The sequence below is a fragment of the Puma concolor genome, chromosome B4, assembly GCF_028749965.1.
Source record: "Puma concolor isolate L17-30 chromosome B4, mPumCon1.1.hap2, whole genome shotgun sequence".
Taxonomy (NCBI): Eukaryota; Metazoa; Chordata; class Mammalia; order Carnivora; family Felidae; genus Puma; species Puma concolor.
Window position 1 is genome coordinate 60,494,124 of NC_141673.1, and position 72,089 is coordinate 60,566,212.

Here is a 72,089-nt window from a genome sequence, read left to right on the forward strand (position 1 = left end):
GATTTTATGTATTTATGTATTTATTTATTATTTTTGGAGAGAGAGAGTGAGAGCGCATGAGTATGAGTGGCGGAGAGGGGTAGAGGGAGAGAGAGAATCCCAAGAAGACTCCGCACTCAGTGTGGAGCCTGATATTTGAAAGTGGAGCCTCATGTATGGGGCTCAATCCCATGACCATGAGATCACATCTTGAGCTGAAATCAAGAGTTGGACGCTTAATGGACTGAACCAAAGAGGCACCCCTATATTACTTAATTAAAATTCATAGTAATCTTATGATGTAGTATTCCTGTTAACTCTACTTCATATTAGGAATTTGGAGAACAGAGAGATTAAATGACTTGCTTAAGGTCACTCAGCTAGTAGAAAACAGATATGATTTGATCCCAGACAAACTGTTTCAAGGTCCATACACTTAATGCCTGTGCATTACTGAAACATGTATCACACTTCTGTTGGTTATGAAGGAGGGAAAGCAAAGTATGTTTTGATAAATCCTTCAGCTATTTGTAACTTTACCCATGGTTTTCAAATTATATTAAAATAATCATTCATTAAAGCCTTCTCTGCTGAGGACAGGGATGGAAAATAAAGGGATAACAGACAAACTTAGAAAGTCAGGAGAAAGGACTATTGAAGGACTGGTTTCTGGGAGAAATCTAGTTGACCTTTAAATAATGCCTAGTTCACTAGGAGAGGGATCTGGAGAATCTAAGTAGGGCATAACCAACATCCTCCATATATTTTGCATTTTATCAGGCACCAAAACATAAAGCAAAAACAGTTTTAGGATTTAGCTTTTGAGTACAAAAGTTTTAGAATAAAGGACTGTATGACCCATCAAAGTATAGCTCAAAGCAGTCAACTCCTGATCTAATAGGGGAAATCTCAACCAAAGTATGGGCTTAAAAAATGAATTGGAAATAAGTGCTGTGAACTGGGAGACCTGGAATATTTGAAAACAATTTCAGTAGCAGCAATTTTCAAAAGAAACTTCCCATAGCTTAGCTTCCCAGTGGTATATTTCAGTGGAGCTGAGAGAATTACCTCATCAAAACCTGATTATCAAGTTACAGAAGGAAATGAATGTGACTTGGTTTGCTTGGTATTGGTAGTCACTGTCTGATCCTGTCATATTGTCACGTTGCTCCTCAGATCCGATTTCTGTGACTTTTATGTGAAGATTGGGCAGTAGTATGAAGTCAATGATGAGAAACCATTCGGCAATAACAATGTTCATCATACTGGGTTTGACAAATGACCCACAACTAGAGATTCTGGTTTTTATCTTTCTGTTTATCACATATATGATAAGTGTAATTGGGAATCTGATCATAATTTCTCTCATCTTGGTGGATTCTCATTTAAAAACAGCTATGTATCTTTTTCTTCAAAATTTCTCCTTCTTAGAAATCTCATTCACAACTGCCTGTGTCCCCACATACCTGTACATGATATCAAGTGGGGACAAAACCATCACCATCAAGGCCTGCTTCAGCCAAATCTTTTTTATTGTTCTCTTTGGAGCTACAGAATTTTTCCTCTTGGCTGTGATGTCCTACGACCGCTATGTGGCCATCTGCAAACCCCTGCATTACGTGACCATCATGAACAACAGAGTCTGTTGGAATCTTATCCTGTCTTGTTGGGTGTCTGGCTTATTGATTATCTTTCCACCCCTTGGTTTGAGCCTCCATCTGGAATTCTGTGACTCTGATATTGACCATTTTGTCTGTGATGCTTCTCCGATACTGAAAAATTCATGTTCAGATACGTGGTTCATAGAGCAGCTGGTCATAGTCTGTGTGTGTTGACCTTCATAATGACCCTTGTGTGTATAGTTCTGTCCTACATATACATCATTAGGACAATTCTAAGATTACCTTCTGCCCAGCAAAAGAAAAAAGCCTTTTCCACCTGTTCTTCCCACATGATTGTGGTTTCTGTCACCTATGGCAGCTGCATTTTTATGTATATCAAACCTTCAGCTAAGGATGAAGTGGCCATTAATAAGGCAGTTTCTCTGCTCACTACATCTGTTGCCCCTTTGTTGAACCCCTTCATTTATACTCTGAGAAATACACAAGTAAGGCGGTCTTTCCATGACATCCTTAAAAGACTTGCATTTCTTTCAAAGAAATATTAGATTCACATATTGGGAATTTAAATTGAAACAAAAACAATTTATCATATACTGACATGATATCATATATTACAAACAATCTATTGATTTAGTATATAGATGGTTATTAAGTTATGGGAGTTGTGCAATTCTCATAATATTGAGGAACAATAAATAAAATTGGGAAGATAATCTAAGGAAAAATTGTGATAGGTGCAGCATTATGTAGATGGATATTTTTCTTCTTTTGTGAAATGTGTATGTCTTCCTAATCTACATTTCAATCAACTCTTTTTAAATGTTATTTATTTATTTATTTATTTATTTATTTATTTATTTATTTGTTTATAAATAAATAAATAAAGCACGAGCAGAGAGAGAGGGAGAGAAAATCCCAAGCAGGTTGGAGCAATCGGTGCACAGCCCAATGTGGGGCTTGATTCCGTGAACCATGAGATCATGACCTGAGCTGAAATCAAGAGTCAGATGCTGGGGCACCTGGGTGGCTCAGTCAGTTAAGCATCCGACTTCAGCTCAGGTCATGATCTCACAGTTTGTGAGTTTGAGCCCTGCATTGGGCTCTGTGCTGACAGCTGAGAGCCTGGAGTCTGCCTCAGATTTTATGTCTCCCTCTCTCTCTGTCCCTCCCCCACTCACACTCTGTCTCTGTCTCTCTGTCTCAAAAATAAATAAACATAAAAAAAAATAAGAGTCAGATGCTTAACCAACTGAGCCACCCAGGTGCCTCTTAACTCTTTTTAATCTTGTCATGTATACCTTAACCATTACTCTTGTGTGTTGAATCTATTCCATTCTTGTCACTGCTTTCCCTTCCTTGCAACACTGCCTCTTTCAAAATATTTTCTCTTTTCAAGAGCATAAGAACATTGATTTTTAGGAAACACAAGTTCCCTCCACATTCAACTCCACTTTGTTAATGCTGCCTCACAATAAACATGTGGATTTGAACAAAATTGTAATCCTTGTTCAATTGTAATCCTTGTCTCTTGTAATCTGAAGTTATTAAAACATGTGCAAAAAATCATTAACATAAAAATGTAACCAAATAGTCTTTTATGATAATTGATAGGCTTTGTCTTCTGAGTAATTGTTCCAAAAGCAATTACTGAAGGCAGGTAAAACACATGAATCCTTGACTTGAGGGCATCAGATTGTGGCTGAAACAATGAGGACCAGAGGGGCTGAGATTATGAAAAGGGTAGAATGGTGGAAGGATGAACTAATTGTAAATAGCTGCTTTGGCTCTTGAGGGCATTTTTAGATTCATGACTCTGGTGGATTAAAGATACTTGCAAGTTCTTCGTTACTTTCCAGATCAGAAGTTGTAGTTTCTTTCCTCTCCCCTTTCATCTTGACTATCTTTATGACTTGATTTTGACCATGAAAATGTAGTAGAAATGAAGGTGTAGTACTTCAGAAATTAGGTCTTTGGAGATCTGTAGCTCTCATCTTTTTTGGAACAAACGCTTTGGGGAAATCTGTTGTTATGTGAGGAGTTTGAATACCCTGAGATTGTCATGCAGTGAGGAGTGAAATACTTGCAGAGAGGCTACGTAGAGAGAAATACCTGATAAGGTCCCATCTCTTTCAGCCATTGTAGCTTTGGTGACATCTAATGAAGAACCCACCTTGGACATCAGCTCTGATGAGTCTTCACATGATTCCAAATCAATTCACCAACGATTACGGCTAAATGAAAGACCCATATGAGAACCACCCAGCTGTTCCTGTCCACTTCTAGAACTGCAAGTGATAAAAAAAAAATGTTTTATCCACTAAAACTTAGAGTGATATGTTACACAGCAATAGATTGGAAGAATAAATATTGTTAAAATGTCAGTACCCAAAGCAATCTACATATTCAATGTAATCCCTATCAAAATAACATCAGCATTCTTCACAGAGTTAGAACAAACAATTCTAAAATTTGTATGGAACTAGAAAGACCCGAATAGCCAAAGTAATGTTGAAAATAAAAATCAAAGCTGGAGACATCACAATTCCTGACTTCAAGCTGTATTACAAAGCTGTAATCATCAAGACAGTATGGTATTGGTACAAAAAGAGACACATAGATCAATGCAACAGAATAGAGAATGCAGACATGGACTTACAAATGCTTGTTCAACTAATCTTTGACAAATCAGGAAAGAATATCCAATAAAAGAAAAGACAGTCTCTTCAGCAAATGGTGTTGGGAAAACTGGACAGTGACATGCAAAAGAATGAACATGGACCACTTTCTTACCCCATACACCACTTTCTTATACCATACACAAAAATAAAATTAAAATGGATGAAAAACCTAAAGGTAAGTCAGGAAGCCATCAAAACCTTAGAGGAGAAAACAGGCAACAACCTCCATGACCTCAGCCTCAGCAACTTCTTACTAGACATATATCTGGAGGCAAAGAAAACAGAAGCCAAAATGAACAACTGGGACCTCATCGAGATAAAAAGCTTCTGCACAGTGAAGGAAACAATCAGCAAAACTAAAAGGCAACTGGTGGAATGGGAGAAAATATTTGCAAGTGACATATTCTGTAAAGGGTTAGTATCCAAAATGTATAAAGAGCTTATCAAACTCACGATCCAAAAAAGAAATAATCTAGTGACGAAATAAGCAAAAGACACGAAGAGACACTTTCCCAAAGAAGACATCCAGATGGCTAACAGACACATGAAAAGATGCTCACGGTCACTCATCATCAGGGAAATACAAGTCAAAACCACAATGAGATACCACCTCACACCTGTCAGAATGGCTAAAATGAGCACCTCAGATGTTGGTGAGGATGTGGAGAAAGGGGAACCCTTTTGCACTGCTGGTAGAAATGCAAACTGGTACAGCCGCTCTGGAAGACAGTATGGCGTTTTCTCAAAAAATTAAAAATAGAACTACCCTACAATCTAACAACTGCACTACTAGATATTTATCCAGAGGATACAGGTGTGCTATTTTGAAGGGACCCAGGCACCCCAGTGTTTATAGGAGCGCTATCGAGAACAGCTAAGGTATGGCAAGAGGCCAAATGTCCATTGAGTGATGAATGGATAAAGAAGATGTGATATATATATATATATATACACACACACACACATATATATATTATACACAATAGAATATTATTTGGCATTCAAAAAAGTATGAAGTCTTGCCATTTGCAACAGCGTGGATGGAACTAGAGTGTATTTTGCTAAGTGAAATAAGTCAGAGAGAGATAAATATGATTTCACTCATATATGGAATTTAAGAAACAAAACATGAACATAGGGGAAGTGAAGCAAAAATAATATAAAAACAGAGAGGGAGACAAACCAAAGGGACTTTTAAATACAGAGAACAAACAGACAGTTGCTGGAGGGGTGTTGGTAGTATTTGGGTTGAATCGGTGATGGACATTAAGGATAGCATTTGTGATGAGCACTGGGTGTTATATGTAAGTGAAAAGTCACTAAGTTCTACTCCTGAAGCCAACACTACACTATATGTTAATCTTGACTTTAAGTTAAAAAAAAAGAAATAAAAATGCCTGGTTTATTTTATTTATTTTTTTATTAAAATTATTTTTATTTGTTATTTTATTTATTTTAGCCACCAGTATTCTCAGGATAACATTAGAGCAGAGTTAGAGCAAGGAAATAATAGAAACACATGAGAGCTGACCCACCACACTTCAGCATTGGTTCCTCTATCCTCTATTCCTTCATCCCCAGCGGTTATGGACTACAGATACAAATCTAAATACGTAGTATTCTCCCAATGCTCCCCCTTGCAAACAGTTAAAATAAAATTCAAAAGAAAAAAAAAGAGTATTTTTTAAGATGGCAAGTTAGGTAAGAACACTTCTATAATACTTGGGCCATCTGGCCTAAGGATCTTGTTTGTCATTTCTCTAAATTTATCCAGAAGGTCACGAATCAGGGCTTAAACTTCTATTCCTATACATCACTAGATAGTAGAGCTAAAGCCTATACATATGTAATGAGTTCAGAAGCCAAAATCTCTGAGCTGTCAGCACAGAGCCCGATGTGGGGCTGGAACTCACAAACCATGAGATAGTGACCTGAGCCAGAGTTGGATGCTTAACCAACTGAGCCACCCAAGTAGCCCTATTTAATTTAATTTAGTTTTAATTTTATTTATTTTTTTTTGAGAGAGAGAGAGAGAGATAGCGAGCAAGTGGGGGAGGGGCAGAGAGAGAGGGAGACAGAAACCCAAGCAGGCTCCATGCTGTCAGCACAGAGCCCTGTGCAGGGCTTGAATCCATGAACTGTGAGATCATGACCTGAGCTGAAGAGTCTGACGCTCAGGTGAATGAGCCACCCAGGTGCCCCCCAAAAGTCTGGTTTCTTAAGGTTTATATTTTCCTTATAGATCCCATTTCAGCATACTTAGAAATATCCAGCCTTCTCTATTATAGGAAATGTATTATTATTTCCTATTATTCCACCCCTTCTCTACCTGTAACTCTTATTATATAGGTTTATTTTGGCATCTGCACTTATCTTTTGTTGTCTAATTACCTAACTACCTATTTTTCTATCTAATATAGTAACTTTATTGTTTTCAGTTATCTATCTAGTCTCTTTATCATTTTTTTTTTTTTTTTTTGCTTTATGGGAGAACACATCAGATCTGATTTAGCTTACTATTTTTGTTTTTGTTTTATCTCTCCAGGTATTTATCCTCATTGTTTTATTATTTATTTCACTCATTATGTTTTTCAACAGTCTTTTCACCCAGTTTTTAAAATAATGCTTTGTCCTTGATTTTGACAGTATCATTCATATCTTTTTTAGAAATTATACTTACTTTAAATTATTACTGTTTCTGATCCAGTAATTCTTTGCATCATATGTTGTGTGGTGTGTAATTTTGCACCTCGCTGCCAGTGGATATATTCCTAACATGGGTGGTGATTTTGGCTTCTGAACTCATTACATATGTATAGGCTTTAGCTCTACTATCTAGTGATGTATAGGAATAGAAGTTTAAGCCCTGATTCGTGACCTTCTGGATAAATTTAGAGAAATGACAAACAAGATCCTTAGGCCAGATGGCCCAAGTATTATAGAAGTGTTCTTACCTAACTTGCCATCTTAAAAAATACTCTTTTTTTTTCTTTTGAATTTTATTTTAACTGTTTGCAAGGGGGAGCATTGGGAGAATACTACGTATTTAGATTTGTATCTGTAGTCCATAACCACTGGGGATGAAGGAATAGAGGATAGAGGAACCAATGCTGAAGTGTGGTGGGTCAGCTCTCATGTGTTTCTATTATTTCCTTGCTCTAACTCTGCTCTAATGTTATCCTGAGAATACCGGTAGCTAAAACTGTTTCTTTCGATTCTTGTGTCCAGTGGTGACAGGAGGGATAATGCCCACTAACTTATACATTTAGAAACTGAACATTCCAAAGTTTTAGCTGCAGAATCGATAAATGCATTCCTCTGTTTATCTATAACTTGGATTACATTCCAAGTATGTGCTAGCATAAAGCCAGCTTAATGAACAGTTTCAGAAGTTGTCTTTTTTTTTTTTTTTGACAAGCTCATTTAGAAGGTAATATGTTTCTTTCCAAATTAATTTCTAAATGCTGATATTATTAAGGCTGGGTGAAGTCCTTTTTAAAAATTTTTTAAAAAATCTTTATTGTTTATTTTTGAGAGAGAGAGAGAGAGAGAGAGAGAGAGAGAGAGAGAGAGAGAATGAGCAGGAGAGGGGGCAGAGAGAGAGGGAGACACAGAATCCGAAGCAGGCTCCAGGCTCTGAGCTGGTAGCACAGAGCCCGATGTGGGGCTCGAACCCACAAACTGTGAGATCATGACCTGAGCTGAAGTCAGACGCTTAACCGACTGAGCCACCCAGGCGCCCCTGGGTGAAGTCCTTAAAGTGTTCTTCAACTTTGACTCACACCAACTATCCTCCTTCCCTATCTTGTGTGCTTCGAGGGCACATGGAGTTGAGGTAGCTAGGTCCTAATAATCTGTTGCCAAATGTTCTGATTGGCTTTGTCTGAAGTGTGGATAAGACCCTCATTGATCTGGCTATCCTAGGATGCAACTGGACATAAGAGAAATGTAAGCAAGCTGACCTTGGTGCAGAGGTATTACACCTAGAATGGCCAACATTTATATAGTCCCAGTCATATTAAACCAATCAATTTAACATCTCTTTTACTAATTAAGCCCCAGTTTCTTGAGAAGGTATTGTTCACCGTTATCATACTGTTAAAATGGGTATCACTTATTAAACATTTAAGTATTGGCTTTTAAAATGTTTTATGCCTATTATATCATTTAATGTTCAAAACTGTCACATACAATAGACATAACTATTTATCCACATTTTAGAATTTGAGAAAAGTAAGCCTTAGAGAGGTCAAATAACCATCCCAAGGCAACTGTTGTAGAACACAAATCTGGGATTCGAACTAAAGCATGTATTTTTGACCACTATATGGCATTATCTTCCACTTCACCATAGATTTGGGTAGAAGTGTGGATCTGTGGGAACATAATGATTGAAAGGTGGCTATTTGATAACATTTCTATATCATTTGATAATAGCTCAGTAAATTTTTATTGGTTCATAACACTTTTGGGAGCTTCTTGGGTGAAATCTGAAGCTGGCCTCTGTACTCAGAAGGCAGGGAGAGACTGAAGAAAGAAGCAGGCCATTCCAGGTTGGTAGGTGGCAGTTTTTTTAAAGCTTTTTTTTTTTTTCAAAGTTTATTTATTTTTGGGACAGAGAGAGACAGAGCATGAACGGGGGAGGGGCAGAGAGAGAGGGAGACACAGAATCGGAAACAGGCTCCAGGCTCTGAGCCATCAGCCCAGAGCCTGACGCGGGGCTCGAACTCACGGACCGCGAGATCGTGACCTGGTTGAAGTCGGATGCTTAACCGACTGCGCCACCCAGGCGCCCCGGTAGGTGGCAGTTTTAATGAGCAAAGGGAACTTACGTATGAGGCTTGCCTTGGGTGGCAGCAAGGCAGTTGGATCCTCACAGCTGCCCACTGCTTCTTAAGAGTTTATAAATAGGCTTTAACTGGGTTCAGTCACTTATAACGTGCAGGTGTTCTCTACACCATGTAACTATCTCAAGGTTGTGTTCTTGGAGCAGCCTCTGGGAGTGGGAAAGGCAAGTGGAGCCCTCATTCCAAGGATAGGGGAGGGAGGGAGGAGCCTCCAGGTATGGGTCCAGCTCACGGGTCAATCTGTGGTCATGTCTTTTTGATGATGTTCCCCAACAATTTGTAATAAATTAAAAGGCATCACCAATCTCTATCTTAGTCACCAAAGAAATCCAGATATTCAAAATAGCAATGGCTTTACATAAAAGGTGCTTTATTCAAAATATGATGCGCTCTTCAATATTTTTATGGTTCTGGAAATTTTCTCTTATAACAAGTCCAATGCAGCTTGTTTCTTAAATTCCCAAGAAGCATCATTCCACCAAATAATATTACCACATATAAAGCATGTGAACACACCAGATGATGTTTCACTGGTGCTTCAAACAGTAACCAGCATTCTACAATGCATTAGGATATTACTAAAATATTTGCAAGTACTCAGATTTCCAAAAATGTTCTTAGTTCCTTTGAAGTTTAGGCCCAGCACCAATTCATATTCAAGTTGTTGTCACCTTGAATCCATGTGTAGAGTCCTTGGTAGGGTAGTCTCTATTCCCATTTGGTTGCTAACACTCATAATTTGGAACATTCTAGATATAAAACCATATTAATACTTTATATTCATTTGCAGTTTATGAAACAGGCATCCCTGGCTTATGTTATAAACAAAAGCAAAAACTTGGGGGAAAGTTAAAAGAATGGAGTCATATCACAGAAGGTGTCCTTTCTGATATCTAATAAAAGTAAACAAAAAGGTGAAAATATAATAGCAAAAAAAAAAAAATCACCAAAACTACCAAAGAGAGAGAATGGGAAATCTCAGTCATTAACTTAAAAAGACGTCAGTGAAGAAAAGCAATAGATCCTGTGTAGAAGTGGAAGACTTTTAACCTTGGCTCTAGAATACTCTTGGAACCATAACTTCTAGAAAATGGATGGGTAAGTTGATAAAAATCTTGAGGGTTTTCACTTCATTTGGAGAAAAGTGGACCAAATGTATATCCTTTTTGTTTTCCTTTATGGAAGGATAAAAGTTGTAATGGCTACAGTGAAAGGTGAATGAAAAGGGGAGGAGAATAAAAATTATTGACACTTTGATGGAAGCATAGTTTCTAGGGCCCCATGATGAAGAAAAATGGCAATCCTAGATTTTGGCCTCTCTTCCTCTAAATTCTTATTTTTCCACTCTTCTAAATAAGCAATATGTTTTGCCTCTTGAATTTCAAGTGATTTCTGGAAAATAGTTAATTCTCTCTAACTGTTCTTTTTGTGGATTCTCATTTATCTTTCTCTAATAGCCCTTACCACGTTATTTTATTTTTTGTAAGCTTATTACGTAAGTATACAGTTTATATACCTTTCTATCATACTAGGCTGCAGATACCTTGAAATTAGGATATATGCCTTTGATTGAAATGTATTCTGTTTTTAAAGCTTCATAATCTTCTTGATGGTGTCTTTGAATGCTTGCTTCACTTGCTGATTTCTTAGAGTGTAAATGAAGGGGTTTAATAAGGGAGTAATTGAGGTAATGAGCACAGCTATTCCTTTGTTGAAAGCGCCTTCTTCTTTTGCTGATGGATTGATGTACATAAACATGCAGCTGCCATAAGAGAGGGAGATGACAATCATGTGGGAAGAACAAGTGGAAAAAGCCTTTGTCCTTTGCTGGGCAGAAGGGATCCTCAAAATGGTCCTGATAATGTATGTATAAGAACATGTCACCAGCACCAGAGTAACCACCAGAGTCACAACTGCCAAGAAGATGACCATCAATTCTAGGAGGCTTGTGTCTGAGCAGGCAAGCTCCAGAAGGGGCCCATAGTCACAGTAATAGTGATTCAGAACATTGGAGGCACAGAAATCCACCTGGCTCATCAGGATGATTGGGGGTAAGATAGCTAGGAATCCTCCTAGCCAGGAGCAGAACACGAGTTGTATGCAGACTCTGTTGCTCATGATGGTCAGGTAATGCAGGGGTTTGCAGATGGCAACATAGCGGTCATAGGACATAGAAGCCAAGAGGTAAAACTCTGTTGCCCCAAGGAATATAGCAAAAAAATATTGAATCAAGCATCCAGCAAAACTGATGACTTTATTTCCTGTTGTCACACTGGTCAGAAATCTGGGAATAAAAATGGATGTGAAGGAAATTTCTAAGAAGGAGAAATTCCGGAGGAAGAAATACATGGGGGTCTGGAGGTGAGGGTGTACCCGAGTGAGAATGATGATAGTCAGATTTCCTAGGACACTTAACATGTAGGTGAGGAGCAGAAAGATGAATATCACAATTTGGACCTCAGGTTGATTTGTGAAGCCCAACAGAATGAACTCAGTAAACGTCCTATTTTTCATTGTTGACCCTTTGGAGATCTGAAGGAAAAAGGTGACTGATGAAAAATGAGCTTTCTCAGGGTAGGAGAGACAAAGCTGATAGTAATGAATCATGTCATATATTACTCTCTCTTCAGTTGTCCCAAACCAGTATCACATTGCAGTGGCCTTGGCTCCATGGAAGCCCAATATCTTCTATGTGAATGACCTTAATCCTAAAGTCTTTTTAATTCCCCAGTTGATATGTTTTTGGACACTTAACAGAATCTGTTACAGAATAATTACTCATTTTTCCCCCCAGGAGAATATATTTTGAACCTATCCTTTAATCCCCAAGTGTTTATAAAATCTCCATATTTAAGTCACTTTCCTCTGACTCCATTAGTTTTTCATACTTCTGTACTCTTGGTGGAAGTTTTTCTATCAGATTCTGTTTTTTTTTGTGATTCCCTTTCTCCTCCTTGTGCTCTTTCCCCTTCCCTGTACCGTTTGACACTTCTCTGGCTATCTTCCATAGATCCTCATCTCCATAATTGTCCAAATCTCTGACTTCCTTGTTTCAGCAACCAATAGGAAATTCCCCACATGGATATGGTTGAAGGTTTTGATGTATAAGTGATTTATTCTGCACCCCTATTTCTTTTGAAGCATACATTTGTAATAGACCTTTAAGACTTATGATCTTTGGTTCAGTATATCTCATATTGTGAGCATATTTTGGTACATGAACAAGGCTATGGTGTCAATAAATCATATTTATTAGCATTTCTTATATGTTTCTCTGCCATGTATATTTGGAATATATCTCTGAGAATAGAGATCTTGAGATACCCACAGGAAGCATCTCAGTGTGGATTTTGCTCAAAGTCTTAAAGATTTCTTAGTGGCAAACTACGGATGACAGTTTCTCTCTTCTTGGCATAGAAACAAGGAAGGGGGACTTTTTTGTTTCTCACAATGAGTCCTTTGTAGATAAATTGGTAACCCCCAAGGAAGGAAACTTTGGCAGTGGTATCCTGCATACATTTTTAGATTTTTCTGAGTCAGAAGCAAAGACAATGTAAAAGGCCCTTCTAATTCACATGCATACGGGTAAGAAAAAAATCATATCCTCACAATCATTCTTATCAATCTCCCCATAATTCCATATGCTGTTGGAGGCACTAGGCACTATTAAACATTGACCTGGATTCCCCTACAGCCCACCCTTCCCTGTTTGTACTAACCTCTGGTCTGTGGCAAGTACTGCATTTTCATCCAGATTTTCGTGACTGATTGACCTCATGATCCACATTTATAGAATAGTAACATCAGTGACTTTAAAAACATACAGTGCTCATACCCTTGACAATCTGAATGACTGTAGTGGGACGTTTATTTTGTTGATCCTAAGAGGTAAGTCAAGGGTGAAATGTGCCCTGTGAGTCTTGAGTAGTATAAATTTTAACATGCTGTCTATTGGCTTCCTGTCAACATTCTCCCCTTCACTCTCTCTTTTTGTTGCAGGAGTCACTGGCCATAGGTGGCTATTTCTTTATTTTAAGAAATTGAATAATAATTGACCTACAATATTCATTATTTTCAGGTGTGCAACATAGTGATTTGATAATTTTTTAATGTATTATGATCACCAAAATAGCCTAGTTACTGTCTGCCACCATGAAAGTTCTTACAACATTATTATCACCTATGCTGTACATTACATCCCTGTGATTTATTATTGGAAGTTTGTCCCACTTAATACCCTTTACCTTTCTTGCCTTCCTCCCCCTATCCTCTCCCCACTCTGGTAATCTACAGTTTCTTTTGTAGATCTATAAGTCTGTTTCTGTTTGTTGTTGTTGTTGGTTTTGTTTCTTAGATTCCACATGTAAGCATTCCACTTTTCTCTTAATGAAAATACCCAAGTCTGTGGGGCTTAACTTAGGAAGCATATTACCTTCCATTCTATTAATGCAAACCAGAATCAAATGATACTTCCTGAGAGATACAGTCCTTCACATGTATAATAAAAGAAAAACAAATAAATGAATAACCCCCTGCTACAGCAATGATAGAATTAGAAAAGTGGACTTTGATAGATGGAAAATTCCTTAATATTTCTTTTCTAAGAGAGATGATTTTGAAGTTCTTATAAGGCAGGATGTGGGCTTCTTTGCAGTTTCTGTGTTAGGCAGAATGATGCAGGTTTTATCTGCTCTTTTCAGAACAGGCACATGGGGATCAATTCCCTGAAGAAGTTAAACATGCCCTATGGACTTCAGTTCAAAAGCTTCAAATGAACTGCAATTGTTGACACTTTTGAGAACAAGTTGTAAACATATGGCTGAGGAGAGAAGGTCCAGAGAGACCACGATAAGGGTTCCATGAGAGAATCTGCCACAGACATGAGGTTTGTGAAGCTGAGAGCCATGGAGTGAGACCCCTGAGGATTGGTGTGCCTGGCTTACTCATCACTTCTATTATTTCTCCCTTTAATAACCCAATTTGGCCAGTGGTCAAATGTGATATAAATGAATTCACTTCGCAGTGAATTACCATAACCTTAATGCCATCATAGTTTTCATTAGGATCTGCATTACTAATTTTACTAAAATTAATAGGAATCAGCAACTGGAAAATATTTTGTTGTTATAGATTTGGCTCATATGTTGTATTCTATGAATAGCTCTTTACTTTTTTTTTTTTTTTTTCAACGTTTATTTATTTTTGGGACAGAGAGAGACAGAGCATGAACGGGGGAGGGGCAGAGAGAGAGGGAGACACAGAATCGGAAACAGGCTCCAGGCTCTGAGCCATCAGCCCAGAGCCTGACGCGGGGCTCGAACTCACGGACCGCGAGATAGTGACCTGGCTGAAGTCGGACGCTTAACCGACTGCGCCACCCAGGCGCCCCAGCTCTTTACTTTTAAAGGAATGATACATTTTCACTCACCCCACCATGAGACATTTGCCAATGTTCATTCCTTTACACATCTTAACTACATCCAACTTATTCCAAGAACACAGGTATGGCGTTAGGTTGATAACATAATGTCTTTCTGCAAGGAAATTCAAGCTCCAGTCAGGGTTGGGCCATTGCATCCTATAAAATTCAAGGCTTGCTTACTTAAGTAAAATTTCTGGACATTACTTGTCAGCTCAGGGATGATCCATACCTGATGCAGTAAGGAACCAACTTCTCACTGACATCGGCACTTACTACTTTATTTTTTTATTAAAAAAATTTTTTTTTTTCAACGTTTATTTATTTTTGGGACAGAGAGAGACAGAGCATGAACGGGGGAAGGGCAGAGAGAGAGGGAGACACAGAATCGGAAACAGGCTCCAGGCTCTGAGCCATCAGCCCAGAGCCTGACGCGGGGCTCGAACTCCTGGACCACGAGATCGTGACCTGGCCAAAGTCGGACGCTTAACCGACTGCGCCACCCCGGCGCCCCGGCACTTACTACTTTAAAGTAGACTCAACATTTACTGTGTTTATTTGGGTTTCAGAAACAACATCTTTTACATTTACATTTTTTATTTAGATTCATTATACTGTTACTCACAAATTGGCTTACTTTGTTTTTTTGAAAAATATATTTTTTAAATTTATTTATTTTTGAGAGAGAGACAGAGTGCAAGTGTGTGTGTGTGTGTGTGGGGGGGGGGGACAGAGAAGGGGGGAGACACAGAATTTGAAACAGGCTTCAGGCTCCAAGCTGTCAGCACAGAGCCTGGTGTGAGGCTTGAACTCATGAACTGTATGATCATGACTTGAGCTGAAGTTGGCCGCTTAACCAACTGAGCCACCCAGATGCCCCTAAATTGGCTTACTTTGAATGGGCTATCCAATGACAAAAGGCTCTAGAATCTGTCTAAATTGCAATAAATCAGGGGCATCTGGGTGGTTCAGTTGGTTAAGTGTCTGTCTTCAGCTCAGATCATGATCTCATGGTTCATGGGTTCGAGCCTCACATCAGGCTCTATGGTAACAGCTCAGTGCCTGGAGCCTGCTTCAGATTCTGTGTCTCCCTCTCTCTCTGTCCCTCCCCTGCTTGTGCTCTGTCTCAAAAATCAATAAACATTAAAAAAAATTAAATTGCAATACATTAGGCACTCTCATTTGTGTCCCCCCCAAAAGCTCCTTCATTGTAGAGGCTTCAACAACCTCCTCACATTCCTTCTGGGGTTTTGGGATCAGCTATGGTGGCCATAAGTTGTTCATGGACTTTTGGCAGGAGACTATTTTCCTCGGCCGAATCCTACACACCATTGTGATGGCAACTGTTGGCTGCATTGTGTGCTCTTCTTGAGATAAATGCATTCACATGTCCTGAGCTTGTGACTCTCTGGACCCAGTTGCCCATTGTGCCTGTGGTCATTGAGTCAGCACTCCACAAACTTGGCATAGATTCCTCATTATTAAAAGGAAAATGCTACTTATGGAGCCAACCTGGGCCCTCTGGCATATCCCACCTGTAAGAGGAAGTGGTTTCCACATTATCAGTCCTTTGCTAGATGCAACAGTGCCTGAAGAGGTCACCCTTTTCTCCTATCCATTGGCTACCTAACAACCCCATTGGGATTAATTTAGTGAGTAGGAAAGGGAGTTTGTATTCTTTATAGATGTTAGCACCACTGTCATGCATGGTAGAACCTACTGAAGAGCTATTGCATTCCATTCCCTAACTGGGACATCCCTAATCACGGATGGGACCTGTGGGTCAGCACAGTTATGTTAGCGTTAGACAATGTCCTGGCCAACACTTGGCCCCTTCCTCACATTTTTATAGACTTTAGGGCCATTGCCAATGATATGGTCATCTGGTTTGACTAATGGCAGCAATAATAATTCCTTATCTGAGGTGTTCCCCCCTATCTTTCAAGTAAAGAACTTTAGGGATTTTTTGCCTCATAGATCATCAAAATGCAAATCAAGTCCACACATATTCTCCACATACTAAAATTTAGTTTTCAGGGACTCATTATAATACACAGGTAGATAAATTGGTTTTGATTTCTGAGACACATATTGGCACAGCCTCAGATCTGATGCCACTAACTCTGGACTGGTAGGCTTATGAAATATCAGGCCATGGAGAAGCTAATGCCTTGAAGTCCTGAGAAGAATGAAAGGGACTTCCCCTCTCCTCTGCCAGGGGTAACGTAGTGACTAATGTACCTTATATGGGAAAATGTGCCACTGTCTATATAATTGATGAGGCTTAATTCCCTGGGGACTATCCATTAACCAATGGCAAATAGATTTTATGGGGTCACTGACCCTCTGCAGAAGATACTTACTATTCTCTGACCGTGGTGGTACACTTATAAGGGAATATTACCCGTCTATCCTTATAGACATGTTACCATTGAAGCCACAACACAAGGTACCAACAAGACACTTCTTATTCTCTTCAGACTTCCAGGCATTATTGATAGTAACCAAGGCACACACTTCAGTTCTCAGAATTCACTGTGTTGGGCTCTTGAAAAGGCATTCAGTAAAACTACCCACCCCCTTCACTCTACCCCCGTGCCAGCCTCAGGCTAAAGGCTCTAAGTGCAAGGAAGCTTACTTAAAGAAACCTTGCTAAAATTACATGATTAAGACATGGTTTTCCAAATGACTGTCACTGCCATCAGCAACTGTATTTATGCTCAACTTCTGGCAGTTAAGACCCCTTACTTTGTCCTGATCATTGGGCTTACTGGCACCTTATAAATAGAAACCTTCCTGTACAAGACGTTTCTGTCAAAATAGTCGCTCCTGTTAGGTCTTTGGTTTCATTGTTATATACCCCAGTCATATCCCATTCTCAGGCCTTCCTCCTAGCATCACCTGTATTCTGTGTACCTTTTATGCCAATGTTTTATTTTGGGCAACAGAACTTCCCTCAGTCTCAACACCAACATGCTCTTTTCCTGCTAATTGTGCTTACTTTGCTCACAATCCTGGGAGTCACAGGCATTGCCTTAGGCACACATAACACCACCACACAAACTTATGTTATTAATGCCCACCAGGAAGTATCAAAGATGCTTTATAAACACATGCAACAGCATTGTACCACATTGTATGAATTTATTGTAAAACTTATTTGTCCATTTTTGGAGCACCTGGGTGACTCAGTCGGTTAAACATCCGACTCTTGATTTGGGCTCAGGTCATGATCTCACGTTTCATGAGATCAAGGCCTGCAGCAGGCTCTGTGCTGACAGCACCGACCCTGCTTGGGATTCTATCTCTGTTCTTCTCTCACTTGTGCTGTTTGTGTCTCAAAAATAAATGAATAAACATAAAAAAACCCACCTTATTTATCCATTTTACTGCTGATAGAAATTTAGGTTGTTTCTGTTTCAGGGAAGTTTTGAACAAGTTGCAATGAGCATTTTTGTACATGCATGCTACGGCGTTTTTAGAGAGGTTTGTTCAGGAAACATACCCAGGTTATTTGGTAGTGCATTTAAAATATTCAAATGTATTACTAATTTCTGGTTATACTTTTGATATTGATTTCTGGCTTAATTACACTGTGGGCAGAGAACAAATCCATATTTCCAATCTTTTGAAATTTATTGAGATTTGTGTTTTGATCCTTTCATTATAAAAATGTACTGTTTGTTCTTTTGTTGTTTGTTCTTGAAAAGAAAGTGGATTCTGGATTTGTTGGGTACAATATACTTTCCATATTTTTATTAAGTCAAGATTTTAATCTTGTGCCTTAAATCTGTATATTCTTTGTCATGTCCTACTATTGATTTTATGGCTAAAAAATTCCCCCATAATTATAGATTTAACCATTTTTTCATTACATGTCTACCAATTTTTATTCTGTTAGTTTTGAGGGCTAGTTGTTAGGGGCACAAAAAGTTATCGAAGTCTATAGTTAGTTATTATCTTTACCCTCCTCCAAGTCAGCAAAAGGAATGTAGGGCTTTATCTTCATTTCATATATCTTAATTAGTGTGACATTTTTGTTTTATATTTTTATGTTCTATGTATTGTTAAAACCCCATAGTATATGACTGTTACTGATTTTTCAGATGTTCACTTAGATTTACCTATATATTTACCAGTTTAATTGTTATCCATTCTTTCTTTCATGTTATTTCTTCCATTTTCACTCTAATATAGAGAGATACCTCAGAGAAATCCTGTGTACCCTTTACTAGTTTCCCAAGATAGTAACATCTTGCAAAACTATAGTGTAGCCAGGATATTGCCATTATAATCCATTGACCTTTTATAATTTATTATAGTCTGGTTCTTCTCATGGCTAATTTTTTAGTTTTTTACATGTGAAAATCTCTTTAATCTTTTGTTTTTAAAATAAATCTTCTTTTTAAATTTAGCATGCAGAAGAAAAGTACACAAAAAAGAAGTGCCACGATGGAGTAAATATCACATCTAAATAACTAGCACCCAGAAATTCAATTGTGATGTGTCTTGGTGTGCATTGCTTTAGCTTGTTCTGTTTTAAATCTGCTTGGCTACTTGAATCTGCAGGTTTATGTGTTTTTCCAAATTTGGGAAGTTTTCAATAATTATTTCTTAGAATCGTTTCTCAACTCTCTTAGAGCTTTCTCTAAGAGAGCTCTACTCTCTTATTTCCTTCTGGGATTCCTATTTAGCAATGTTAGCTCTTTTCCAATTGTCCCATGGATGCCTGAAGCTTTTTTTATTTTTAAAAATTGTATTTACTCTCTGTTGTTCCAATTGGGTAAATGCTACTGATCTGTGTTCAAGTTCACTGATCTGTCTTCAGTCATCTATATTAATGAGGTCATCGAGTGAATGTTCAAAATTTGTTATTGTATTTCTAAGTCCTGTAATTTCCATTTAGTTCATTTTATAACTTTAATTTCTTTGTGAGATATCTATGTTTTCATTTTTTAAAAGAGAATCCACAGCTGCATTGAAGCATTTTTATGATGGCTGCCTTAAAATTCATGTTAGATAATCCCCAAGTTTGATTCATCCCAGTGTTGGCATCTGTTGATTATCTTTCTTCATTCAAGTTGTGGTATTTTTGGTTCTTTGTGTTATGAGCAATTTTGGATTGTATTTTTGATATTTTTGATACTTTATTACAATATTCAGAATCCTATGTAATATATATTTTTTAGCAGCCAGTCTCTGTTGAGGTGAAGCACAAGACCAGGTGAGTGTGTATGTTTGGGCTCTGGCTCAGCCCTGCCAACACCATCCTGAAAAAAGTGGAAATTTCTACCCATGTTGCCTCATGCAGATGGGTGGGGTGGAAGTTCAGCTTCCTTCTCAGCCTTGGTGACACCTTCACACTGAGAGTAGGGCATTGATTCATACTGTCTTTTTGTCAGTGGGAGTATATACTTAACCCAGGCCCTGCTACCATCAGGGAGAGGAAAGCACAGATCTGACTCACACTACTGTTGCTGCATGGTCGGGCTTCCCAGTTTCATGCTCATCTTTGCTGGCCAGGGGAAGTCTGGCCAGAGGGGCCAACTAGTCCATCTCATACCACTTCATCCCACATCATTGATGGTAGTTAGAGGTGGAGGGTCAGCTCCCCACTGGGCCTTGCTCACACAGAGAAAGGGGCAGTGGAGTATCCTCTACCTCTACCTCACACAACATCATTCTGTCTTGTTAATGCCAGATGGGAGTGGAGGCTCAGCTCCACACTGGCCCCACTTACACTGTAGGGGACAGGAGTGTTGAATAGACCAGGTTTGCACTGAGTCATTCGGTCTTATTGCCCTTAGGTGGGTGTGGAGTTTCAGTTCCCGATTAGACCTCAATGACCGCAAGGATGGAAGAAAGTAGAGTGTAGCCTCAAATAACACCACCTCCAGGTGGGAGTGGAGGCTGGCTCACCACCTACCTGATGATACTACTCTGCAGAAGGATTGGAAGCATTGCCTATTTCCATGGGATGAGAATGAAAGATTAGCTTCCCACTCAGCCCACTGACAGCACCCTGCCTGGGAAATCAGAGTGAGCTGCTTTCATTGTGTAGGGGATGGACCACCTGCTCCTCTCTTGGCTCTGATGACAGTAGGTGATGGAGGAATTAGAGAGCCACCTGCAACAGTCCGCTATCTTCTCAGGCCTGGCATCATTGCTAGGTAGAGGAAATCACTGCAATACCATTTATGCAGGGTGGGAACGTGGAGTTGAAGATCAGCTCCCTGTCTGGTTCCTCTGAAGCTGCAGAGGTTGAAGTGTGTTTTTGTTTGGCGGGAGTAGGGCAGCTATTCCCCAAGGGTTCTCCATTGTTAGGCCACCTTTTTCCTGGTCCTTTGGTTAGGAGAAACAGCCTTTTTGAGGAATTTTTATATTTTTATGCCTGTTGGTGGTTCTGGATTGAAAGCTTCTGAATTTCCCTGTGTGGAATATACAAGAGGTGATAGAAAACCCAGAGGTCTCACTGTCGTGTTGTTCCTCAATTCTTGAGGTCCCTAGGTAGTCTTCCTTCTTCTTTCACGTTTCACAGTCTTCTTATGCTTGCTTGTGTTCTCTGAAGGTTTTTTTAGTTGTAAGATCTGTGAAGAATGCTTCTACTCCATCTTTGCTGGAACTAGAAGTAATCTTTAGTTTTTTTCTTAATGTGTATTTATTTTTGAGAGAGAGAGAGAGAGAGAGAGAGAGCCAGCAGGGGAGGGGCAGAGAGAGAGGGAGACACCAAATCGAAGCAGGCTCCAAGCTCTGAGCTGTCAGCACAGAGCTCGATGCGGGGCTCAAACTCATGAGCAGAGAGATCATGACCTGAGCCAAAGTCAGTCATTTAACCAACTGAGCCACCCAGGCACCCCAATCTTTAGGTTTTAAGGATACTTCATGCAGTATAGATTCTAAGGTGACAATTTATTTATTTCTTTATTTTTGTGTATGTATGTATGCATGTATTTATTTATTTACCTATATTGAGGTATAATTGACATACAAAAATGCTATATGTATGTAATCATCTTGATGAGTCTGAAGTATACACTCGTGAAAATGTCATGATAAACAATGCCATAAACTTTACTATCATCTCTAAAAGTACCCTTTTTCCCTGTTTTTTTTTTCCTTCCTGTGTGCTGAGAATATTTAACATAAGATCTACTGTCTTAACAAAATTTTCAGTATTATTAACTATTGTATTATATTGTATTAACTATTGTACTACTATAGAGTACAATAGTAGATCTCTAGGACTTATTCATCTTCCATACCTGAAACCATGTACCCTTTGATGAATACTCCCCCCAATTCTCCCTCTCCTAGCCCCTGCCAACTAGCATTCTACTCTCTGTGTCTATGAATTCAGTGTCTTCAGATTCCACATATAAGTGAGATCAAACAGTATTTGTCTTTCTCTGTGTGACTTATCATATATTTATATAAATACACTTATCAATACCAAAATAAATCATCATTTATTACAGCATTACTTCATTGTAACTGCATAAGCACATTATTTTCAGGAGGAATTAGCATTTTCCAGCTTAAAGAACTATTCTCTTTCATATCCAATTTAGAAAGGTAAATATTAATATCCACAAAAACTCTTGTTGGAAGCTTGCCAAGGCACAATGCTAGAAAATTCCTAAATTTTATAATCATACCAAACATATCTGTCCTAGAAAATTTGCTGAACACATTTCTTAGCTCTACAGTGCATAAATATTGTCTCTGATACTCAGCTCAAGTTGAAGATCTTTCCATAAGTTGCTGTACCAAATGTTGAAGTGGTTTAATTTCATCTGAACTTTTTTTTTCTGCCAGAAATACATCGTTTATTAATGCTTATAATCTGGGCCTTCAGGCTTTTTTTTTTCTTTCATTTTTATTCCTTGGCTTTTAAAATAAACTTTCATCTGTCCAGTAAATTTAATTATGACATATAGAAGAAAAATGCTGAAAATGTAGTTAATTATTGCAAAGTGGACTTGTCTGTGTAATCACCACCTAGATAAAGAAACAGAACTTACTAACATCCTGAAAGTTTCCCCTTTACCTAAACAAAACACTCTCCCTCTTTTCCCCAAAGTTAACCCATATCCTGACTTCTAACACCATTGATTAATCTTGCCCGTTTTAAGCATTTTACAAATGGATATCTTATGATATGCATTCTTTCATGTTTGGTTTCTTTCACTCAGCATTGTATTTGTGAGATTTATACATGTTTTTGCATGTGGCAGTAAGGTGTTTATTTTCATTGCTATAGAGTACTCCATTGTATGGATATACTTCATCCATATGTGTATTAACCATTTGGATATCCTCTTTTGTGAAGAGCTGTTCAAATGTGTTGCCTGTTGTGTTAAAGTCATCTGTCTTCTTACTGATTTGTAAGCATTTGAAATATATTGTCTATGTGATCTTTGTAAGTTGTATCTTTTGCCTATATTTTCTCACTCTCTGCATTGCTTTTTTACTCTCTAGTGTTTCTTGACAAATGAACTTCATCAGGTTATAAACTGATGTAATGGTAAAGTAGTCCAACTTACTAGACTTTTCTTTTATAATTAGTGCTTTTTGCTTTCAACTTAAAAAATATTCTTTATCCCAAGATCATGGAGATATTCTTCTAGTTCTCACCTAGAAGCTTTCCTATTTTTTTTTCACATTTTTTACATTCAAGGTTATTTAATAAGGAGACTGCATGGTAGAGTTGTAGTTGGTTAATTACCACACTCTGTTTTCCAGAGATATAGTCATCCATATCAAAGCAGCAGGTGAGCAACTTGACAAGAAGCATATCTTAGAAGGAAATAAATCTGTGTATACAACTTCAGAAATTATTTCTTTTCTAAAAAGTTTTATTGAAGTATAATTGGTATATAAATGCACATATTTAATGTATACAATTTGGTGTGTTTGGATTTAGGTATATCCCCATGAAACTAATACCACAACCAAGGTAAAAAACATATACATCATTTCCAAACAACAAAGTTTCCTTACATCCCTTTGGTTTTTTGAAAAATGTGTTAAGTGCTCACTTAACAGATCTACCCACTTAACAAATTTTTAAGTGCATAATACAGTATTGTTAACTATAGGCATTACATTGTATAGTAGATCTCTAGAGCTTATTCATTTGCATAAATTAAAATTCATACCCATTGAAGAACAACTCCCATTTCTCCACCCCCTAAACTCTGATATGCACCTTCAGTTCTCTACTTCTATGAGTTTGATTATTTGAGATACCTCACGTAAGTGAGATTACACAGTATTTGTCCTGTGACTGGCTTATTTCACTTAGGTAATATCCTCCAAGTTCATCCACGTTGTTCCATTTGGCAGGATTTCCTTATTTGTAAAGGCTAACTAGTATATTATTGTATGTATATAACACATTTTCTTTATTCATCATTAATGAACATTCAGGCTTTTTCGTATCTTGCCTATGGTGAATAAGGCTGTAATGAACATGGAAGTGCAGAGATCTTGTTTCTAATGCTTTGGATAAATAGCCAGAAGTGGGATTTCTAAGTTATATGGTAATTCTATTTTTAATGTTTTGAGGAACCTCAAAAAATACTATTCTTTATAGTGGCTGCACCAATTTACCTTCCCACCAACAGTGTACAAGAGTTCCAATTTCTCCACATTCTTTTTTTTTTTTTTTTTTAATTTTTTTTTTTAACGTTTATTTATTTTTGGGACAGAGAGAGACAGAGCATGAACGGGGGAGGAGCAGAGAGAGAGGGAGACACAGAATCGGAAACAGGCTCCAGGCTCTGAGCCATCAGCCCAGAGCCTGATGCGGGGCTCGAACTCACGGACCGCGAGATCGTGACCTGGCTGAAGTCGGACGCTTAACCGACTGCCCCACCCAGGCGCCCCCAATTTCTCCACATTCTTACCAACACTTTTGTTCTTTTTCATAATAGTCATCCTACCAAGTGTGAGCTGATATCTCATTGTGATTTTGATTTGCATTTCCTTGATTATTGGTGATGTTGTAACACCTTTTCTTGATTATTTCTGTTATTTTCCTTGATTATTGGCAATGTTGTAACACCTTATCTTATACCTGTTGGCTATTGGTATGTCTTCTTTGGAGGTATGTATGTTTAGTCCCTTTGCTCACTTTTGAAAAGATTTATTATTATTATTATTATTATTATTAATTAAACTCTATGTCCAATATGGGGCTTGAACTCATGACCCTGAGATCAGGAGTCACATGTTCCATCTGTGAATGTGTTTTTTGGAAGAGATTAACAATTAAATTGGTAGACTTTGAGTAAAGCAAATTACCTTTCATAATGTGGGTGAATTTCATCCAGCCAGTTGAAGGCCTTCATAGAACAAAGGCTGACCTCCCTGAGCAAGAAGGAATTCTACTAGCAGACTGCCTTCGGACTTGAATTGCAACTCTACCCTTAGTCTCTGGCTTGCTGGCCAACCTTCAGATTTTGGACTTACCATACCTCCACAATTGCATGAGACAATTACTTAAAATAAATGCCTATTTATACACATCCTATTGTTTCTGTTTCTCTGGAGAACCTAATACACATGATATGGAAAATAGTCCCTGGTATGACACCCAATAATTTCCACCTCCTGGTGTCCATGCCTTTGTGTAATTCCTTCCCTTTGAGTACAGATAGAATCATTTACTTGATTCTAACCAATAGAATGCGAAAAATATAGTGGGACTGTAACTTCTTTGATTTGGTTGTGTTATATGACAATGGTAATGTGATGCCACTCCCATGATTATGTTCCATCATATAAGACTCCATCTTAGCAGGCTGAAGCAAAATTCTTTTCCTGCTGGCCTTTAAGAAGCAAGTTGTTATGACGTGAACTGCTTATGGAGTGGGTCACATGGCAGGGAACTGCAGGTAGTCTCCAGGGGCTGAGAGCCTCAGTCAGTAGCAGCAAGGAACTGAATTCTGCTGATAACCATAGGTACTTGGAAGAGACCTGTAATCTCCGAGAAAGAGGGCAGCCTGGCTGATGCCTTGATTATAGCCTTATGAGACTTTGAACAGAAGACCTAGCTAAGCTGTGTTCAGACTTCTGACCCATAGAAACTGTGAGATAATAAATGTGTCCTGTTTTAGGTCACCTGGGTGGCTCAATCAGTTGAACATCTGACTCTTGATTTTGGCTCAGGTCATGATTTCACCATTTCATGGGTTTGAGCCGTGCATTGGCCTCCGTGATGACAGCCTAGAGCCTGTTTGGGATTCTTCCTCTCTCTCTACCCCTCTCCCACTCGTGCTTGATCTCTCACTCTCAAAATAAATAAATAAATAAACTTTAAAAAAGTGTGCTGTTTTAACTTATAAAAATTGTGGTAATTTGTTATGCAACAAGAGAAAAATTAATATGGATGGTTATTGCTAAGTGCTATTGGCATTTTAGAAGAAGATAATAAAAAGCTGAGCATGATTAATAAGTGTTCGAAAAGCCTGAAGGCCTGTCTGGTGCTTGCATAGAGGCTCCCATCTCTTATAGTGAGAGTGCAAGGAATATTAAAGATCAAGCCTTCAGTAGCTGGAAAATATGCCCTGTAGAGCATATGTTGGGTTCAGTGTGAGAATCATAATAAAGGTTTGTGGGGTTCTGAGAGACAAGGCTAAACCATCTTCACTGGAGAGTTACACATTTTTTGAAAAAAACTCCTGATGTGCTAATGGGCCTTTCTAGGTGCAGAGCATATGACCATGGGATAGCAAGTGGTCATGCTTCTGGAATTACCAATCAAGAACTGAGTTTGGACAGACCAACCATGTTATAATATTGAGCAGACCTGACAGCAGTACATCATAAGATGCAAGTGGTACATCTGGGATTGAGCAAGAGTTCCTTGTACACAAAGGGAGCAGGGAGGACTATGTGGCGCCCATGTGATACACTTAACTGTCATTAATCAGAAAAGGCCACATAATCATATGGCAGGAATATGGAAGGATTCCTGTCTTTCCTTTAACTTCTTTCATTCCACATGTGTTTTCACCATTTGAAGTACCTAATAAGTGTTATGAACTTTAAATATATACTTTCTTACTTCCATAACAATCTTGAATTATGTGTTCTTTCCTCCACCTTACTACTGACATGGATAAGATCTAGTTTAATTATGTCTTAGAGAGAATCACTAATCACTAATACCACAGAGGTAAGACTTGTGTGTCTGTACTGGGTGGAGAAGAGTCTTGGATAGGATGTGGAAAGATGAATTGTGTGTGGCAAGATAACTTTTGAGATAATGAATTAAGGGTTTTATAACTTTTACTTCTGAAAGCCTGAACCTACTGAGAATATAGTACAAAGATTAAAAAAAGACTAAATAGATTTTGTGGGTACTCCACATAGAAGGCAGCCTATGCATTCCTCCCTGGTGGCTACAACTCAATGGGATTCACTACATGGTACTAGATCCTAGGCCTAAGATTCCTAGGCCCTTTCTTTCCCAAAGATTTCCAGTTACAAGCATGGCATGGAAACAGAAGAGCTAGTGGACATGAAAGGACATGCAGGTGGGGCCAGTGGATATTTTCTTGGTTATTGCCTAGAAGAGCTTCTCCATGGCCTTGGTAAGACCAAGGACCTTTGTATTACCTGGATTGGGGTTAGGAGGACAATGGCTGAGGCTATCTTCAGCTTAATGGAAGAGGTGCATGGAGTAAAATTTAACTCCATTCAAAATACAGTTGGTAAGTAAAAGTAGACACAATATTTGACTTTATGGAGTTTAGTGAAAGAGAGGGCCTAGTGTCTAGAGCAGTAGAGATCAATTAATAAAATAATAACAACAAATATGTCATATGGTTAGGGGGTTATTCATTCTCAAAGTTTGGTGAAAAAGATAAGAAAAATCATTATCTTCAGCTATACCCTTTGTTTTTATCTATCCTTAGCAAACTAAATATGTCCTTTAATTACTCTTTTAGCTTGCTAATCTCATTTAATAATCAAGCTTTGCTTAGCCCACTGCTCAGAATTCCCACAAGTCTTTCTTTCTCATTTTATTTTAAAAAGCATTTTCTGTATCCAGTGATTTCCAGTGGACAGAGTGTGAGTAGGATTGAGGGAATGAAGATTCATTTCCCCTCATGTAATTTTTAGTATAAGAAAAGACTCATTAATTCTTTACCTCTGGCATCAAGACTGCTGATCCATATACCAGTTCCTTAGTCTTGTAAATCAGCTTGGAATATCCCTCTACTCCTAAGTATCCCTGGAATTTCTTGCCTGTTTTCTAGCTACCTTACTCCCTGCTTTGTCCCTTCCTGACATTGAAAGGGATGAGGAAAGTTAGAAGATGTGTCTGAATTGGTGGTAGTAAAAGCCTAGTTGCAACTTGGACTTTCTGATTCCTGGTACAGCGTATGTCTTCCTAGAGCATCAGATAAACAGTAGAAAATTATGATGAAAGAAAGGGGTAGTGGGGAAGAGGCACCAACTTGAAAGGCCAAAACTGGGCACTTAAAAATTATTCTTTATTCATTGGTTAATTTTGTAAGCTTTTGTGTTTGAGATTGGATTGTTTTTGAATGTAAAAAAAAAATCATTACAGTGAATAACTTGGATAACAGAATAGAATGCAAGTTTAAGCTGTCACTTACATTTTATCTGTCCCATTAATCTTTTTAAGCCTGTTAAGATGACATTCCAAAAAGGAAAACAAATGCACACAGACATACACAGAGACACACAGATGATAAGAATATGAAATTCTATTTTGAAAAAAGGCTGGGTTTTTATAAAAAGTTGTACAACTTTTAAGCAAATGGTTTTAGAGGAAAATTTTAGCCTACATTTATATCTCCCTGAAAAGTGAGAGAGACAGAGTAATGAGTTTTATCCAATAGAGTGATAGCAGGGTCATTCCTTTAGACCTAGATTCTCATCACTGATGTTCCTAAGAAATTAGGCACTCAGATCAGGACATATCAGTACAAGAGGGGTAGCTGAGCACTCATATTATAGTAATTGATGCTGTCAAATTTCTTAGTCCTATAAGTAAAAACAGGTGTATTGTTATAAATATTTACTGCAGAATTATTCCCATGTGTTTCTCATAATAGATTGAACTAAAAAATTAATATGTGTATCAATAGTGGGCACTAGGTGTAGCAGAATGGGGCTGTATATATATAATTATGAACAATATACAATTAGGGAAAAATAAAACAGAGGTCAAGAATTCTTCTATAATTTGTCATTCTGTCCTCACTAGTCCTTTAGTTATTTGAGATAGATGTAACCTTTCAGATCATGTCTTTGAAAGCTTGTACTACTTGCTTGTTCCTCAGAGTATAAATGAAGGGATTCATCACTGGGGCAATGGAGGTGGTAAACACTGACACCACCTTATTAATAGCAACCCCTTCTTTTGCATGAGGTTTGATATAGATAAAGATGCATCTTCCATAAGTAATAGAAACCACAATTATATGGGGAGAACAAGTAGAAAAAGCCTTTTTCCTTTGCTGGGCAGAAGGGAATCTGAGAATGGTCCTGATGATGTATGTGTAGGACAGAATTACACACACCAAGGTGAAAATGAGTCTCAGCACAGCCAGGACCAAGACAAATTGCTCTATAAACTCTGTGTCTGAGCAGGTAATCTTCAGGATGGAAGTAGCATCACAGCCAAAGTGATATATGACATTGGAGTCACAAAACTTGAGCTCAAGCCCATGCCAAATGGTGGGATGACAATGATCAGAGCAATGATGCAGGTTCCAATCAGAAACTTGATGCAGACCCTGTTATTCATGAAGGTTATGTAATGCAGGGGTTTGCAGATGGCAACATAGCGGTCATAGGACATGGCTGTCAGGAGAAAAAACTCAGTTACACCCAAGACAGTAACAAAAATAATTGAGTGGCACATGCACTGTAAGTAACGTTATTGTCCCCAGATGCCATTGTGTAGAGGAATCTGGGAATGCAAACAGTTGTAAATGACACTTCCAAGATGGAGAAATTCCAGAGGAAAAAATACATGGGACTTTTAAGGTGGGAATCCACCAAGGTGAGAGTGATAATGGTCAGATTCCCTACAACACTTAACAAGTAAATTAGAAACAAAAAAATAAAAAGCAGAATCTGTAGATTTGGGTCATCTGTTAGTCCCACCAGGATGAATGTTGTTATTGCTGTATAATTTTTCATCACGGATTCCTGAGTATGGCTTGGTCTGTATATAAAAATAAGAGAGAAATTAGATCAGAGAGAGAGACTGTCAGCACAAGTTAGCAGTGGGTTGAGTTGAAAATGTTAGCTGAGCCAGGATTTTATTTTATGTGCCACCTGTTAATGAAGATATGTTTGTCATCTTAGTTCCATGTGAGGCAAACAGGGTTGACTGGTTAAAGTTCTGAAGTTAAATCTTTCAGCCTCTGCTTTCTACTCACTGTAGTAATCCAAATTCTCATCTAAAGTATTTTATACCTTTCTGCTCTCTTTTCTTTCTAAACTACACAAAAACACTCTTGCAAGTCCATTCTAGAGATAGAACCAGAATGATCTTTTAAAATAATACATGGGGCACCTGGGTGGCTCAGTCTCTTTAAGTGTCCAACTCTTGATTTTGGTTCAGGTCATGATCTCAAGGTTCGTGGAATTGAGTCCTGCTTTGGGCTCTGGGCTGACAGCCAGCATGGAGCCTACCTGGGATTCTCTCTTTCCTCCCTCCCCCAACCCCCTCGCAAAATAAGCAAGTAGACATTAAAGAATTAAAACAATACATGAGGTGTACTTGGCTGGCTCAACCAGTAGAGCATGTGACTCTTGATCTTGGAGTCATGAGTTCAAGCCCCACATTGGGCATAGAGCTTTCTTAAAGAAAAAATGCATGAGATCCCCTTCTGTGTTTAAAGCCACACAATAGGGTTCCGTTTCCTGTGGGATAAAATTCAAACTCCTTACTTTGGTTTATATGGTCCTTCATGATCTCATGGCTGTGTAATTCTAATTCATCTCTTGCTTATCCAGCTGTACTGGTCTTCAGTTTCCTGAAGATGTCAAGTTTTTCCCATCCCAGGGCTTTTGCAACGGTTTCTCTCTTCTTGAAATGCTCTGATTGCATTCTTGAATGGCTGGATTTTATTTTTCAGGTGCCAGCTTAAATATAACCCCTTCAAAGATGCCTTCCTAATGAAGCAACAGAAAGACAAATAAAGAAACTGATCCCATTCACAATTGCACCAAGAAGCATAAAATACCTAGGAATAAATCTAACCAAAGATGTAAAAGATCTGTATGCTGAAAACTATAGAAAGCTTATGAAGGTAACTGAAGAAGATATAAAGAAATGGAAAGACATTCCCTGCTCATGGATTGGAAGAATAAATATTGTCAAAATGTCAATACTACACAAAGCTATCTACACATTCAATGCAATCCCAATCAAAATTGCACCAGCATTCTTCTCGAAACTAGAACAAGCAATCCTAAAACTCATACGGAACCACAAAAGGCCCCGAATAGCCAAAGAAATTTTGAAGAAGAAGACCAAAGCAGGAGGCATCACAATCCCAGACTTTAGCCTCTACTACAAAGCTGTAATCATCAAGACAGCATGGTATTGGCACAAAAACAGTCACATAGACCAATGGAATAGAATAGAAACCCCAGAACTAGACCCACAAATATATGGCCAACTAATCTTTGACAAAGCAGGAAAGAACATCCAATGGAAAAAAGACAGTCTCTAACAAATGGTGCTGGGAGAACTGGACAGCAACATGCAGAAGATTGAAACTAGACCACTTTCTCACACCATTCACAAAAATAAACTCAAAATGGATAAAGGACCTGAATGTGAGACAGGAAACTATCAAAACCCTAGAGGAGAAAGCAGGAAAAGACCTCTCTGACCTCAGCCGTAGCAATCTCTTACTCAACACATCCCCAAAGGCAAGGGAATTAAAAGCAAAAATGAATTACTGGGACCTTATGAAGATAAAAAGCTTCTGCACAGCAAAGGAAACAATCTACAAAACTAAAAGGCAAAGAAAAGATATTTGCAAATGACATATCGGACAAAGGGCTAGTATCCCTAGCCCTTTAAAATCTATAAAGAGCTCACCAAACTCCACACCCGAAAAACAAATAACCCAGTGAAGAAATGGGCAGAAAACATGAATAGACACTTCTCTAAAGAAGACATCCAGATGGCCAACAGGCACACGAAAAGATGCTCAACGTCACTCCTCATCAGGGAAATACAAATCAAAACCACACTCAGATATCACCTCACGCCAGTCAGAGTGGCCAAAATGAACAAATCAGGAGACTATAGATGCTGGCGAGGATGTGGAGAAACGGGAACCCTCTTGCACTGTTGGTGGGAATGCAAACTGGTGCAGCCACTCTGGAAAACAGTGTGGAGGTTCCTCAAAAAATTAAAAATACACCTACCCTACGACCCAGCAATAGCACTGCTAGGAATTTACCCAAGGGATACAGGAGGGCTGATGCACAGGGGCACTTGTACCCCAATGTTTCTAGCAGCACTCTCAACAGTAGCCAAATTATGGAAAGAGCCTAAATGTCCATCAACTGATGAATGGATAAAGAAATTGTGGTTTCTATACACAATGGAGTGCTACAGAGCAATGAGAAAGAATGAAATATGGCCCTTTGTAGCAACGTGGATGGAACTGGAGAGTGTGATGCTAAGTGAAATGAGCCATATAGAGAAAGACAGATACCATATTTTTTCACTCTTATGTGGATCCTGAGAAACTTAACAGAAACTCATGGGGGAGGGGAAGGAAAAAAAAAAAAAGAGGTTAGAGTGGAAGAGAGCCAAATCGTAACAGACTCTTAAAAACTGAGAACAAACTGAGGGTTGATGTGGGGTGGGAGGGAGGGGAGGGTGGGTGATGGGTATTGAGGAGGGTACCTGTTGGGATGAGCACTGGGTGTTGTATGGAAACCAATTTGACAATAAATTTCATATATTGAAAAAAAAAGATGCCTTCCTGTGAAATTTAGCAGTGTCCCCACTGCTAAAACAAAAGATATGTTTATTTAATTTAGAGTATAATTAGAGTATAATTGGTAATTATAGATTCTTTTACTTTTTATCCCTATCCCCTAATTGACAGCAAGTTCCATGAGAACACAAACCATATCTATTTTGTAAACCACTGTAGATCCAGGACTAGAGCTTTGCCTGGAACATAGCAGATAATCAGCAAGTTTTTATTGGATGGATGAGACCAGGCATTTTGTCCTTGACATTGATTGATTAATTATACTTAAAGTGAAATCTAAAGTTTACATCACCAATATATTTACATTTTAGGATTTAAATATTCAATTAAGGACCTCAATGTATTGAGGCAATTTTAGGCATCAGGAAGATAAATGGTCACTTTTTGTCATAATCGCCCATAATTACACCAGGCTATTTCATCTGTACCTAAGAGTAAATAATTAATCTTTTTTTTTAATGAAATTTATTGTCAAATTGGTTTCCATACAACACCCAGTGCTCATCCCAACAGGTGCCCTCCTCAATACCCATCACCCACCCCCCATCAACCTTCAGTTTGTTCTCAGTTTTTAAGAGTCTCTTATGGTATGGCTCCCTCCCTCTCTAACTTTTTTTTTTCCTTCCCCTCCCCCATGGTCTTCTGTTAAGTTTCTCAGGATCCACATATGAGTGAAAACATATGGTATCTGTCTTTCTCTGTATGACTTATTTCACTTAACACTCTCCAGTTCCATCTGCATTGCTACAAAAGGCCATATTTCATTCCTTCTCATTGCCACGTAGTATTCCATTGTGTACATAAACATTGTGTACTTTGTGGTCCTTGCAACATTTCACTCACAGAATCCCCCTTAGGATCTCTTATAGGGCTGGTTTAGTGGTGATGAATTCCTTCAGTTTTTGTTTGTTTGGGAAGACCTTTATCTCTCCTTCTATTCTGAATGACAGACTTGCTGGATAAAGGATTCTCGGCTGCATATTTTTTCTGTTCATCACATTGAAGATTTCCTGCCATTCCTTTCTGGCCTGCCAACTTTCAGTAGATAGGTCTGTCACTAGTCTTATCGGTCTCCCTTTATATGTTAGAGCATGTTTATCCCTAGCTGCTTTCAGAATTTTCTCTTTATCCTTGTATGTTGCCAGTTTCACTATATGTCGTGCAAAAGATCAATTCAAGTTACGTCTGAAGGAAGTTCTCTGTGCCTCTTGGATTTCAATGCCTTTTTCCTTCCCCAGATCAGGGAAGTTCTCAGCTATGATTTCTTCAAGTACACCTTCATCCCCTTTCTCTCTCTCTTCCTCTTTGGGAATTCCTATTGTACGGATATTGTTCCTTTTGATTGTATCACTTAGTTCTCCAATTCTCCCCTCATACTCCTGGATTTTTTTTATCTCTCTTTTTCTCAGCTTTCTCTTTTTCCATAATTTTATCTTCTAATTCACCTATTCTCTCCTGTGCCTCTTCAATCCGAACTGTGGTCAACTCCATTTTATTTTGCACCTCATTTATAGCATTTTTTAGCTCCTCATGACTGTTTCTTAGTCCCTTGATCTCTGTAGCAATAGATACTCTGCTGTCCTCTATACTTTTTTCAAGCCCAGTGATTAATTTTGTGACTATTCTAAATTCTTCTTCTGTTATATTGCTTAAATCATTTTTGACCAATTCGTTAGCTATCGCTAATTCCTGGAGTTTCTTTTGAGGAGAATTCTTCCATTTTGTCATTTTGGGTAGTCCCTGAGGTGGCTCCAATCTGCAGAACACTTCCCCTGTACTGCACAGTAACTTGCGTTGGTGGGCGGGCCGCAGTCAGACCTGATGTCTGTCCCCAGCCCACTGCTGGGGCCACAGTCAGACTGGTGTGTACCTTATCTTCCCCTCTCCCAGGAGCAGGACTCACTGTGGAGTGGTGTGGCCCCTGCCTGGGCTACTTCCACACTGCCAGGCTTGTGGTGCTGCTTTGATGGGATCTGGCATATTAGGCAGGGTGGATCCACAAGGTGCACAGAGGTGGGAGGGTCAGGCTTAGCTTGCTTTGCCATTAGTGGTCCCCTGTGGGAGGGGCCCTGCATTACCGGGAGGGAGGCAGACCCATTGGAGGGATGGATCCACAGAAGCACAGCGTTGGGTGTTTGCGTGGTGTAAGCAAGTTCGTTGAGGGGAACTGGTTCCCTTTCGGATTTCGGCTGGGGAGTGGGAGAGGGAGATGGTGCTGGCCAGCGCCTTTGTTCCCCACCAAGCTGAGCTCTGTGTTCCTGGACTCAGCAACTCTCCCTCCTGGTGTCCTCTTGCCCTCCCCACTCTCTGAGAGCAGAGCTGTTCACTTTTAACATTCTAGATGTTAAGTCCCCCTGGCTGTCAGAACTCACACAGTCCAGCCTCTCCGGTTTTGCAAGCCAGACTTGGGGATTCTGGCTTGCTGAGCGGGCTGCCCCTCCACTGCCTGGGCTCCTTCCCACCGTGTAGCATGGCGTGTAGCACACACTGCCTCTCTGCCCTTCCTACCCTCTTCCGTGGGCCTCTCATCTACGCTTGGCTCCAGAGAGTCCGTTCTGCTAGTCTTCTGGTGGTTTTCTGGGTTATTTAGGCAGATGTGAGTGGAATCTAAGCTATCAGCAGGAGGAGGTGAGCCCAGCGTCCTCCTATGCCGCCATTTTCCTGCTCTCAGTGCTTGTAATCTCCAGTCATCTAGATTTAAACTCTACAACTGATTTAGATTTTTCTTTCCTCTCACTTCATATTAATCAATCAGTAAATATCATTAATTATTTCTAATTTTTATATCTGCCTTAACATTTTGTTTAGGGATTTTGCTGAGGTAGAAAGATTTACCCAAGAGTTTTGAAACATATTCTCATTAATTTGTTTAATACAGGTTTTGTTGTTGTTGTTGATGATGATGTAAGAAATGCTCTGTGCTTAATTTTTTGCCTTTTTAGTTCTTTTTCTGGGTGTAAAGAGAGTTCTGTCTCTTCACAGGGCCTGCCAGAATGGATAACAGTATTGTGTTCTGGTCATTTATGGACTCTGGATCCAGATTACCTGGGTTCAGAGCTCAGCTTTTTTTTTATTGTTTTTTAAAAAAATGTTTATTTTTGAGAGAGAGAGAGGGCATGAGTGGAGGAGGAGCAGAGAAAGAGGGGGACAGAGGATCCAAAGTGGGCTCTGTGCTGACAGCAGAGAGTCTAGTGCGGGCTTAAACTCACAAACTGTTAGATCATGACCTGAGTTGAAGCTACCTAGGTGCCCCCAGATCTCAGCTTTTCTATCTATTAGTTGTGTGTTTTAGGGTCTGTTTCTGAGTTCCCTTATTTGCAATACAAGAATGGTAATGGTGGTTGTAATACTACTACTACTACTACTATATTGATGATAAGATATAGTATATGAGTTTTAATAGATTCTGTTATTACTGTACATATTTCTTAGAATTATGCCTGACACATAGTAAATAGCAGAAATGCAATTACTATTTCACTTGACTACAGGGAGCTCCCTTCTGTATTCAAAGTACACATGATCTGTGTACTTCAATATATGTTGGCTTGTGCAGTTTCTTGTATTGTTAACTTTTCACAGCTGTATATTTTATTTATTGTTTTGTTGTCCTGGGGCAGATTTACTTTGTTTATTTTGTATATTGCATAGCAAAATGTTGGACATACATATACTCAAATATTTACTAAATTGTATAAAAAACATGTGTTGGAGGCCAGAGAATTTCTAGAGCTTTTTCTCTTAGGAGATATGATGACTTGAGCAAGAGACATTAGCTTTCTGGGGAGCTTTTTTTTTTTTTTTTTTTTGAGGTTTTTTTTTTTTTAACATTCAAAGTAACAAACATTTTTCTCTCTTCAGAGCAGCCACTTGGGATCAATTGTGCTGACAAACAATACATTCCCTGGGGGTCCTGGTTCTGAGAGACTAATAAAGATCCTTTTTTGCTATCTTCAAGAACAAAAGTTTAATAGCTGTTTAAGAGAAGTCATCCCAGAAAGATTGGTGAAGATGGTGAAGAAATTGCAACAAGAGATTGAACACAGGTCATCAGCAAGCTAAAGAAAAGAATGAGAGAAATGGAACAATAGTGTAGAATGGCATCCTGTGTTGAATAGCCTGTAAAAGAGATGTTTAGATTTTCTTTCAAATCCATCATTTAAGTAGCTGTGCATTTTTCCAGCATGGAGAAAATAGTTGTCATTTAAAAAAATATTTTAATTAATTATTTATTTATTTATTAAAAAAATTTTTTTTTAACGTTTATTTTTGAGACAATGAGAGGCAGAGCATGAGCGGGGGAGGGTCAGAGAGAGAGGGAGACACAGAATCGGAAGCAGGCTCCAGGCTCTGGGCCATCATCAGCCGACGCGGGGCTCGAACTCATGGACTGTGAGATAGTGACCTGAGCTGAAGTCGGATGCTTAACCGACTGAGCCACCCAGGCGCCCCTATTTATTTATTTTTTAATTTACATCCAAGTTAGTTAGCATATAACGCAAAAATGATTTCAGGAGTAGATTCCTTAATGCCCCTTACCCATTTAGCCCATACCCCCTCCCACAATCCCTCCAGGAACACTCTATTTGTTCTCCATATTTATGAGTCTCTTATGTTTTGTCCCCCTCCCTGTTTTTATATTATTTTTGCTTCCCTTCCCTTATGTTCATCTGTTTTGTATCTTAAAGTCCTCATATGAGTGAAGTCATATGATATTTGTCTTTCTCTGACTAATTTCGCTTAGCATAATACCCTCTAGTTCCAGCCATGTAGTTGCAAATGGCAAGATTTCATTCTTTTTGATTGCCGAGTAATACTCCATGGTATATCACATCTTCTTTATCCATTCATCAATTGATGTTTATAGCAGCATTATCGACAATAGCCAAAGTATGGAAAATAGTTGTAATTTAACTTAAGGATTATATTTATTTTTTAATAGACCTTATTTTTTTAGAACAGTTTTAGATTTACAGAAAAATTGAGTAGGTAGTATAGCTGGTTCCCATATATCATATGTCCAGTTTCCCCTATTATTAATATCTTAAATAAATATTATACACAAACATAAATATGATGCATTTGTTACAATTAATGAACCAATATTGATATATTATTATTAAATGAAATCCATAGTTTATTCATATTTTCTGAGTTTTCACCTTTCAATATCTTTTTTCGATTCCAGGATCCCATTTAGGATACCACATTCCATTTAGTTGTCATGTTATCTTTAGGGTCCTCTTGACTGTGACAGTTTCTCAGATTTTCTTTATATTTGAAGACCTTGACAGTTGTAAGGATTGTTGGTCAGATATTTTATAGGATTCCACCCCATAGGAATTTGTCTGATGCTATTGGGAAGAAGACCACAGAGGTAAAGTGGCATTTTTATCACATCATGTCAAGTAGATATACTGTCAACATGACATGATGGTTGCTATTGATCTAGACTGCCTAAGAGATTGTCAGTTTTTCCACTGTTAAGTTATGGAGTATCTACATAAATTATTTGGAGTACCTCTGCACAGAAGATTTATCTCTTCTCCCTTATTTATTAATTTAATCATTTATTTATATCAGTATGAATTCTTGGATATTTATTTTATACTTTGGGTTATTATCTAATTTTTATTTATTTTGTTAACTAAATTGTTCCAATTTTGGCCATTGGAAGCTCTTTCAGTTGAGTTCTCTGTTCCTTCGACATATGTCATCAATGTGATTATTTTTATTTTCCAGGAAGTCCATACTTAAAGAAGGGTTCTAGAGACTAAGGGAAAGAGTGAATTTGGGAGGTCCTATTTACATATAAGCATCATCTTTTTACTTTTTGAGGGTGGAATACAACTTCCATGAGGCCAGAAATTTTGTCCTATCTGTTCATAAAGAGTACCTGGCACATAGTAGTTACTCAGTAATTGTTGAATGAATAAATGAAAGAATGATGACAGGTCTTGGATGGAAGCAGAAGAAATAGTATGAGTAATTATAGTGTGAGGTTTAAGTGATATTAAGTGATACCAAATTAGATTGTATCTAATCAGGAAGGGAGAATGTGGTTTCATTAGAATTGTTGGAGCAAAGTTAAGTCAAACTCTGAGGAAATAATGTATAAATATTAAAAACATCTACTATCATGTATTATTGAACTATATGAGACCTCTTATAAAAAGAGTTCAGATTAGGCAGTCAGATCTGTACAATTGACACCTAGTATAGAAGTGATAAACTGGCATTTATTATTAAGAAAATTTTAAAATACTTCCTTTGTTAAAGGTATTTGCTCTTGGAGAATTATAGAGACAAGATTAAACGTATAGAACATAAACAATGCAAACCAGTTGGGGAATAATGACAAAATATGTGGAATTAACAAGAATGGGGTGTATGCAAATAAGAAATCACTTGAGGAAGAAAGGATGAGAGGAGGGAAATAGAAGATGGATTTGAGCTGGGCTCTGAAAAATTACTTATGTTTGAATGGGGTATAAATAGATTTGAATAGGGGAAATTTAAGGGTATTTCATGTAGGTGACTATCATGTGAAAAGCTTAGATTTTGGATTAGGGTTAATGTTGAGGAATTGCAGCAAATGTTTAGTGCGGTTGAACATAGATTTTGGCAATTCCTGACTGCTAAGAGAATGAATTTCAAAACTAAGATCTAGAAGGTTCTAGAAGATTTAAAGCAAGAAGTAAACTAATTAAAATAGTGTTTTAGGATACTATGTATTGTAATATTGCTTAGGATGACTAATACAGAGATTAAAAATAGGATATCATTGGGCAGTTGTCAAGAGAATTCTGGTTGAGAGATAAAATTTTAGATTAGAAATATGATGGGAATATGAGATGTAAACAAGAAACTTTTTTCTGAGATGTAAACAAGGATTTTTCATGGAAGAAACTGATAATACTGAGTGACTGAAATGGGTATCTAGAAGGAAGAGCTGAGGGAGAGCAGTCTGGCTCTAAAATGTGCCCCTTCCATGTGAAGGGAACTTACACATAAAATTAAGTTCAAGAAAGTTCTGAATATTTTCATTATTCAAACTGGGCAAATTGAAAAGTCATGATCAATTTCGGTAATATTTGAGTTATGTTTAGGAACTAGAGTTGGGTCCAAGCATCACGTCATTTGTTTGATGTACTTACTACCCTCAGCTCCAAAGACCTGATATAATGCAACCCTTTTTCATTTCCTCTTAGTGAGTAAGTGAACAAGAGGAGAGTATCTGTTTCATGAACCTACTGAATTTCCAATATTGAACCTATCCAGATGCACTTGGTTCTTTTTTTTTTTTAATTTTTAATGTTTATTTATTAAAATTTTTTTTAATGTTTATTAATTTTTAACAGAGACAGCATGAGTGGGGGAGGGGCAGAGAGAGGGAGACACAGAATCTGAAACAGGCTCCGGGCTCTGAGCTGTCAGCACAGAGCCTGACGCGGGGCTGGAACTCAGGAATTGTGAGATCATGACCACCTGAATTGAAGTCAGACGCTCATCTGAATGAGCCACGCAGGAGCCCTGCACTTGGTTCTTAAATGGCAAGTTAGGCAGTTAGGCAGGGTATTTTTTTCAATCTACAATATTCTTCCCCTTCCCCTTCCCCTTCCCTTTCCCCTTCCCCTCCTCCTCCTCTCCTCCTCCTCCTTCTCCTTCATGTTAATTTATTTTTGAGCAGGGTGGGGGGAAGGGAGGATGGAGGGAGGGAGACACAGAATCTGAAGCAGGCTCCAGGCTTTGAGCTGTCAACACAGAGCCCGACATGGGGCTTGAACTCATGAACTGTGAGATCATGACCACAACAGAAGTCGGATGCTTAACTTACTGAACCACCCAGGTGCCCCAAATCTACAATATTCTTAACTTTGTTCATTATCATTCAAAGCAAACAATGAAATTCATATACAACCTTTGCTTGCTAAAGATTCACAAATCCGGGCGCCTGGGTGGCTTGGTCGGTTAAGTGTCCAACTTCGGCTCAGATCATGATCTCAGGGTCCGTGAGTTCGAGCCCCACGTCGGGCTCTGTGCTGACAGCTCAGAGCCTGCAGCCTGTTTCAAATTCTGTGTCTCCCTCTCTCTCTGTCCCTCCCCGTTCATGCTCTGTCTCTCTCTGTCTCAAAAATAAATAAACATTAAAAAAAAATAAAAAAAAAGATTCACAAATCAGGTGAAGTGATCAACCCAACCATTAAGTAAATACATACATCATATAGATTCAGGCTTAAATTAATTATCAGAAGGGAAGTTAGGCAACATTTAGTGGGATTTTGTTGGCTTTTTAGAAATTTTAAATGAAAAAAGAAGAAAGGCCTTGGAGAATGGAGTTCCATTTTCCCTGAATATTTTTGAAATGTAAAAGAAACTTATATGATAGCCATTACCTTGTATGAACAATTGAAAATAAAGGGTACACAATAAAAAATACATTTGTGCAACTGGATGATATTTAATAAACATAGATAATGGTTGTATATGTACTATGAGAGCATACAACTTTACTGTCACAATTACTGTTTTTTACCCTTTAAGAGAAAGAATTCCAACTATTTGGTCCAAGGTCCCTAAATAACTGTTACTCGCCCCTCCCCCATGTCTCCTCCTTTTTCTATTATTTTTTTTTCGTGATACCTGGATTTTATCTTCAGTAGTCAGTTTATGCTAAGCAACCAAATGCCCCTTCTCAAATTAGTAACATTTTTGATTTTTGATCAGGCCTCCTAATCTGTAACATTTATCTTTTTTAAAAACTGAGGTAAAGTTGATATGTAACATTATATAAGTTTCAGGTCTATATCATTATAATTGACATCTGTATACATTATGAAGGGATCACCACCACAAGTCTAGTTAATACCCACCACCATACACTTGACCCCCTTCACCCATTTCGCCCACCTCTCACTAACATTCTTCTTAAATCAAGGGATAATGTAAGTCTGGATATTGAAGAAGTTATCTGACCAGGACTTAGTTGTTGTATCCCTAAATCCAGTCTTGTTCTCCTCGAGTTTATGTTTACACACCATCAACGACAATGTCAGTAGAACACATTCAGTACTTGGAAGTCTTGTTCTTTTTCTTCTGTAGTCATACCATGTTTCAGGATACGGTACACTCAAAAAATTTCCAGAATGGGCAGAAGATTTTTGAGGATAAATTGGCTTAAAGGAAAGAATCTAGTTAACTTAAACCATTTATTTGGCAAATTTATGAATGTTGCTCATGGGTTGTTTGGATTCAAACTTAATTCAATGTAGCCTCAAAGAACAATCGCCTCTTACTTCTTGATGAGAAATATAATCCGTTTTACTGTGTCTTTGAAGGCATCTTTCACTTGTTTGTTTCGAAGTGTATAAATGAATGGGTTAAGCAAAGGGGCAACTGAAGTAGTGAGCACAGACACTACTTTATTAGTAGCTACCCCTTCCTTTGCTGAAGGTTTGATGTAGATGAAGATACAGCTGCCATAAGTGATGGAAACCACAATCATATGGGAAGAGCAGGTGGAAAAGGCCTTTTTCCTTTGTTGGGCAGAAGGGAATTGTAGAATGGTCTTAATGATGTATGTGTAGGAGAGGACTACACACACTAAAGTAATAATGAGTGTCAGCACAGCAAAACTCAAAACAATTCTCTCTATTAACACTGTGTCTGAGCAGGTTATCTGCAAAATAGGAGATGCATCACAACCAAAATGATCAATCACATTTGAATCACAGAATTCCAGCTGGAGGCCCATGCCAAGAGGTGGGAGGATGATTAACAGGCCAGCGAACCAACAGCAGAGAATGAGGGTAGTACAGACTCTGTTGTTCATGATGGTTGTGTAGTGCAAGGGCTTACAAATGGCCACATAGCGGTCATACGACATGGCAGCAAGGAGAAAAAATTCTGTTGCTCCAAAGAGGACAACAAAAAATAATTGGGTGGCACAAGCATTGTAGGTAACAGTATTGTCTCCAGTTGTCATCATATACAGGAATCTGGGAATACAGACAGTGGTGAATGAGACTTCTAAGAAAGAGAAATTCCGGAGGAAAAGATACATAGGAGTTTTAAGATGGGAATCCAAAAGTGTGAGGGTGATAATGATGAGGTTTCCAGCCACACTCAACATGTAGGTGAGAAACAAAAATACAAAAAGCAGAACTTGTATTTTGGGGTCATCTGTTAATCCCAGAAGGATGAATGTTGTTACTGCTGTGCAATTTCTCATCACTGCCTTGCACCAAGTCAAGAGGGATTCCACCTGGAGAGAGAAGTATCATAAGAAGCTAGTATTGGAACCTGAAGGAAAACATCCTGGCAAGCCTACTCACATGCACTTTCTTCTTTTACTTAATAATCAATTTGTTAACAGAGAGAACATTTATAGGAAATATCCAATATGGATCTTGTGCTCATAACTTTCTAATTAGAAAGCATATTTACAAAAATGTCAAATAAAAACAAAATGAAACATAAATCATGTCTGATATGCAGTTTCTCCACAATATTGCCTTGTTGTACAGATTTTATTTGTCTTTATACTGGAGGCAATTATGTTAGTTTTTAGCCCCCACCCCATCCTTATCTTCCTTTGTTTTTCCACACCATGTTGAAATGCTCCATTTTCAAGAAGGATCTGTTACTTAGTATTTTTTTGTGTGTTTTAAAATTAAAACTTATTTTTTTAGAGTAATCTTAGGATCACAATAAAATTGAGGGGAAGATACAGAGATTTCCCACACACCTCCTGCCTTCACAAATGCATAACCTCCTGCATTATCAGCATCCGCATCAGAGTGGTACCTTTGTCATGATTGGTGAATCTACATTGAGACATCAGAGTCCATAATTTACATTATGGTTCACCCTTGGTGTTGTACATTTTATAGGTTTAGACAATTGTTTAACTAGTATTTTATGTTGATCATCTTCTGTTATGCTGAATTTTAACAATAGCACATTCATTTAAAAGCATTAGTTCTGCTCTTTGCACTTTGAATTGTTTCTGAATAGGGAGATAAAAAGTTTAAAATACAAAGATGTAGTTCTGTTTTTCACCCTGTGTCCTAGGCAATGAAAGTATTTTTAAGCCAGGTTGGGACTGCTTAGGCAGAGGTTTCCTAAAGTAGTATAAAGAAACTTTTTCTGGAACTTGAATATAAATCCAATTTACATATACTTTATGTATAAGTCCGGTTGTGGTGCTTTGGGTCATGGATAGAGCTCAGAGGGAATGATCTGTGGTATTTGTTTCTTTGCCAGCCTGCTCAGCCTGAGCAGCCCTGTGCACTCAGCCTTCAGAATCTGCATTAGGGTTTATCTTAGTGATCTCTTCTTTGAGCAATTTCTGCTGCTCCCAGCTTCAAATCAACTTTCCTTGCTAATTTACCAACCAGCTCTCTAACCCTACTGCTTCTGTTCTCTGAGTGTTGATATTTGTGACTTGCCCAAGCAACATCCAGAAACAAATAGACACATAATGAACCAATCTTCGTAAACAAGTTATAAAGTACCCTACCTTTCTCAATGACACTTGTCACTGTCCATTTCTGCACCTCCCAGGAGTGTTAAGCCTCCCTGTACTCCAACTTACATTTTTAATCCAGAAATCCCATTAGGAGGTGCTCAGGAAATTCCCCCTCCTTCATGTCAAAACTTAGTCTCATTGAGATTCATATTTCTCTCTCAGCTGCTCTCAGGTATCTGTTCTGTAAAGGAAGATCCAGTAAATGCATTCTCATTGAGGATATCAATAGTTAATAATAACTTGATATATGGGCCTATAATATGTCTTTGTGTTTTAATAGGGGGAATTGATTGTTAAATGAGCAAATTTGGGCATAATTTAAGTGTTTGTAGGGAAATCCTATACACTTTTACACGAGAGCAAAAACGAATTTCTCATGTTTTAAACAGTTGTCCCAGTTATACCCAGTGTATGTTTTCTGAACAGAGAATCAAAATTGCATTAGGTTACTCCTGCATTGCTCAAATAAATCATCTACATTTATTTATCCAAATAAATATCTAATGAACCTCTGCTATTTATTTATTTATTTATTTATTTATTTAATACAATTTATTGTCAAGTTGGCTAACATACAGTGTATACAGTGTGCTCTTGGTTTCGGAGGTAGATTCCCATGATGTATCACTTACATACAATACCGAGTGATCATCCCAACAAGTGCCCTCCTCAATGTCCATCACCCATTTTACCCTTTCCCCCTCCCCCCCTCCCCCATTCACCCTCAATTTTTTCTCTGTATTTAAGAGTCCCTTATGGTTTACCTCCCCTCCTCTTTGTCTGTAACTATTTTTTTTCCCTTCCTGAGCCTCTGTTATTTAAAGAACATCATAACCGAGACTGGAGCTCCAGTCATTAATACGTTGCTTCCCCAAGGAGATTTCAGGCTACCAGTAGGAGACAATATTTCATTTTGGTGCATACTCAGTGACATCGTAACACAAGATAACCGTGAAAATGCAGCTTTGGATTTGGGATGATAACTACTCCATGCTTGTTCCTTGGCAATCACTCTTAGTTATATTGGTAGCTATTTATATTTTCCTATATTCACTCAGTTTTTCTAGTGTTTTTTTTCTTTTTATGAAGTTGGCTGTGACATCTGTCATCATAAACTGAGTTAGCAAGGCGTATTGCTCAGGATTCACAGGATTTTGGAACAGAGACAACCTCTCCCCCCCTTAGCTCATAGGAGAAATGACTTCCTGGAGGGATGGTATCTTGCCATGATAGGTCAAACAGAGTGATGGGTCAGGTTCATTTCTCCATTCCTAATTTTTCTCCCTCCCTCCCTTCCACTGTAGAAGAGTTTAAATCTTTATACTGGCTATTGACATTGTAATTCCATTTCTCTTTCTCTTAGGAAGTTCTTAGGATCTAAAATTATTCCTCTATTATCAAAATGTTAATTCTTCTACATTGATAAGAAAGACTGACAAACTCAGTCATATTAGCATTTGACTGATCATGAATTTAATGTTTAAAATGCCTAATATGATATGTGTTAACCTTCAACGACACTGTTTTAAGTCATGAAGCTTGTTGTGACTTTTAATAATGCAGTTAAGCCTGTGGGAGCAGATCCTTTGGATCTAAGACTGCTACATTTTGGTTTTTCCCAGAAATCAATCATACCAACGCTCTCTGTTATATTGGGAAAATTTCTCTGGGAGACTAAAAGTTATTTATTTAGTTTGAATTCAGATCAATTAACATTTGAAACAGTTTCATTAAACAAATAATACAATTTATCACCCTCTTCCCATAAGTAGTGTTTTAATTAATGTTCTCAGTTAGGCCTTGAGGACTTACCTATGCAAAACTACCTACTCTCAGTCACTTTGGAAGTTGGATGAGTGACTGAGGGTCAGTTTATTCCTTCATTGACTGCCTATTACAGGTGACTATATTTGAGAGACTTTGATGCTCCTTATGTTTGGAACAAACCTCACTGAGTCTTCCTTTGGGACGGAGGCTGCCCATGTACTAGAGAGTAGAGATTCAAGAAGAGTAAAAAAAAGAGAAAAGTGGCAAAAAGGACCCAAATAACAGAGAATAAGGGGAGGTTCCCTATAAGTTAATTTATAATACTGCCATTATTTTATTTCTATGACATTAGGGTATTATTGGGTGGCAGTGTCTTTTCCGTTGCCTTTTATTTTTCTCTTTATTAAGAGCTTCCTCAACTCATAGTTATAAATTAACCATGGGAAGAAAATTCTAACTTCATGTTCCTTCAAAATAACAGCATATCAGAAATGATTGTTGACTACTTTTCTGCACTATCAATTATGATGAACTGAATTCCAGATTTTAAAACTGTGTTCACCCTCTGCTCATGTTTGGAGAATTTGGAAAAATATGGCATGACAATTACGCACTTACTTTTTCAATAGTTCTTTATCTGAGACCCTTGAGGGAACCACAGTTTGAGTTGCATTCAGTTGGTGAAGGGTTCTGTGTGTACTTCTGTTCCCACTCTCATATTCCACCTGTCACAACCCCCAGCCTCACCTTCCACACAAGTGTGTGCGCACACATGCACTCTCTCACTGGCAAGCCTGACAATTGACTGACCTCTCCTAGACTACCATGGCTTCTGATATTAGGAACCCAGTTTCAGCCTCCTCTTCTCTCACCAAGTCTAAAATGGCACCAGATACCAGATTTCCCAGTCATTCTGTTAGTTTAAAGGAAGAAAAGATGCAGAGGTAAAGGAAGTTTCTCTCTAGTTTTGTCAGAGGGGCACATTTGATCTTCCTGGGCAGGGAGGCAGGCTTCCCTGCAAATTCTATAGTAGCATCATTTCTTTTATATGTTAGTATGTTACCAGTGCACAGGGAACATCTGAGTGAACAAGATAGTCCTTGGTGACCCAGTTTTAAAAATTACTAATGAATTGGTGGCAGTATAATCAACAATGTAAAAACACATGCAGCAATGGGAACAATGTCCTCAGAGACCTTGAGGATGGTCTGATGTCATCTGAATTCCATTTTGATTTCTTTGTTGAATCTTTATATTTCTCCTAGAACTAGACACTCTGGCACTTTATATATGTATTATGTATTTTTTTTGATATAAATCTTAAAGTAAAAAGAAGCTATCCTCATTTTACAGAAGTAACTGAAGAGCAGACAAATGATTGGTCAGGAGTGCCTGGGTGGCTCAGTCAGTTGAGCGTCTGACTCATGATTTCGACTCAGGTCATGATCCTAGGGTGGTGGGATTGAGCTCTGCGTTGAGCCTGCATCGGGCTCCATCTGCTTAAGATTCTCTCTCCCTCTCTCTACCCTGCTTTCTCTCTCTCTCTCAAAGACAAACAAACAAAATTAAAAAAACAAAACCAACCAAACAAAAAATGACTGGTCAGAATGTCCCACAGTGGTGGTGCAGGTTTTGGATAAAAGTTTATCTGAATACAAATATCCTTCTTTCCTCATGCTACTCTAACTACTTGTCCTAATATTTAAGAGACTTACCCATATTTAAATGTCAAACTTGATGTTCTCTTAGTGCTACCTGGCCTTTCTTTTCATCACTTCTTCTAAGTAAGACTTTTCAGGTAGCCAATGAAACTACTCTTGGAGGTTGAAGCACTGGAGTTTTGCATCCCAAATACTGGATAAAAAAATTGCCTGGTTCCAGGATATGTTTTTGATTTTGCTATAGTTTATTACTGCCCAGCGAACTTGAATAGATCTTTTTCTTTGACTCTCTTTGCGGTCACTTCTGTTGCTGTTCCTATTGATCCTGGTGTCACATGATGGAACAGAGGTGTGTTCCTCCTGTCCCCACGGAAGCAGGTGTCTTTGCTGTCCCTGTACTCGATCCACCCATTGCTCCTCTGCTGAGGTTTGTCACACTGACTAGCCATATCAGGTCACACTTTTGTCATCCCATGGTTGGCAGAGAGCGATTCAAAATCTTCCCTGGCACGGGGGATAGGCTGGGGAGAAAGGAGATCTCTCTCTATATTTAGAGTTTTTGAAGAACATCCTGATGGGCTATGGCAGAGACTGGAGATATCCGGTCTGGTATTTTTCTTCCCATATCCATAGCAACTGAACCTCAATTTTATACAGGGGGCAAAGTGCCTGGATGAAATTCTATACAGCTATGGCTAAGATTATGGCCAATGATACACATTACAATGATTTTAATCACTATTGTTGCTACAGAGCCATTAATTTCCCCACAAATAGTGCTTTAGGTGCATCCCACAAATTTTGATATTCGTTTTCTAGTTAGGGGTGTTTCTCAGGAAAATTTGTTATTGATTTCTTATTTAATTCCATTTGGCCAGATAATATACTTTGTATCATTTGAATCATTTAAAATTTAATGAGGCTTGTTTTAAAGCCCAAAATATTGTCTAACTTGATAAATATTACCTGGGAATTTTAAAACAGTTCTACTCTTTTTGTTCTTAGGGTGTTCTATAGATGACAGATCATGTTGATGGAGCTAAGACTTCTGTATACTTAATGAATTTCTGGGTTATGATTCAGCTAATTATTGAGACATGCATGCTGACATTTATTACTATAAGTCTGGTTTTTTCCTTCTTGCCTGGCAGTTTTATCAGCTTTTGTGTCATGTATTTTTGAAACTCTTTATTTATTAAAAATGTTTTTCAATGTTTATTTATTTACTTATTTATTTATTTTTTTTGAGAGAGAGAGAGAGACAGAGCACGAGTGGGGAAGGGGCAGAGAGAGAGAGGGAGACAGAATCCGAAGCAGGCACCAGGCTCTGAGCTGTCAGCACAGAACCACACTTAGGGCTTGAACTTGTGAACCATGAGATCATGACCTGAGCTGAAGTCGGAGGCTTAATCAACTGACACACCCAGGCACCCTGAGGCTCTTCATTATATGCATAAGTTTTTAGGGTAGTTAAGGTTTCTTGAAGAATAAACCCCTTTGTCATTGAAAAAAAACTACGCTTTTATCCTAATTAATATTCTTTGCTTTAATTTACATTGATGTTAATATAGCCACTCCAACTTTTTTTGATTAGTGTTATCATTGTATATATTTTCCCATTTTTAACCCCCCATTTCTGCCTTTATTTTAAAAGTTAGTTTTCTTTAGACAGCCAAGAGTTGCCTTGTTTTTTTCCTCCCAATGTGACAATTTCTTTCTTTCTTTCTTTCTTTCTTTCTTTCTTTCTTTCTTTCTTTCTTTCTATTTTTAAGTCAAGCATTTATTTGGATAAGAAAGGAGTCCCCAGCACTAGGGTCTGGGGGACTGGCCTGGGTTTCAGGCCTGGGACCCAGCAGCCTGAACAGGCTGGGAGAGGCACTTTTTCTTGCTGAGGTTGGTGAGGGTCTGGGCCTGGTTGGATCAGTAGAGAGCCATGAAGTTCTCTGGAGGAAGGATAGGAACTCTGTTCTCTTCCACCTGGCCCATCGTCAGATAACTGGCTCCTTTCTTCATGCCGGGGGCACTGCTTGCAGGGCAGGCAAAACTTGAGGGGAGTGTCAGTGAGTGCCCAGGGCATGTTCAGGCCTCCAGTTTTGTCAGCACCAATGAGACTGACAGAGAAGTGAGGCCCTCCGCTGGGCGCCGAACCATGGACTGTGCTGTTGGCAGTCACCACCAGGTTGCTGGTTCAAAAGTTGCTCTGCAAGGTGCCTATCTATCCTTTGGGCAGGGGACACGGGGTGCATTGGGGTTCCCCTGGAGCTGCCTGGGTCTCAGATGAGGACTTTCAGTTTCTCCTCAGTGGGAGTCTTGGCTTGGGGTCAGAGTTGGGGAGTGGGGCATCCTCCCCCGGCCCCGGGCCTGCCCTTCTTTGGCAGCACAAAGAGGCAAGTGTCTTGTAAGAGATGGAGAAGCTGTTGGCCATGACATTGAGGTCAGAGATGAGCTGGAGGAGGAGCTTATTCCCTGTGGAGGAGATGGGACCTGAGGCTGTGTCACAACAGAGATTTGCCTCTTGGCCTCATTGCTGGCTGCTCCGTTGAACATGCTGACGGAGCTGTAGCAGAGTAGGTGTCAGACTCCAGAAGCCAGACTTCCCCGACGTCAGCGAGATCACCTCGTTTGCAGTGACTCATCACAGGTGTAATTTTACATTTTTGGTTTGAGTGCAAATAGTTCTGGGTCTGCTTTTGTTACCCACCAGAGCGAGCTCAGTGCCTGGGATATACCAATTGGTCAATAAATCTTTGCTGGCTACATGCTGGAGGAGCCAAAGGCAGCCCATTGCTGGGGGTCGGTATCTGGTTTGGAGGCATGATGATGTCCCATTGTGACAATTTCTGCCTTTGAAGTTTGATGTTGACAGAATTTATATTTGATATGATTGTTGATATGCTTGGGATTAAATATCATTTACTATTTGTTTCTTGTTAGTAGTTTTTCTTTGTTTCTTTTTTCTAATTTTGTGCTTTCTTTGAGATTAATGCCCTTTGATTCCATTTGTCAACCTATTTGTTATAAACATGTGTTATGTTATTTTTGGATTTATTTTTTTTAGTTATTTAAAAATGTTTTATTATTTTTGAGAGAGAGCATGAATGGGAGTGGGGAAGGGGCAGAGAGATAGGGGAACAGAAGATCCCAAGTGGGCTCTGTACTGACAGCAGCAAGCCCAGTCCAGGCTCGAACTCACAAACTGTGAGATCATGACCTGAGCCGAAGTCCTATGCTCAATCAGCTGAGCCACCCAGGCATCCCTGGTTTCTTTATAGTATACATATTAAACCTATCACAATCTACCTTCATTTAAAGATATATCACTTCATATAATTATATACATACAATATATACACAAGTCATACAAGTGTGACTTCTATGTTTACTCTTCTGCCTTTATGCTACTGCCCTCATACATTCACTTTTACATATGAACTCCACAAAATAGTGGAGAAATTGCAAGTCTTGTGACTTTTTGGTAGGAATGTAAAATGGTGCAACCATTGTGGAAAACATTATAGAGATGCTTCAAAAAATTAAACATGGAATTACCATAGGATCCAACAATTCTACTTCTCAGTATATACCTAAAAAAATTGAAAGCAGCAGATTAAACCAATATTTGTACACCAATACTCATAACAGTGTTATTCGCTATAATCAAAAGATAGAAGCACCAAAATGTCTACTGACAAATGAATGGATAAAGAAAATGTAGTATATACATGCAAGGAAATGTTATTCAGCATTAAAAAGTAATATAATTCTGACACATGCTACAACATGGATGAAATTAAAGACATTATGCTAAGTGAAATAAGCTGGACACAAAGGTAAATTATTGTATAATTCCACTTAAATGAACTACCTAGTATAGTCAAATTGGTGGAGACAGAAAGTAGAACAGTGGTTGCCAGAGGCTGGATATAGGGGTGATGTGGTGTTATTGTTTAATGGGTGCAGTTTGGAAAGATGAAAAACTTCTGGAGAAAAATGTTGCTACCAATGATATTAGAGAAATCACTGTGTTCTTTTCTAGGATTTTTATGGTTTCAGTTCTCACACTTAGGTCTTTAATCCATTCTGAGTTTATATTTGTGTATGGTTTTAGAAAGTGGTCCAGTTTTATTCTTTTACAGGTAGCTGTTCAGTTTTCCCAGCACCATTTGTTGAAGAGACTGTCTTTTCTTTATTCTTACCTCTTTTGTTATAGATTAATTTACTTAAGGTGTGAGTTTATTTCTGGACTCTCTATTGTGTTCTGTTGATCTCTGTATGTTAACTAACTGGAATTTAATAAAAACTTAAAAAAAACCAATGAAAATGAGTAGCACTCTTTGTTACCTAATAGAATTTTATTATCATTTGGGGTGAATGTTGGTGGTAGGAATAGCAGGGAAGGTAGGAGATGAGATACCATACAAGATCTTGCCATCTAGCTTAGACATGAGTCAAGCACCCATTAAATGTTGATGTGTAGAAATATCCATAATACTTTGCAGTCTTCCTATAAGTAGATGGGTTTTGTCACCCCTTGAATGTTGGCTGCCATTATGGCTTGCTTTTACCAAGTGGCTGCTATCATGGAATGTTTTAGTGGAAAATGAGGAATATAAGAACTGTAACTTTGGTTGTTTTTTTTTTGAAGTATCTGGAGACCTTGCAGAAAGAAAAGTGATTATCTCAGGATTTTAAATTTCCATCTCAAGGTATGAAAAAGGAGTTAGGAAACTATGACTTCCCTAAAAAAAAAAAAACCAAAAACCTGTATCTCCTGTAACTACAGGATTGAAACTTTTGGAAACGCAACCAAGTCTAATCTTGTGGATGAGTTAATTTTGATGCAAATTGAATTCACAATCTCCAGGGGTTACTAGAGGGCACAGGTTAGTAGATTTTACTGAAGCCCCAGAGAAGCAGACACTTATTATCCTGTTCAAGGGTTTGATCTCTTCTTGTCTGAAAAACATGTAATGACCTCTTTTGAGGTCATTTAAACTTGTTCAAGACTCACCCCACTTTATCTCATTGCTTGGTGTCCAACAACACACTCAAGTTCAAACAGACTCCAGGGTATTGTAAACACACTATGACCTAGAAAAAGGTAATATATACACCAAAAAAAATTTGGAGACAGTAAATTTGTATCAACAAAAACCTGTGGAATATCTATGGGACTAGATCACAAATGTTTTGGAATCAGGATAAAGTGAGAAGTGACATTAGATATCTATTTTTTTAATTTAAAAAATCTTTTTAGTTTTCTAATCCTTTGAAAGAAATGCCATCTTTTTAATTGAGTATTTGAAGGCTTGTTTGACTTGCTTATTCCATAGTGTGTAAATGAAAGAGTTTATCAATGGGATAACTGAGGTTTTGAGCAATGACACCACCTTATTAATGGCAACTCCTTCCTTTGCTGGTCTGATATAGATGAAGATGCAGCTTCCATAGGCAGATGGAGACTACGATCATGTGGGAAGAACAAGTGAAGAAAGGCTTTTTTCTTTGCTGAGCTGAAGGGAGTCTTAAAATAGTCTTGATGATGTATGTGTAGGACATAATTACCCAGAATAATGTGACTGAGGGTCAGCACAGCCATGATTAAAATAAGTTGCTCTACAAATTGGCGTCTGAGCATACAATCTTCAGAAGAGGAGATGCATCACAGCCAAAATGGTCAATGAGATTAGAGTTACTGAAATCTAGCTGGACTCCCAGGCTAAGCGGTGGGAGTATGACAACCCAATCAGCCAACAGCAAAGGACAAACATGGTGCATACTCTTTCACTCATGATGGTACTGTAGTGCAGGGGTTTGCAGATGGCCACATAGTGATCATAGCACATGCAGTTAGAAGAAAAAATTCTGTTGCTCCGATGAGGATGACAAAAAAGAATTGGATGGCACAAGCATTATAGGTAACACTTTTGTCCCCAGTTGTCAGGCTGTACAGGAATCGAGGAACACAGACAGTTGTAAATATTATTTCTAAGATGGAAAAATTCCAAAGGAAAAAGTACATGGGTGTTTTGAGGTGAGAGTCAACCAGAGTGAGGAGAATAATGATTAGATTTCCAGCAACAGTGAAAATGTAGGTGAAAAACAGAAATACTGAAAGAAAAACCTGTAGTAGTGGGTTATCTGTCAATCCTAGTAGAATGAATGTTATTGCAGAATGATTTTTCATCACTGTCTTCAGATATATAATGAGTCTGTATTAATAAATCACAAACCTTGAATCTGAGGAATAGAACATAAAAATAATATTTCAATAGCTATATAGTGAAAAGTAGCCCAGCAGGCCAGTAGAAGCACATTTTGACACTTTTATTTGATTGTCAGTAATCTGATGTTAGAAGTGATTGCATTGTGCTCATTTCCCTGGACTCTGCTTTACCTTGGGCTTCAGAATGTGGTTTATAGAATAGATCCCTCTGGAGTTTCATTTCCACTCCAGTTACAGGAGTGGAAAGTTTTTTTTTTTTTTTTAATGTTTATTTATTTTTGAGAGAGAGAGAGAGAGACAGAGCGTGAGTGAGGGAGGGGCAGAGAGAGAGGGAGACACAGAATCCAAAGCAGGCTCCAGGCTCTGAGCTGTGAGCACAGAACCCAATGTAAGGCTTGAACTCATGAACTGTGAGATCATGACCTGAGCTGAAGTTGAATGCTTAACAGACTGAGCCACTCAGGTGCCCCCAGGACCAATTTTAAAGTAGATAGAAAATACCACAAGGATTTCACAGTTCTCTGGGATTAGGGCAGCTTCGGGGATTAAGGCAGTATCCCCAATCCTCAGTGTAGACCAGGAGATCCATGAATGTTAATAAATAGAAAAAATATGTATAAAATTTTTATTTCACCATTTGTCAGGACAGCATATCAGCAAATCATTTTCATATCCTATCATAATATAATACTATCAGTGGCTTGGTTGTATTATTTTCCATGCTTTGCAACACTTGTTCCCTTCAAGTAATTCCTTAATCTCCCCAGCATCCTAGAAAAGCCTTTACTGTGTGGGTGAACTGGGAGAATTACATGAAATTTCTTGAGTCCCACACTACTACAGTATTTCTTCTTTGCTTTCCTTTTATAATAGGCTGAAATATTTGAGTTTTTGGCTCTCCAATATATCAGTTTTATTGGCCTCTGTTTTGTTTCCTTTTCTGAATTCCCATTTAAACATCCATCTGTTGTCTAGAATCCCACCCTTCCCAAGCCCTCCCAGAACACTGACAAGTAGGATGTTCTGATATCCTTCCTAGAAAACAGAATTCTGTCCTTAGGTTTCCATGATCCGTATTGGAGTTCTGTAGTTTAACGCATAGATATTTCAGTTTCCAAATGCCTTCTAAGGCTACTTGCCATCTCTATTAATAACGTAACATCTAGATCCTCCTAGGTGGGCAGACATAGGGGAATACCATTTGGGTAAGGAGTGCCTTCTTTGCCGTGATTCCATTCTCTGAAGACTCACTTTGCCTTTGGTAATGTCACTAATCTTGCTGCCCTTATCAAAGCTCCTCAGCACTCTGGCCCAAAGATAGGCTCAGCCTGTGCTTATTTCCCCAAAGAACAGTTATTATCAGGCGTTAATACTTAACACAAATTAAATATGACATGGAGAATACATGAACCTGGTTATTAGGTATGGATATTCTTAAAAGCTGAAAAATCACAATCCATTCTTATGAGTTTCCCTACAAGACTATCTCCCTGTGTTGCTTCTTCTGAGGATCCTGTCAAAGAAACCATTGTCACCATCCTCCATGAAGCTGTTGAGTATTTTTTCATTTCTCACATTTCCTACCTATTCATGTACCCTTCCCAGCAATTGTAGCAATACTGTTCTTCTAAGAAGTACCAGAGTTGGAATTTGAACCAGAAACTGGATTAAAGTTTAAGTGTTTTCAGGAAATCTGTAATTTTAGGATTTGGGGCAATTGCTTATCCTTAATTCTAATAATCACAAATTCATTAAAATGTTAGCTTTTCAAATGTTTCCTAACCACAAACAGTATGTCTGGAGCATCTGTATTTCTTCAGTGAATGACTAGAATGAGGGGCACCTAGGTGGCTCAGTTAGTTAAGTGGCCGACTTCAGCTCATGGTTCCTGAGTTCAAGCCCCGCATCAGGCTCTCTGCTGTCAGCAGGGAGCCTGCTTCAGAACTTCTGTCCCCTTCTGTCTCTGCCCCTCCCTTGCTCATGCTCTCTCTCTCTCAAAAATAAATCAACATTAACAAATAAATGACTAGAATGAAATCTGTTCATGAGGCAGCAATTATTTTGTAATATGAATATTTTTTAATGTTGCTTTAAGATATTCCCTATAAAATACTTTAAGTGTTTTTTCCCTTCCATGCGTAGGGAAGTCATCATTTCTTTTCTATTGAGGAGAGTTGCTGCAGTGTGATAGGGGTTACAGATGCCATCATAGGAAAAGGCTGATGACCTAGGCTTATGGGATAAAGGGTTTGCCTGAGTGTCAGCAGATGAATCTCATGCAGAGATTGCTTTCCTAAACCAAGACATGAAGGTTTCTTAAGAGCCACATCATTTCACTTAGTGCCACTAATGTTCTTCTCTTCATTTTCTTCTACCTGCATCACCCAGTGCATTCATGTTGGCCAATACACTGACCCCAGTTAATATCACTAGATTATACACTATTATATATCATAACATGTGTCATCAATTCGGTGGAAATGGCTGAAATGAGATTTGTAAATAACTTCACATCATTGGATGATTACTTTAAGAGGAAAAGATCAGGATGAAGAAATTAAATACTGAAGTTTTAAACCATGATTGTTTCATTTCCTGACGTCAGGGATAATTTTAAATTATGGAGATTGTTATTATTTTTCTCTTTAAAGATAATAACGTTACTTGTTTGAATCCTCCATATTAAAATGAGTAGATATTCATTTACTATATTCATCTACAACCAATAAAAAAGTGTAATAAAGAAAGGAAAATCTCCTATAATGACAACACCCACAGTCCATCATTATTATCTTGTATTTATCTACAACCTGTTTGTACATATAATTGTGTTTTGAAGTTACTTATATTTTATAAAAATAATATTATATTGAGAATATCATTTCGTTCTTTCCTCTCTCAACCTCACATTATCCATTCAGTTATTTTCAAAGCACTTATGATGTATTTTCCTCATGTGATTAAATATTCTTCAAATACAATTTTACTTGCTTGTCCTGTCCCATCATATAAGGAAGTAAATCATAAAATTAGTAGTTCTAATATTGAACATTAAGATTGCTTCCATCTGTTGTCTAATGGTTTAGTGGACATTCTGTATATAAATCTTTTTCTCCTCATCAGGTTAATTTCACATTTAAGAACTGGTGGATACAGAGGAAGATGGCGGTGTAGGTGGACACTGGGCTCACTGCGTCCTGCTGACCACTTAGATTCCACCCATATCTGCCTAAATAACCCAGAAAACTGCCAGAAGACTAGCAGAGCAGACTCTCCAGAACCAAGCATAGACGACAGGCCCAGGGAAGAGGGTAGCAAGGGCAGAGAGGTGGTGCACACTACACGGACTGGTGGGAGGGAGCCCAGGCTGTGGAGGGGCAGCCCTCCTGGCAAGGCGGAATCCCTGAGTCTGTCTTGCAAAAGCAGAGGGGCCGTACTGCATGAGTTCTGACAGCCAGTGGGACTTAACATCTGGAATGTTATAAGTCAACAGCTCTGCTCAGAGAGTGGGAGGGTGAGAGGACACTGGGAGGGACAGTTGTTGAGCCCCAGAGGACAGAGCTCAGCTTGGTGGGGAACAAAGGCACTCACCAGCGCCATATCCCTAGCACATCCCCCAGCCAAAATCCCAAAGGGAACCAGTTCCCATTAGGGAACTTGCTTGCACTGTGCAAACACCCAATGCTGTGCTTCTGTGGATCCATCCCTCCAATGGGTCTGCCTCCCTCCCAGTGCCACAGGCCCCCTCTTGAAGCAGACCACTAAAGGCAAAGCAAGCTGAATCTGCCCCTCCCGCCCCCTGCACCTTGCAAATTCACCCTGGCTAATTTGTCAGATCCCAATGAACCAGCACCACAAGCCTGGCAGTGTGCAGGTAGCCCAGACAGGGGCCACGCCACTCCACAGTGAGTCCTGCCCCTGGAGAGGGGAAGATAACGTACACACCAGTCTGAGTGTGGCCCCAGTGGTGGGCTGGGGGCAGACATCGGATCTGACTGCGGCCCCGCCCACCAATGCAAGTTACTCCAGACAGCACAGAGGAAGAGCCCTGTAGTTCTGCACCACCTCAGGGACTATCCAAAATGATGACACAGAAGTATTCTCCTCAAAAGGAACTCCAAGAAGCAGCGACAGCTAATGAACTGATCAAAAACGATTTAAGCAATGTAACAGAAAATGAATTTAAAATAATAGTCATAAAATTAATTGCTGGGCTTGATAAAAGTATAGAGGATAGCAGAGAATCTATTACTACAGAGATCAAGGGACTAAGAAACAGTCATGAGGAGCTAAAAAATGCTATAAATGAGCTGCAAAATAAAATGGAGTTGACCACAGCTTGGATTAAAGTGGCAGAGGAGAGAATAAGTGATTAGAAGATAAAATTATGGAAAAAGAGGAAGCTGAGAAAAAGAGAGATAAAAAAATCCAGGAGTATGAGGGGAAAATTAGAGAACTAAGTGATGCACTAAAGAGAAATAATCTATGCATAATTGGTATTCCAGAGGAGGAAGAGACAGGGAAAGGTGCTGAAGGTGTACTTGAAGAAATCATAGCTGAGAACTTCCCTGATCTGGGGAAGGAAAAAGGCATTGAAATCCAAGAGGCACAGAGAACTCCCTTCAGACATAACTTGAATCAATCTTCTGCGTGACATATCATAGTGAAACTGGCAAATACAAGGATAAAGAGAAAATTCTGAAAGCAGCTAGTGATAAATGTGCTCTAACATATAAAGGGAGACCAATAAGACTCGTGATGGATCTCTCTACTAAAACTTGGCAGGCCAGAAAAGAATGGCAGGAAATCTTCAATGTGATGAACAGAAAAAAATATGCAGTGGAGAATCCTTTATCCAGCAAGTCTGTCATTTAGAATAGAAGGAGAGATAAAGGTCTTCCCAAACAAACAAAAACTGAAGGAATTCATCACCACTAAACCAGCCCTACAAGAGATCCTAAGGGGGATCCTGTGAGACAAAGTACCAGAGACATCGCTACAAGCATGAAACCTATGGACATCACAATGACTCGAAACTCATATCTTTCTATAATAACACTGAATGTAAATGGACTAAATGCTCCAACCAAAAGACATAGGGTATCAGAATGGATAAAAAAACAAGACCCATCTATTTGCTATCTACAAGAGACTCATTTTAGACCTGAGGACACCTTCAGATTGAAAGTGAGGGGATGGAGAACTATCTATCATGCTACTGGAAGTCAAAAGAAAGGTGGAGTAGCCATACTTATATCAGACAAACTAGACTTTAAATTAAAGGCTGTAACAAGAGATGAAGAAGGGCATTATATAATCATTACAGGGACTATCCATCAGGAAGAGCTGACAATTATAAATGTCTATGCGCCGAATATGGGAGCCCCCAAATATGTAAAACAATTACTCACAAACATAAGCAACCTTATTGATAAGAATGTGGTAATTGCAGGGGACTTTAATACGCCACTTACAACAATGGATAGATCATCTAGACACATGGTCAATAATGAAACAAGGGCCCTGAAAGATACACTGGATCAGATGGACTTGACAGATATATTTAGAACTCTGCATCCCAAAGCAATAGAATATACTTTCTTCTCGACTGCACATGGAACGTTCTCCAAGATAGATCACATGCTGGGTCACAAAACAGCCCTTGATAAGTATACAAGAATTGAGATCATACCATGCATACTTTCAGACCACAATGCTATGAAGCTTGAAATCAACCATAGGAAAAAGTCTGGAAAACCTCCAAAAGCATGGAGGTTAAAGAACACCCTACAAAAGTATGAATGGGTCAACCAGGCAATTAGAGAAGAAATTAAGATATATATGGAAACAAATGAAAATGAAAATACAACAATCAAAACGCTTTGGGATGCAGCAAAGGCAGTCCTGAGAGGGAAATACATTGCAATCCAGGCCTATCTCAAGAAACAAGAAAAATCCCAAATACAAAATCTAACAGCACACCTAAAGGAAATAGAAGCAGAACAGCAAAGACACCCTAAACCCAGCAGAAGAAGAGAAATAATAAATATTAGAGCAGAAATAAACAATATAGAATCTAAAAAAACTGTAGAGCAGATCAATGAAACCAAGAGTTGATTTTTTAAAAAAATAAACAAAATTGATAAACCTGTAGCCAGGCTTCTCAAAAAGAAAATGGAGATGACCCAAATAGATAAAATCATGAATGAAAATAGAATTGTTACAACCAATCCCTCAGAAATACAAGCAATTACCAGGGAATACTATAAAAAATTGTATGCCAACAAACTGGACAACCTGGAAGAAATGGACAAATTCCTAAACACCCACACACTTCCAAAACTCAATCAGGAGGAAATAGAAAGGTTGAACAGACCCATAACCAGTGAAGAAATTGAATCAGTTATCAAAAATCTCCCAACAAATAAGAGTCCAGGACCAGATGGCTTCCCAGGGGAATTCTACCAGACATTTAAAGCAGAGATAATACCTATCCTTCTCAAGCTATTCCAAAAAATAGAAAGGGAAGAAAAACTTCCAGACTCATTCTATGAAGCCAGCATTACTTTGATTGCTATCCAGACAGAGACCCAGTAAAAAAAGAGAACTACAGGCCAATATCCTTGATGAATATGGATGTAAAAATTCTCAATAAGATACTAGCAAATCGAATTCAACAGCATATAAAAAGAATTATTCACCATGATCAAGTGGGATTCATTCCTGGGATGCAGGGCTCGTTCAACATTCACAAATCAATCAACGTGATACATCACCTTAATAAAAGAAAAGAACCATATGATCCCGTCAATCGATGCAGAAAAAGCATTTGACAAAATTCAGCATCATTTCTTAATAAAAACCCTCAGGAAAGTCGGGATAGAAGGAACATATTTAAACATCATAAAAGCCATTTATGAAAAGCCCACAGCTAATATCATCCACAATGGGGAAAAACTGAGAGCTTTCTCCCTGAGTTCAGGAACATGACAGGGATGTCCACTCTCACTGCTGTTGCTTAACATAGTGTTGGAAGTTCTAGCTACAGCAATAAGACCACAAAAGGAAATCAAAGGCATCAAAATTGGCAAAGATGAAGTCAAGCTTTCACTTTTTGCAGACGACATGATATTATACATGGGAAACCCGACAGACTCCACCAAAAGTCTGCTAGAACTGATACATGAATTCAGCAAAGTTGCAGGATACAAAATCAATGTACAGAAATCAGTTGCATTCTTATACACTAATAATGAAGCAACAGAAAGACAAATAAAGAAACTGATCCCATTCACAATTGCACCAAGAAGCATAAAATACCGAGGAATAAACCTAACCAAAGATGTAAAAGATCTGTATGCTGAAAACTATAGAAAGCTTATGAAGGAAATTGAAGAAGATATAAAGAAATGGCAAAACATTCCGTGCTCCTGGGTTGGAAGAATAAATATTGCCAAAATGTCAATACTACACAAAGCTATCTACACATTCAATGCAATCCCAATCAAAATTGCACCAGCATTCTTCTCGAAGCTAGTACAAGCAATCCTAAAATTTGTATGGAACCATAAAGGCCCCAAATAGCCAAAGTAATTTTGAAGAAGAAGACCAAAGCATGAGACATCACAATCTCAGACTTTAACCTCTACTACAAAGCTGTAATCATCAAGATAGCATGGTATTGGCACAAAAACAGACACATAGACCAATGGAATAGAATAGAAACCCTAGAACTAGACCCACAAATGTATGGTCAACTAATCTTTGACAAAGCAGGAAAGAATATCCAATGGAAAAAAGACAGTCTCTTTAACAAATGGTGCTGGGAGAACTGGACAGCAACATGTAGAAGGATGAAACTAGACCAATTTCTTACAGCATTCACAAAAATAAACTCAAAATGGATAAAGGACCTGAATGTGAGACAGGAAACTATCAAAACCCTAGAGGAGAAAGCAGGAAAAAATCTCTCTGACCTCAGCCGCAGCAATTTCTTACTTGACACATCCCCAAAGGCAAGGGAATTAAAAACAAAAATGAACTATTGGGACCTTATGAACATAAAAAGCTTCTGCACAGCAAGGAAACAATCTACAAAACTAAAAGGCAACCAACAGAATGGGAAAAGATATTTGCAAGTGACATATCAGACAAAGGGCTAGTATCCAAAATCTATAAAGAGCTCACCAAACTCCACACCCGAAAAACAAATGATCCAGTGAAGTGATGGGCAGAAAACATGAATAGACACTTCTGTAAAGAAGACATCCAGATGGCCAACAGGCACACGAAAAGATGCTCAATATCGCTCCTCATCAGGGAAATACAAATCAGAACCACACTCAGATATCACCTCACGCCAGTCAGAGTGGCCAAAATGAACAAATCAGGAGACTATAGATGCTGGTGAGGATGTGGAGAAACAGGAACCCTCTTGCACTGTTGGTGGGAATGCAAACTGGTGCAGCTGCTCTGGAAAACAGTGTGGAGGTTCCTCAAAAAATTAAAAACAGACCTACTCTATGACCCAGCAATAGCACTGCTAGGAATTTACCCAAGGGCTACAGGAGGGCTGATGCATAGGGGCACTTGTACCCCAATGTTTATAGCAGCACTCTCAACAATAGCCAAATTATGGAAGGAGCCTAAATGTCCACCAAGTGACGAATGGATAAAGAAATTGTGGTTTATATACATAATGGAATACTACATGGCAATGAGAAACAATGGAATATGGCCTTTTGTAGCAACATGGATGGAACTGGAGAGTGTTATGCTAAGTGAAATAAGTCATACAGAGAAAGACAGATACCATATGTTTTCACTCTTATGTGGATCCTGAGAAACTTAACAGAAGTCCATGGGGGAGGGGAAGGAAAAAAAAAAGAGGTTAGAGAGGGAGAGAGCCAAAGCATAAGAGACTCTTAATAACTGAGAAAAAACTGAGGGTAGATGGGGGGTGGGAGGGAGGGGAGGGTGGGTGATGGTTGAGGAGGGCACCTTTTGGGATGAGCATTGGGTGTTGTATGGAAACCAAATTGACAATAAATTTGATATTAAAAAAAAAATAAGAACTGGTAAAAAAAAAATGGAATAAAATACTTCTCATACTTATTCCCAAACTAGTCCTTTGGAAAATGTGTCTCTGTGTATACTCCCACCGTTTGTAAATGAGAATCTCTATTTTCCAAAGCCTTGGGGATTTGGGAATTATTATTTTGAGTATTATTTTTAATATTTTTTCCTAACATGATAATCCTGATAATTGTTTCACTGGCATTTTTCTTATAGGGAGGTACACCACTTTATTCTAAATGGTTATTTCAGTAAAAAAATCATCATTACATTTCCCTGAACTTTTAATGTTTTAAATTAATAATAAATGTATTATTTTACATGTTTTGTTATTTGACTGAATTCACCAGAAAAAAAAACAATGAACATCAGAGGCTCCAAATCTTACAATGATGTTTAACCTAATTAACATGACATTAATTACTATGAGTTCTTTTAGGACTGAGGGAGCCCAAGAGATGGGCTGGAAATGTTCAAGGATAATTTAACCATTTAGCAGGATGTCTTAGGTGGGTGGTTGCCCCTTTGAAATTATTTCTAGCTCTTGTGTTCTAAGAATCTATGAAAAAGGGAGAGAGAATTTTTGATAGCCTTTTTTTGGTCTTTGTCATTATAGCACAGCAGTGACTACACCTCCCCCCCCTTCCCCCCCCCACCAGTTGTGTGTGTGGCTGGCTGGTCTTATCCTTAACTCTGATCTTTTCCAAGAACACTGCTCAAGAATCATGTTCAGATTCATTACTATGTTATAATAAACAAATGGCAGCCCAGAGATTACTTTTCAGATCCTTTCTGCACATGAAAGTACTTTTGTACTCAGATTTTTTAGCAGAAATATCTAAATTCACTGCCTTTTTTTTTTTTAAGTACACATGGAACCATTCATATGTATTTTTTTTAACGTTTATTTATTATTGAGAGACAGAGAGACATAGAACATGAGCAGGGGAGGGGTAGAGAGAGGGGGAGCCACAGAATCTGAAGTAGGCTTCAGGCTCTGAGCTGTCAGCACAGAGACTGATGCGGGGCTCAAACTCACAATGAGATCATGACCTGAGCTGAAGTCGGTCGCCTAACCAACTGAGCCACCCAGGCACCCCTAAATTCACTGTCTTTACCCAGGGACAGCTTTTCTACACCTTCTATGATTCCAGTTCCTGAACATTTAGCCACAAAATGACAAATGTTTCATACTTACTTTCTGGTGGTTCCCCATCATTTTTTGGGAAATTTAACTCTAAGTTCCTTCTTGGGTCTGAGAAACACTGGGTGCTCGTGGCTATAATTTTGAGTTAACTTTGGCATACTTTGAAGCCCCACATAGTCTTCCAGGTAAGAATGCCTGCAAATGCAAGATAATATGCAGTGGCATAGGGAATGGCACCCTTTGCTCTTATCATCACTAAGTCTAAAATGGATCTGATGAGAGTTCCTATCTCTCTTTAAGCTATCAAATAATATTTTTCCTGAATTCTGTGACTGAAAGAATGGACAAACAATGCTAAGTAAATGTTAGTAACTCTGCCTGGCTGTGGAAGTGAACATGGCCTGACCTCTCTGCAAAGAAATGGGTTGCTCTATAAATTTTCATTAATAGAAATGACATGTGCTTTATTGGTTTTATCTGCTCAAGTGCACAGGGAACAACTAAGTGGAAAAATGAAAATGTCCTTGGTGACTATTCAAACCACTAATGAATCTATGGTGAAATTAACTTTGGCAAACAAAACAAAACAAAGAAAAACAAAGAAAAAAACTTAACCAGCACCTGTGGGGCAGTGTCCACAGAGGTAAGAAATGTAATCATAATAGTATCAGTGGCAGCAAAAAAAAAAAAAAAAAAAAAAAAAAAAAAAAAAAAAAGTCAGATGATGAAATTATTCTCACCATGTTCTTTTTACCCTGTTGAAATGCTGGGAATCATCTGATGAGTTCTGTTGTAGGACATACTCATATGATCTACTCAAGTCACTCTTCCCCATCTGATTATTAATTTTTGTTTTTTAAATATATTTATTTTACTTTTCAGAGAGGGAGAGAGAGCATGAGCAGGAAAGGGGCAGAGAGACAGGAGACAGAGAATCTCAAACAAGCTCCACACTATCAGCCCAGAGTCTGACGGGGGACTCAATTTCTGAACCTGTGAGATCATGTCCTGAGCCGAAACCAAGAGTCAGACGTTTAACTGACTGAGCCACCCAGGTGGCCCCATGGGTCCTATTAAAGCAGAACTAATTATCATTCATATATTCATTAATCACTGCTAATTTATAAGTCAACTGCTGCTATTTCAAACTCAAAACCTGCAGGGAACTTGCTAAACCCAAAGATGTCATTCAGCTTACCAAGAATACAGGATCTGGGTATGTTGTGCTAAGTAACCATCATTTTATCCCAAGTCCAGAGATCACCCCTCAGCCTTCCACAATGCTCAGCAGGGCCAGCTTTTCATAAAGCTCAGTAGCTGAGAACTTGAGAAATCTGAGCTGGCATCAGAGAATCCACATGTGCATGTAAGTGACTTGCTGGCTCGTAGCCCCTCTCTCCACCCAAAATAATAAAAAAAAAATTCTGTATATCCCTATAGAATTGCAGAAGTCACACTTACTGTAGAAATGCCTTCAGATCTTTTACAAATGTTTTTTTTTTTTTAAATTTTTTTTTTTTTCAACGTTTATTTATTTTTGGGGGACAGAGAGAAACAGAGCATGAACGGAGGAGGGGCAGAGAGAGAGGGAGACACAGAATCTGAAACAGGCTCCAGGCTCTGAGCCATCAGCCCAGAGCCCGACGCGGGGCTCGAACTCACGGACCGCGAGATCGTGACCTGGCTGAAGTCGGACGCTTAACCGACTGCGCCACCCAGGCGCCCCAAGTTTGTGTTGTTTTAAACGCTAAGGTTGTGGTACTGTAGCGGTGAGTCACACACAGAGAGTCGGGACATTTAGGCTTTTCTTTCCAGGAGGCAGCTTTCTTCCTGCTGGCACAGGCCTATCGGGCTAAGACCCAAAAGGCTAAGCCCCGAGCATAGCAGGGTGGGAGGTTGCCTATTGTACAATTTTTGCTTCTTTGTCTCTCATATATGGTAGCATACAGTCGTCAATTTACATTTTTAGAGTAGTGACTGTTCCAATTCATTAACATGGTATCCCCATTCATTTATTTGGTTATTTTAAAATTTCAGTATTTTATAGTTTTTTCTTTTGGGTGCATATGTGTGTGTTTAGAATTGCACATGACTCATTAGATTTATTTATAAGTATTCGTTCTTTTGGGTACTGCTGTAAAGGAAATCATTAAAAGTTTTTATCTTCCCAGTTTTCATTCCTATATAAGAAGCAAACATGTTTAGTGAGTACTAATTTTGTATTCATGAACTTTAAGTTGCCTTATAAATTCTGAATTTTTTTCCTTAGATTATTTTGGATTTTCTACATAAAAAAATTTCATTTCTAAGTAAACTTAGTTTTGCGCATTTCTTTTAAGTTCTTCTATTTCTTTATTCCTTTCTCTCGATTTATTGTTCTGGCTAGAGCTTCCAGGACACTGCTAAGTAGAAGTGATGATATCATATATCCTTGTCTTATTCCTGATTTCAGAAATAAACTATAAACATTTCAACATTAAGTATGATGTTTGTTAGATATTTGTGGGAATATGGGTATAGTTTATCAGATTAGAGAAGTTCATTTTTTGTGAAAGGGTTTTATCATGAAAAATATGGAATTTTATCAAACTTTTTTGAAATTTATTGAATCATATGATTTTTATATTCTATTAATGTGGTAAATTACATTAATTTTCGGATCTCAAATCAGCCTTGGATTTTAAGAATTAATAAAAATTTATCTTGGCTTATCTTATTTTTATTATTTTTTTGTTTTTTTAATATGAAATTTATCATCAAATTGGTTTCCATACAACACCCAGTGCTCATCTCAACAGGTGCCTTCCTCAATACCCATCATATCATCCTTTTTATAGATCATTGGATGAATTTTGTTAACATCTTGTTTGAGAATTTTGTGTGTTTGATCATGAGTGAGATTATCCTAAATATTCCCTTCTTGTAATGTAATTGACAGTTTTTTTTAAGAAAGTTTTATTGGTATGTAATTCATATACCATGCAATTTACCCATTTAAAGTGTACGATTCAATGGTTTTTAGTATATTGTGCCACTATCACCATAGTCAATTTTAGGATATTTTTGTTGTAGTGTGACCTAAAATGGGAACTATCCTGCAGAATATGCTGTATGCCCCCCAAGAAGAATGTGTATTCTGTTGCTGTTGGGTGGAATGTTCTGTAGAAGTCTGTTAGATCCATTTGCTTTGTAACGCTATTTAGATCATCTGTTTCCTTATTGATTTTCTGCCTGGATGTTTTATCCAAGAAGTTAGGGTATTGAAATTTCCTATTGTATTTCTGTCTATTTTCCCCTCAGTTTTGTTAATATTTGATTTAGGTATTTGGGCACATATATATTTATAACTTACATTTTCATGATGAATTTTTTGAAATATAATTTATTGTCAAGTTGGCTTACATACAACACCAGTGCCCATCCCAACAAGGGCCCTTCTCAATGCCCATCACCCACTTTCCCCTCTCCCCCACCCCCCATCAACCCTCAGTTTGTTCTCTGTATTTAAGAGTCTCTTTATGGTTTGCCTCTCTCCCTCTGTTTGCAAATATTTTTTCTCTCCTCCCTTCCCCCATGGTCTTGTGTTAAGTTTCTTGGGTTCCACATATGAGTGAAAACCTATATCTGTCTTTCTCTGACTGACTTATTTCATTTAGCATAATACCCTCCAGTTGCATCCACGTTGCTGCAAATGGCATGATTTCATTCTTATTGTCAAGTAGTATTCCATTGTATATATAAACTACATCTATATCCATTCTCAGTTGATGGACATTTAGGCTCTTTCCATAATTTGGCTATTGTTGAAAGTGCTGCTATAAACATTAGGGTACATGTGTCCCTATGCATCAGCACTCCTGTAGCCCTTGGGTAAATTCCTGGCAGTGCTATTGCTGGGTCATAGGGTAGTTCTATTTTTAATTTTTTTGAGGAACCTCCACACTGTTTTCCAGAGTGGCTGCACCAGTTTGCATTCCCACCAACAGTGCAAGAGGGTTCCTGTTTCTCCACATCCTCACCAGCATCTATAGTTTCCTGATGTGTTCATTTTAGCCACTGTGACTGGTGTGAGGTAGTATCTCAGTGTGGCTTTGATTTGTATTTCCCTGATGAGGAGTGACATTGAGCATCTTTTCATGTCAGTTGGCCATCTGGATGTCTTCTTTGGAAAAGTATCTCTTCTGCCCACTTCTTCAATGGATTATTTGTTTTTCGGGTGTGGAGTTTGGTGACTTCTTTATAGGTTTCGGATACTAGCCCTTTGTCTGATATGTCATTTGCAAATATCTTTTCCCATTCTGTTTGTTGCCTTTTAGTTTTGTTGATTGTTTCCTTTGCAGTGCCCCTTTTTATGTTCATGAGGTCCCAATAGTTCATTTTTGCTTTTAATTCCCTTGCCTTTGGAGATGTGTCATGTACTTAACACTTATGAACTATACTCTGAAAGTAGTTGAGATGGTAAATTTTGTTATATATATTTTACTAAAATTATAAAAAGTAAAATAAAGCATAAACAAAACAAAAATAAAAATATTGAGGGTAACCACAAATCATACAAAAACATAGTTAAATCTGTTAATAAACAAATTTGAAAAATAGAACAGCATGGTTCATTTTAAAAGTATAAAGTGAGAAGAATATATATGAAAAATATGTAAGATTCAGATAAATATACACTTTTTCTGAATATATCATGAGATTCTATGCTAAAAAAAAAATAAAGCGTGGCATAAACACAAAGACCAACAAAAGAGTGGGGAAAATATTTGCAACACACATAACAAATTAAATTGTTAATATGCATACAAGTAGTAATGCCCACTTCTAGGAAATCCTGCAAATAGACAAAGATGTTCAAGAATGCATTTTGCATCACAGCTGATAGTTGATTTAAAAAGAGACAACATGAATTTATAATAAAAATTGTAGAACCATTTGATCAGTTCAAAGTAGTTATTTTTTATAATGGTGAAAAAAACTTTTTAGAAATTACAAAGTTTCAACTGTTAGGATTGATTTCTAATTATGATGGAATTCTCCAAAAAGAAATATTACATGGTACCTAAATGATACAAATTTGTAATTATTGAGATAAAAAGTTTTAAGTTTTTAATTATCAAGTAATCTGAAAAATATGTAAAGAGTGTTTCATATTTTAAAATATAACAATATGAATATATTTACATAGGAAATTTCTTGAAGGCTGTAATCTGAGATATTAGGGTGCTTATTACATTAAGTTTAACTTGTCTATATTTGTTTATAATGAGTCATTTAAGGTAATAATGTTACAGAAGGAGAAAAGGGGTAACTGTATTCTGTCAGCAGCTATTAGCAGCTATAGATGTTATTGAATAAAAGGAAGAAATGGTAGACTTGCTCTTTTTAATTTGGTTTTTATTTTGTGTAAAAGTCCTGTGTTGAATATCATTGTCGAATCTTCAGGTCTCTGAGGACATGGTCCCCAGTCCTACATGTTTCAGGATCTTTGCCAAAAGATTACACAAAAGATTCATTAATAACATTGGAACCCAATTCACCTGGGACTTGTGTTTATTCACTCATGTTTGGCACATAAAACAAACATCAATCTTGATAAAATTCTCATTTTTATTGATTTTGGAAGGTTCAAATATCAGGGCTATGTAAACCAGAGGGAATTCTTGGTTTATTCTCCCAGACTTTGGAGTAGCAATTACCTTTCGAAATAGCACAAATACCTTGGTAGGAAGGTCTTGGCCACATGTTAGAAATGAAATGATTGGATAATCAATACCATCCCAGAGCTGTCTGTGAGGTGAGTCTGGGTCCATGAGTAAAAACGACCAGCAGTCCACATAAAAGCCCATACAAACATAATCTTCATTTTTCTAATCCTCACAATACTCAGGGATAATCAACTAAAACCATTATGTCTATGGTTTTTGAGAGACTTAGAAAATTATTTTCTCTTAGAAACAGTTTCATATGTCTTGCCAAAATTAGATGGAATAGTTAATTGAATTATAGTTAAAAGAAACAAGAGTTCATAATTTTTTAGTTGATTGAAGATATTGATAAGTCTGGGTTTGTGCAGCATTGAATATCAGGTCACCTAAAAATATGTGAAATAAAGGACTTCAAGAAGCAGCCCTGAATTGCAGATTATCTGCCGATATAAGTAAGGTTACCCTTCACTCTAAGATGCTCGGTTCTCTAAAAGACCTAAGAAGTAAATAGGTGTGACTCAAACAAGGGTGTCAATTTATTTTTCAAGATATTTAGGAGCAAGGACATGATCTAGCTTCCAGAGTTGTGTCAGGCATCAATTACATGCCTCAAGTATGAGGAAAAGAGGGGCTGGTGGACTATATATGTAATCCTTTTCTATATCTGGAGTCTATTATTTCACTTACTAAATCTACTGTTAATATTCATTTAATCTGTTACTTGTGTGATACATTCTTGGGAGTGCTTTCAGCTCCTCCTAAAACATTACAGCAGTCCTTCATCTCTTTAATGGAGTCTAAACACTGGGAGATTTACTCTGGGAAATGGGTGGGTAGTGTATAGACAGTATCTCCCACTTCCTGGAAGAAAAGAATACTTTAAAGCAATCAAATGAAGCCTTCACATAATCAGTTACTTGGAATTTCCAAAAGAAATTATGGGGTTTTTTTCCTCCCAATTTATTGATGGCTTTAAACAAGCCTTGGAGACTGAAATAATTTCAGCTGGTGTTAATGTAGTTAGTTGATGTTGGCTGAGGAAGAATCCCAGAACAGCTTTTGGTCCAAATCCAGAATTTAAGTTTCTTTAATCTCTGGTGTTAATGTTTCTGATAAGTATATTGAGGCATGAGTGGAAACCGTGAAAGGAAAGCTATTTCTGTGTCAAACACAGTGATAACACTTTTTGCCTTAATGTAGGTATTATATATGGGCTGACAGATCGGGCATGGTGTGATTTAAATGCCACTCAGAATATTTTCCCCACCAAACATAAAAGCCAAAAAGAATTCCCTAAATTAGAGTCAGGGATATGGAAAAAGTAAGAGGTGTCAGATTAGTTTTAAAATTGAGTCAACATAATAAACAATATAACATTATCTAGGTCTGAGGGCAAATATTATCTTTAACTCTATATCAGACTCCTTTAATTTTGTGGTTACTACATTCAACAACATAGAAATCATATTTCTGACACTTTTTTTTTTTTAACATCGTCTATTAAGCATAGGGAGTAACAAACCATGTAGAAAGGTCATAAATGTGGTTTGTTGTAATTTGGAAAAATTCCTTTGAAGATCCAAGCAGGATACAGGAATGAGTCACTAAGAGCCAGTTACAGGTCAGAATCAGCAAACAGATGGAGAAATGGGGAGGGGGAAAACCATAGATGATTAGATGACAATGTTTTTTCCAGGCAGGTAGTCCATGTAAGATGACTACCACATAACTGGCTCTCACTATGGTGTGTTTTTAGAGGCCATCTTTGTAGCTCTGTCTCACCAAACAAACAAAACATACCCCTTGTTAGAGTCAGGGAAACAGCAAAACTAAGTGAAAGTACTGGCAACATCAAGAGAATTTCAAGATAAGTCTAAACTAAGAAACAATATAGCTTGATATCAATTGTTACTATATAGCAATAAACATTAGGTTTTGGTCTTTGAATAGCAGAGTAAGACAAGGATCAATAGAAATACAGAAAATGGGGCAATCCATTTTGAACAAATTCATCTAGAGGGAATGTAAAATTTCCAGGGGCAGGTGTCTGACATTCAAAGATCATTATCAAAATGCACATTTTGAAATATCAAATTTTATGTGCTAAGTTGAAGTCATGGGATTTAATCAGTTCTCAGGAAAAGCACATACAGAAGCAGCTAAGAGGATTTAGGGATGAGGTGTGAGAAATCTCAATGTTACAAAGGTGAGTAGGGGAAGAGATAATTACAAAAGAGAAAACAGAAGGGTGGGGGGGGGGAACCCAACCAGGAGTGTGGATATCATGCAAACAATGTGTCAAGAACCTCATAAAAAGTAGTGATTGACAAGGAAAAGTGCAAATAAAATGGCTACACTTCACTGGTACTTAAATATCAGGGAAACTCATCAAGAATAGTTTGAGTGGAGTGGT

At 38.2% G+C, this 72,089-nt stretch overlaps 2 protein-coding genes and 4 pseudogenes across 2 annotated transcripts; 2 read left to right on the forward strand and 4 right to left on the reverse strand.

The window, feature by feature from the left end:
* The first annotated feature begins 1,136 nt into the window (after positions 1-1,136).
* LOC112863448 (olfactory receptor 6C2-like) lies at positions 1,137-2,146 on the forward strand (annotated as a pseudogene).
* An 8,567-nt stretch (positions 2,147-10,713) lies between these two features.
* Positions 10,714-11,640, reverse strand: LOC112863742 (olfactory receptor 6C4). Its single transcript, XM_086711826.1, has one exon. The coding sequence runs from the start codon at positions 11,638-11,640 to the stop codon at positions 10,714-10,716; it is 927 nt and encodes a 308-aa protein (XP_086567952.1).
* A 17,181-nt stretch (positions 11,641-28,821) lies between these two features.
* LOC112863872 (olfactory receptor 6C2-like) lies at positions 28,822-29,731 on the reverse strand (annotated as a pseudogene).
* Positions 29,732-41,854: 12,123 nt separating this feature from the next.
* On the reverse strand, positions 41,855-44,090 carry LOC112863575 (olfactory receptor 6C2-like). Its single transcript, XM_025926714.2, has 2 exons — positions 44,079-44,090; positions 41,855-42,799 (listed from the first exon to the last, which is right to left on the reverse strand). The coding sequence occupies exon 2, from the start codon at positions 42,791-42,793 to the stop codon at positions 41,855-41,857; it is 939 nt and encodes a 312-aa protein (XP_025782499.1). The 5' UTR covers positions 42,794-42,799; positions 44,079-44,090.
* Positions 44,091-52,781: 8,691 nt separating this feature from the next.
* Positions 52,782-53,707, reverse strand: LOC112863741 (olfactory receptor 6C2-like; annotated as a pseudogene).
* Positions 53,708-71,851: 18,144 nt separating this feature from the next.
* Positions 71,852-72,089, forward strand: part of LOC112863740 (olfactory receptor 6C2-like) — a 2,591-nt pseudogene continuing 2,353 nt past the window's right edge.

What these genes read in the sequence shown, in the direction of transcription:
- LOC112863742 (XM_086711826.1), bottom strand. Translation starts at nt 11,640, where the DNA reads ATGAAAAATAGGACGTTTACTGAGTTCATTCTGTTGGGCTTCACAAAT.
- LOC112863575 (XM_025926714.2), bottom strand. Translation starts at nt 42,793, where the DNA reads ATGAGAAATTGCACAGCAGTAACAACATTCATCCTTCTGGGATTAACA.